The following is a 60948-nucleotide window of genomic DNA, read 5'->3' on the forward strand; positions in this document are numbered from 1 at the left end:
GCCTTTCTCACTAGTACTATGGGCGAAGCATAAGCACTAGAGCTTTCTTGAATGACCCCTTTTTTAAGCAGCTTGCCAATATGTTCCCTGACTTCACTGTACTGTGTGGGTGGGATTCGTCTGTATGGCTGTGTTACAGGTATGTCATCTGTCAGATGGATCTCATGTTGTACTTTGTCAGTGTGGCCTAGATCTTCATCTTCTGTTGCAAACACAAAAGAGTACTTCTCCAGTAACAAAGTCAGCTGTGCTTGCTGTTCTGGGCTACCACAAAAATTGAGCTTGCCGAGAATTTCCTGCACATCTGTTGGTGTTTCGGGGTGTTCACTGACACTCACTTGTTCAGTGTCTGCTGAGATTCTCTGGAACTGTACCTCACAAAGCACATCACTTTTCACACAGTCTACCTGAGTCAAAACCCCTAGCCTAGTCCGTGGCCCTAGCCAGATATCTTCATCAGACATGTTCATGACTCGGACTGGAAAAATGTGATTGCCCGATGAAACCAAAGTAGGCACAACAACCAAACCTCCAGGAACGGGGACACCCACAGACTCCAGCAACAAAAAAGAACCATCCTCACTCACGGTCCTGAGTCCCCTAGCCATAACTGTAGCAGCAGATGAAGCAGGTATATGGACTACATCCTTACCAGCTACCCTAGCGAAAGAGAGTCTGTCTGTTGCATGTACTGCATGAAGATGATTAAAAGCCTCTCTCCAGTTTGAGTCAAACCTCTCCTGCAGTGTGGTGTCAAACTCAGTGTGTACTAGCTCTCTGCATTTTTTGACAATGTTCATCCCTATTAGACCTGGAACAGAGGAAGAGTGTTCAGAATCTTTAACTATCAGAAAACCTCGCTCTGGGATAGTCAGACCCATGGCTTCTACATCAAGCTCCACATAGCCCATATAGGGTATGTCTAATCCATTAGCTGCAGTGATCTTTAACCACTCAAATGCCGGGTGAATGTCTTCGCCTTTCACTGACAGGTGTTCCCTGAAAAAACTCTCAGAAATTGTACTGACCTGGCTACCAGTGTCAAGTAAGCAGGACACTGTAACACCTCGTAGTTTCACCTCAACAGTTTTACATTCTCCGACTGCACGCTCTAAGATCCTGCTTCTGTCTGGAGTCTCTTTTGGTGAGCCAGCTTCCTCCCCTCGAGTTGTGTGGCTCATGACAACTGAGGGTGCGAGTTTTCCTGCACTACATAAGAACTAGGTGTTGTGTCCCCTTGACCCCCTCTGGCCTGTGAGCATTTTCTTGCAATGTGACCTATGCCTCTACACTTGAAACAGATAGGCTGACCATCTGGTGTGAACTTTGGCTGGGGTCTAGGTTGTGGCTTGGGCTCTAGGAATGTCTGTTGAGTGCTGCGCTTACTCAGTTCACCTACAGCAAAGGCTAGATCAGCAAGTGTTTTGCCTAACTCTGCTAGCTGTTTTTCCTGATGGGCTACTGCTCTCCGAACATCATTTAATGCAGTACCTTGGTCATTGTTTGTTTTAATAATAGAGCACTGGGTTTCTGGAACCTCTGATGTAACTTGGTTGCTCTTTATGACCCTGGGACGATGAGACCTGCTGTCCTCCATCTCCCACAGGAGGGCCTCGTTCCTCACATCTAGAAGACTGATCTCTGGTTTGTCCCTAACCATTTTCCTGAGTTCACGCCTGAGTGCTGCTTCTCTTAAACCCTCAATAAACCGGTCTCTGAGCACAGTTTTCTCATTAGGTATTACATCTGTGGACTGTTTCACTACAGAGCTCAAAATCTGGGATAGTGCATGGGAGTAGTCACGGAGGTCTTCTCCATCAGTTTGGTTACGGTTGTAAAAGGTCTGCAAAAGCTGTGTGGAACTGCGCTTTTCCCCAAATGCATTGCTCAGGTAAGAGTATAAATCACTGGGCCCCACTGACTGACCCCTCATGCATAGTCGCACCTCTTCCAATGCAGGGCCACGCAATAGAGATAGTATATAGTCACATTGTTCTTCTGTTGTTTGCTCTCTGTATCTTAAAACCCTTTCAACCTCTTCAATAAACTCTTCGACAGATCTCCTGTCTGTACCACACTCCCCACTAAATGCTTGGATCTGGCGTTCTCTCGGAACGTAGATGTATGAACGTGTGGGTGCACTGTTATCACTTGCTCTCTGAGCCCTTGCTTCACCATTTAACCTGGTGAGCTCATCTCGCAGTCTGGCAAGCTCTTGCATGGTGGTCTGCATTTCTTTTGTAGCACCTTCACCTATACCCGTTACGCCACCTGAGGTGTGGCCATTATCATTACGTGAACTCCCTTCATCACCAGAATCACTAGACATAATGATATATTAATCTTTACTCAGTCCAGTATAAATGAGGATATTTAGTTCAAAACCTGGTTCAAGGATACTACAAGGACAGTCTTTAACTTGGAGCCTTGCTGAATCTTGGTCTTTGTAGCTGAAGTTAGCGCTGGAGTCCTCTGCGCTGGTACGGCTGAGTCGTGTGACACAGGAAGCACCAGAACTTCGTAGAGCCCCTCACGTCGTCTCTCGCTGGTCACCACCTCCACAGCAGGATGGCTTCAGACTCAACACCAACGGACGTCACCAGCAATCTTCACCACTGCCGTATTTTTTTTTTAAGTAAAAATAAGCCACTCTGTTGCCAATTTAAAAAAAATGTTTTAGCTACACCCCACTCCTGGTACCAAAATTATGTAGCCCGTGGAATTAGATACCACACAGGACACAATTACTTCCGGGGTTCTTGTAGCTTTAATTTTATTGTTTGAACCTTCGAATGCAGATCGTTTTACTGAGTGCATAAATTCCTGTGTCTTTCGAGCAAACAGCTCATAAATGTTCACAGATGTGGCAAGTTTAACAGAAAAGATTTTAAAAGGAAAATAAATACAACATACAACATATGGTGCAAAATACGGCAGTGGACTATGTATGTTAAACAGGGTTTAACAAAGACATGTGGAACTTCCTGAAGATCGCGCAACTTCTCACTCTGTCAGTTACCTTGTCATGCCTGCAATGGCGAACAGTGGTCGACGGCTCGCGCCCAAAATCACCGAACATCAACTCCAGTAGCGTCCTTACTTACTGCGGAGTCAGAGCACCGTCACACCGCAATCTTCAGGTGCTCCACCCAAGAAAAAAAAAAGAAAGAATACCCAAGATGCACTTGGATAACTTGCACGGAGTTACAATAAAAGTCCGCAACACTGCCACTTACTGGTCAAAACATGCAATGACAACCAAAACTATAAAAATACACTCACAATCTGCTTCACAATTTAACTACATCAAATGACATTTTACATGGCTTGACAGTGTAACAATTACATATATTAACAGTTAAACTATACTAAATTTAAGTGGAAAATCATTTAACATATTTAACAGATTTACCACCCGGCTACGCATACATTGGTAGGCCTTGAAATTGATGCCAATAGATATCAGTGCATCACTAGCAGACTATAGGTGTAGTCCAAGAAGGCATTTAGGCATTCCTTAAAGATAATATGATAAGTTTTGTTTCCCCTTTTTAACATGGTGTGAAGTCAGAAATCCAAGTTAGGGGACAGAAATCCAAGTTAGGGGACAGAAATCCAAGTTAGGGGACAGAAATCCAAGTTCCGTTTTTCTTAGACAGTAGAAGAGAAGGAAATCGTGGACATTGTAAACAAATGTGAGAACAAAAAAAATCTATTGACTGGAATGGTATTGATATGACATTAGTTAAAAGAAAGTAATTGAATGTATTGCAAAACCACTAACCCAGATCTATAACATGTCCTTTCAATATCGTAACGTTCCAAGCAAAAAGAAAATTGCAAAAGTCATACCCTTATATAAAACTGGAGATACACACCAATTTACAAACTACAGACCGATTTCATTATTGTCAAAATTCTCCAAAATACTGGAAAAACTATTTGCTGCTAGACTAGACAAACTCATTGAGAAGCACAATCTGCTGACAGACTTCCAGTACGGGTTTCGACCAAACAGATGGACATCTCCGGCGCTCATTGAATTAATTGAAGAAATAACTAATTGCATAGACCAAAAAATGTCTGCTGTGGGAATATTTATAGATTAAAAAAAAAGCTTTTGACGCTATTGATCACACTAGATTAATAGATAAATTAGAAAGGTATGGTATCAGAGGGATGGTGCAGAACTAGCAACAGCTTGTAAAGATAGGTGAACATAAATTGTTATGCATGGATATTACTTGTGGTGTACCCCAGGGGTTGGTTTTGGGTCCAAAACTGTTCATTTTGTACTTGAATGATATATAGAATAGAATAGAATAGAATAGAATAGAATAGAATAGAATAGAATATACTTTGTCATTTGCATGTACATACAATGAAATTCACTCTCTGCATTTAACCCATCCTAGCTGTGTAGCTAGGAGCAGTGGGCAGCCGCCGTGCAGCGCCTGGGGAATGGTTTACCCTTGGTTTACCCTTTCCGGGTACTGACAGCTGGGTAGACTGTGCCCGGGGATTTGAATTCAGATTTACCTTCTCCTAGCCTTTGTCTAAAGAGGCATCAACCTACAAGGCAACAGGTGGTTTTGAAATCAGAGTTTCCTTCTCCTATCCCAATGTGTTGGCTGGACTGGGCACCATGGGAAGTACCATACAGGCATGCAGGAGGACCAGATCTATCAGTAGCGAAGTCATCCTTAGCCAAAGGGCCCTTGCTGAGGTAAGGTGCTACCCCTCTACAGCCTGCAGTTGCAGTTTAGCGTCTTACCCAGGACGTGCATATATGCAAGATATCAAAAATATTGATTTTTTTTTTATTATTTGCTGATGTCATGAATATATTTTGTTCTGCTGAGAATTTACAGCAGCTTTTGGAGGTGACCACAATAGAAATGGAAATTATAAAATAAACACCAAATAAAAGTAGTGATAGACAATGTCCAACTAGAAAGAGTATATGAAAATAAATTCCTAGGTGTGATACTAGACCACAAAATCTGCTGGAAACCTCACATAACACATGGGCGAGTGAAGCTGGCAAAGAGCATCGCAGTCATGGGAAAAGCAAGACACAATCTAGATCATAAATCATTGTACACTCTGTATTGTTGTATGCTGTATTGTAACTTAGAACTCATCTTGTCTGCCTTAGCCTACAATTCGTTGCCTTTAAGTTGAGGGCTTCACAACTGCCGCACGGCGGCTCAGTTTCTGTCTCGATGAATTAACCAAGCACTGTTCTGCCGATGAGATAATAACATATAGATTGACTATTGCAAACTGTTCTCTTCTCTAACATGTCTTTTCTCTCTCTGAATGATGTCTTCTCCTTTCTCTCCTCCTGTGTGTCTGAATGGTGTGATGTGAGTCTCCCTTGTGTGCGTGTGCAGTCTGTCCATCCTCTCAGGTCTCCATGGTGATGGTGGTCGCCACCTGGACACTGCTTGGCATCCCCCTCATCACATTTTCTTTTTATACATCATATAAAGCCATATCATTTTGTTATACCGTTTCAATGTTTTATCCTTCTCTCACTCAGACGTGTGACTAATGTGTTTTGTTTTTTTATTTTGTCTACATGATGATAGTGGTCGCGTGGCTCGGGTCCTGGGCTGTTCCGGTGGCGTCTGGACACTGCTTGGCATCCTCCTCATCATATTCTTCATCTATTTTATAACTCCATTATAATTTTGTTAACCTCTTTCAATGTTGTATTCTGTAAATTGTGTAAACACAACATCCATTGCACGTTGGCCGTCTTGGGAGAGAGATCCCTCCTCTATTGCTCTCCCTGAGGGTCTTCCTATTTTCCTCCCTGTTAAAGGTTTTTTTTTAGGGAGTTGTTCCTTATCCAATGCAAGGGTCTAAGGACAGTATGTTGTGTTGCTGTAAAGTCAACTGAAGCAAATTAGTAATTTGTGATATTGGGTGATACAAATAACACTGACTTGACTATTGTTCATTTATTTTACCATATCTGATCTACTGTGTGGAGGTATGGGGTAACACCTACAAAACCAACCTACAACCATTATGTATACCACAAAATAGAGCCATATGGATAGTTAATAATGTAGGATATCGTGAACACAGCAACAATCTATTTTTAAAGTCAAGTGCCTTGAAGTTCATGGATTTATTATAATGGTACACAACACAAATAATGTTCAAAGCAAGAAACATTCTACTACCAAGTAATGTACCAAAAATATTCTCAGATAGAGAAGGGGGATATAATTTGAGAGGGAAATTAAACTTCAAGAAATGATGTGTTTGTACAACTTTGAAGAGCATGGGCATTTCTATCTGTGGGGTGAAATTGCGTAACAGTCTGAGCATGGAGCTCAAACAAAGCACAAACATTGCACGGTTCAAGAAGAAGTACAAAGGACTGATTATCGAGATATAGGGATGTCAAAGAGTTGTGTTAACTGTCTTAAGTTTCATTTATCTCTAAACAGTTCTTATTACGTTTTGCTTTTTTTTCTTTTTTTTCTTTGTATGACATTGAGTGAATATTTGGGTTGTACGTAGCATTGAGGTCTGTTTATTCTTGGTACATAACATTAGGATGTTTTTCTTTTTTCTCTTTCTCTCATTGTTTTCTTTTTTTCGCTCTTATTGTTCACAGTAGTTGAGTTCGTATTGTGCAGCACAACTTGCACTGAATTTGAACTACACAGTACAGTGGGAATTGAGTTTGTAATGTATAATGGCAGAATTAAGAGTAGGTGAGAGGGGGTAGGAAAAAAATAAGTGTATACTTCCTCCTACCCCTTTTCCAACATGTAACCAATAATCTGATGCATACGAAGATCTGTTTGTTCACTGAGTTTGATGTGTGGATTTGTTGATCACTTCAGATTATTGGCGATGGCTTATCTGTATGTTATATCCTGCTTATTTACATGTTCAAAATAAATTACCATCATCATCATCATCATCATCAAGTCCACGGTCAACGTCAGCTTTGACTGCAAAAAAAGTAGTGCAGGCGCGACATCCAGTGGACGATATAATCATGTGCAAGCAAAGTGAATTTTAATAAAAATCTACACAGCAGAATGATCCAAACATGAAGACGCGCACACCTGGGCATGCCTACCATGTGATTAAAGTAGGATTTGTTTGGTTTTGGGTTTTTTTTGTCCAAAAACTATTTGATTTTCCCAAGCTACGAGCTTTCAAATGTGGTACATATGGCTGTTTTCCTATATGCAATTGAAATTACTGTAAACCTTGGTGGCCAGTTAATAGAAATCCACACAGTAGAATGACCCACTCTTGAGCATACACACACGTGCACGCCTGCTGTCTGATTCATGTGCGTGCATAGCATCACTGTTGACATCATTGGTTCTTAATAAGCCATTTCTTGACATAACACTTAAATGAATAATAGGACGGGGACTCTAACTGATCGTGGTACTGAGTTCCATTGATGTGATGCTCTAAGGGAGGAGACGGCCTGACTAAATGCAGTTCTCCGGAGTGGGATTAGGCAGTCCCCTCTAGCTGCACCTCTAGTAGGTCTGTTTGTGGTAGATTTGAAGGTGATGAAGCTGGACAGAGGAGGAGGAAATAAACCATGCATGATCTTATAAACTAGGCAGACTTTTTTGTATTTGATGAGGTTTTCCCAACTAAGTAGATTATACTTTTTTAGAATATGGCAATGATGAAAAGTGAATGGCTTTTTGTCTAAGGTTATGAGTGCTTGTTTGTATAATGATTCCAGTGGTTTTAATGTTGTAGAGTGTGTGTTAGAGCAGCTTATCAGCCAACAGGTAATGTAGGAAACAACCACTGGGTGGAAGTATATCTTTGCTGCCTCGGTTGATAGGAAGGATTTAATTGGGATTTTGTCAACAAAAAATTTACATTTTAACAAAAAATTTTTTGAAGAAATCAATGCCACTACTACTACTTTCGGCTGCTCCCGTTAGGGGTCGCCACAGAGGATCATCCGTTTCCATTTCTTCCTGTGCATCTTCCTCTGTCACGCCAGCCACCTGCATGTCCTCCCTCGCCACATCCATAAACCTCTTCTTTAACCTTCCTCTTTCCCTCTTCCCTGGAAGCTCCATCTTCAGCATCCTTCTCCCAATATACCCAGCATCTCTCCTCCACACATGTCCAAGCCATCTCAATCTTGCCTCTCTTGCTTTGTCTCCAAACCATCCAACCTGAGTTGTCCCTCTGATATAATCATTCCTAATCCTGTCCCACTTCATCACTCCAAATGAATATCTTAGCATCTTCAACTCTGCCGCCTCCAGCTCCGTCTCCTGTCTTTTCGTCAGTGCCACTGTCTCCAAACCATATAACATAGCTGGTCTCACAACCATCTTGTAAACCTTCCCTTTAACTCTTGCTGATACCCTTCTGTCGCAAATCACTCTTGACACTCTTCTCCACCCACACCACCCTAGCCGCACTCTCTTCGTCACCTCTCTCCTGCACTCCCCATTACTTTGGACAGTTGACCCCAAGTATTTAAACTCATACACCTTCATCACCTCCACTCCTTGCATCCTGACCATTCCTCCACCTCTCCAGGCTCTCCTCAACCTGCAGCCTACTCTCACTACAGATCACAATGTCATCCGCAAACATCAGAGTCCACGGAGACTCCTGCCTGATCTCGTCCATCAACCTGTCCATCACCATTGCAAACAAGAAAGGGCTCAGAGCCGATCCTTGATGTAATCCCACCTCCACCTTGAACCCATCTGTCATTCCTACCGCACACTTCACCACTGTCACACTTCCCTCATAGATATCCTGCACCACTCCTACATACTTTTCTGCAACTGCCGACTTATATATAATAATATATAATCTATATAATATATAATAATATATACAAATAACTATATACATAAAAAATCAATGCCACTAATAGAATTAAATAAATATGTGGGAAAAGCATACCAGATACTGTTGGGATTCTTTAAAAATTCTATAAGCCACTTAATCTTAAAAGTATTATTCAATAAATTAAAATCCAAGACTTCAAGACCACCTTGTTAAGATAGTGGGGTTTTTTTTCTTCCAAATATAATCATATAGCATTATATCCAATTCCTTGGAAACATTTGTTGGGACACTGAGCGATACCTATACTGATCGGGCGATTCCTTCTGTTCTGGATAACAGAATCCTACCAAATATGGAAATATCTCTCATTACGAATTCAATTTCAATTTTGTTTTTTCAGTAATAGGATTAAAATTTAACTTAGATCGTTGTTCTACCCATTTATTATCCAAACCACTCAGGGTCACGGGGATGCTGGAGCCTATCTCAGCAGTCATTGGGCGGCAGGCGAGAAGGCACCCTGGACAGGCCGCCAATCCATCACAGGGCCTGCACACACACACACACACACACACACACACACACACACACGCACACACATATGCACACACACACACACACACACACACACACACACACACACACACACACACACACACACACACACACACACACACTGACTGTTAAAGCTTTCTGGTGTACTCTACATTAACTTGGCAGAGCTGGAACAGGCATTATACAGTGTCTGAATTGCATTTTGAAAATATTTTCCAAAACCAACAAAGGGAATGGCTGTACAGATAAACTCATGTGCAGTCGAGTCAAAAGCCTTGTAGAAGTCAATAAACAAAAGATTATAATAATATATAATATCCAGTATATCAAATGGATATTATCACCAATACGTCTCTTTTGCATAAAACCAGATTGCTCTTCATCTATTATCTGATTTAATCCTTTGTTTTACTCTATTAGCAAAAATTAAAGCAAATAATCTGCCATTGTTAAGCAGACTAATAGGTCTCCAGTTGTCAGTGTGTAGTCTGTCTTTGTGTGGTTTGGGAATTAATGTAATTACCCAGAGAAGCTTGAATCAGTTCATCTGGATACAACGTTTATTGACAGATACGTTTCATCACTCAACTAAGTGACGGGTGTGTATGTGTGTGTGTGTGTGTGTGTGTGTGTGTGTGTGTGTGTGTGTGTGTGTGTGTGTGTGTGTGTGTGTGTGTGTGTGTGTGTGTGTGTGTGTGTGTGTGTGTGTGTGTGTGTGTGTGTATGTGTGTGTGTGTGTATGTGTGTGTGTGTGAGTAATTAATTGTAAAGCGCTTTGAGTGGCTGTTGCAGCTAGAAAAGCGCTTATGTAAAATGCAGCTTGACTGGCTGATTGATGTTCAGTCTAAACTGACTGCAGGTATCCCCCCCCCCTTACAAACAATACAGTACAATACAGTGTGAGTGCCTAACGACACCCCTGGTTTTCTCATCATACATATTGTTTAACTGGCTTTGTAGCAAAAATTCATATTCAGTTCTACCTCTTGGCTAGTTAAATTACCACAATTTTTCATTCGCAGATCTTTTTTTTTTGACGAGTTTAATTTCTTTATCTATCTAATTTTGTTCATAATTTGCCTTTCTTAATAGCAATCTTTCGAATTTCATTAATTACCCCAAAAAATAGCCATAAGTACCTATAGCACAGGCTTGATTCCAACGCTTATCGATAATATTGTTAATTTCCAATTCAAGTTCTTCATTTCTGAGCAAAGTTACTAAGTTTCCAATAGCCTGTACACCATGTTTCTCTGTATAAGTATTCTTTAGATCAAGTTTAATGAGGATCCCTTTATGATCTGTTAAAATAGCTAGTTCTATCAAAACATCTACAACCATATTAACAAGGTCATTGGAAATGAGCCAGAAATCAACACGCGATTGTAAGGAGAACATATTTTTTATGTTTTTTTCCTCCAAATATCCACGAGATCCATTCTAAAACATGTATGTTTGAGTTCGCAGTCAGTGGTCGTATTCTTTGGAGGCCATCCATCTATATTTTCATCAAAAACAGTATTAAAATCACCTCCCTGTATTACTTTGGCCAAGGGGTAAATTGAATAGCGATGACAGACTTTTGACTCGATATCTTGGAACAATGCTAAATTACTAAACTTATTGTTGGTAGCATGAATGTTAATCAAAATAATTTGGGTGTGATTTATATCAACAGCTAAAACAATCCATCTGCCAGACATGTCTTTTCACTGTGCAACATCTGACTTCTAAATGTATCCTGTAAAATGGCGACCCCTGCTGATCTATTACTGCCATTGAAAAACCACATCTCATTATCCCACTTGATTTTTTTTTCTCAAAACGATTGAACCATTGTTGATCCAGCGTGATCCTCCCACGCGCTACATCCTCCTGGTGAAACTCCTCACTGTCAGGTGAAAGGAAGCGGCTGGCGACTCCACATGTATCGGAGGAGGCATGTGGTGGTCTGCAACCCTCCCCGGATCGGCAGAGGGGGTGGAGCAGCGCCCGGGACAGCTCGGAAGAGTAGGGTAATTGGCCAGATACAATTGGGGTGAAAAGGGGGGGGGTTAAAAGTGATCAAGCATTCATATATGACTTGCCCTAACAATCCCCCCTTCTGATTACTTTTAATCAACAACAAATCGTCTGGACAAGCATCAAAGAAAACATGACAGTGGTTATCCATCCTGGGGAGCATCTTACCTCACACAGAATAACTGACACCTGTCTGTCAGTTGTAAGCCAACTGAGAGGCCTCAGACTTACATCAACACACTCCATATAAACTCAGCAGTCAGACAGAAGTCACGACGATCCCATGTCCTCTCGAGCCAAACATCTCACCCCACTCTTGACTAGAAATGAGTACAGATATTTATCTACACTAATTTGAACAGACGAAAAATCTATGAGTGCTCAAAATCCATGTAAAAACACAACATGGTCCCCAGTAATATTAAACAACGAATAAAATGATGAAACAATAAATGGGAGATATATTCATAACACACGTGTAGATTGGTTACAGATTAACTAAGTAAACGGTAACATAAGGCAGGGAAAAGAAATCAATAACTATAAATAAAAGAAAGGATTTGGGGGAACTACTCTATCAAGTGAGGTCACTGCAGACGCTTGCTAAAATTCTCATCATCCTTATCATCATCATCATCGTCATCATCATCACAATCGCATGGTGGAACCCAGGGATCAGAAGAATATTTTACTTGTACGGCACAGTACGGCACACGGTATGGTCTTAATACAACATTTACGGCTCAACCCAATCATAAGAGTAATGATGAAAACAATAACGAAAAACAGGATAATACCCAAAATCAGAGTAGGCATGGATGACGCACCCACAGACACCGAGGGGCCAAAAACTTGTGAAAAGTGATCCTGCCCATGAACAGTATGTAAATCTTTTACCCCTTGTTCAGTATCATGTTTCAATTCTGATATTTCAGCATCATTGCTAGTAATATATGCACAACATTCAGTGGAGATCACTTTACATACACCACGCTGTGAGGCTAACAGAAGGTCCAATGCCGTCCTATTTTCAGTTGCTACGCGTCCAACATCATCTCAGCATCTCGCCATGGTTGTAATGGCAGCTGCAGAGATGTTCATGTGATGTTCTAACACAGTAGGGAGTGACTCCACCTCCTCCGAGGCTGCATATTTACTATACGAGAGTATCAACATGCCAAATGTATGCTGAGCAGTTAATAAGGCACGTTTAGCTTTGTGATGGAGTGATGATAATTCTGATGCAGACGCCTGTCTGATTAAGGGCACTAAAAATGCAAAGTAACAGCGATTGTGGGCCTCTCTCGGGACACAGCGTGATCACCACAAATCAGAGAGACCTTTTCAGGCAGTGAGGGTTGCTTACTGAACATCATCTTTACTGTCCTATTACAGCGAGTAGTGTCTGCGGTAATTTCATAACTGGGGTCCTGTACACACAAGGAAACATCAGGCAGAGCATGCACATGCAGAGTAGGCCAAGTAAATGAACCGTTGCGAGCCAAAGACTTAGTGGAGAGTATAGGCCTAGAGCAATTATGCACAGTAAAACCTAAAAAATGCCAGCTGTCCATTCCATAGGTAAGTAAGTAAGGGGACTGCATTTATATTGCACTTTTCTAGTCTACCGACCACTCAAAGCGCTGAGATAAAACATAAACTTAACAAATATGAACTCAATTAACATCAGTACAACTGCAAAATTACGTCAACTTGAAAAATTAGCTATTTGTTGTTGCACTCCAGCTACAATATGATAATTATATCCTGATTCAGTCATAGGCTTACTCTCCATATCATCACTGCAGTTAGCAGGCATGGCCAGAAGCTCTCCATGATATCGAAGCATTGGATTTATTGTTGTTTCAAACTTAGATACCTTCCACAATACTGCATGGTTCAGCTCACATGGCCTGTAAACTTTACTGAATTCAGACAAGGCAAATAAGATTACATCTACCTCACTATCAGATAGATCATAATGAAGAAGCCCTGAGACATGACATAGACTGAGCAGGTGTCAAATAGGATAATATTGAACACCTCAGAGTTCACTGCAGACAACGGTACCAGACTACCACAGGTGATTGAGATGAGACGTAGGTAATTGCTGACAAATCCAACAATTAGTAAGGTTATGAGAGGTGGCCCATTTTTTCATCATAGTTATAGCCAGGTCTCTCCTAACTACTGGGTACGGTGGCCCAGTACTGCCGCCTCACAGCAGGAAGGTCCTGGGTTCAAATACTGGGGTTGTCCAACCTTGGGGGTCATCTCAGGTCATCCTCTGTGTGGAGTTTGCATGTTCTCCCCGTGTCTGCGGTGGGTTTCCTCCGGGTGCTCCGGTTTCCCCCACCATCAAAGAAGACATGCATGTTGGGTTAATACTCCTGTCTGTGCCCCTGACTGAGGCATGGCAAGATGAACTGGCGTTGGTCTGCAGGTGCTGCACGGCGGCTGCCCACTGCTCCTAGCTACACAACTAGGATGAGTTAAATGTAGAGCATAATTTCACTGTGAGGATTAATAAAAGCGGTTAAAAAAAGTATCAAAGCATCTTACACACATTAGAGGGGTTTCAACAGTGCCAGTGGTGACTGTGGGTTTGGCAATACCCTTACATATCTGTGATTGATTCCCTGGTGGCCAATCTGCATCTATACTGCATGTGGGTTTGCCATCTTTTTGGCACCAGACCGCGGACTGTTTCCAGACCTCAGCTGTGAGTCGGTCTGTGACTAGCACTTCACAGTGTTCTGTTCCACATGTAGTGACACGAGAGTGACTGCCTTTTATCCATGACCAATAAACTTTGTCTGGCCGACCAGGGTAGACTGTAGGGTCAGTGGTTAGTAAACAGCTATATCTATCACACGTACCTCTCCTGCACAAAAAAAGACAATCTCCTGTCATCTGCACGTCTGGCAATTTGGCTATGGTGGGGGCGAAAGGTGGTGGATGAGAATGTAATGGGGGTTGTTGTTATAGCATTGTTAGCTAGCATTGTTTCCCCTGACTCTAAACCCCCATCTTACCTGTCTGATGTCCTTAAACCGTACATGCCATCTCGAGCTCTTCGCTCTCAAAATACAGGGCTCCTGTGTACCCTAAGTTAAAAAGAAGTCAGCTGGTGGTGGGGCCTTTTCCTATCGGGCCCCGTTCTTGTAGAGTAACCTGCCTGCTGCCATCAATCGGAGTGTGTTGAGTCCTTTAAATCCAAACTTAAAACTCCTCTTTTTGCCTTAACCTACATTTAGTTGCCTTTAAATTGAGGGCTTCACAACCTGTACTGCATGGCGGGTCGGTTTCTGTCTCAATCAACTTACCACGCGCTGTTCTGCCGACGAGATTACAGAGTATAGCTCAGCGGTGGCTAACCATGTGCCATGGAGAGCCATGTGTATGCAGGTTCTCATTCCAACCCGACTCCACACCAGGTGATTTCCCTGATAAAGTCTTCCTCTTTGGTTGAGGGGTTGCTAATGAGTGAAATCACCTGGTGTGGAGTCCGGCTGGAATGAGAACCTGCATATGTATGCAGGTTCTCATTCCAGCCGGACTGCATGGCACATGGTTACCCACCCCTGGTATAGATTAGACTATTGCAAACTGTTGTCCTCTCTCACATGTCTTTTCTCACTCTCTGAATGGTGTCTTCTCCTCTCTCTTCTTGTGTGTGTGTGTGAATGGTGTGATGTGAGTCTCCTTTGTGAGCACATCAAGTCTGTCCTCCTCCTAGGTCTCCATGGTGATGGTGGTCACCACCTGGACACTGCTTAGCACCCCCCCCCCATCACATTTTTTATACATCTTGTAAACCCATATAGTTTTGTTGTCCTGTTTCAATGTGATATCCTTCTCTCACTCAGATGTGTGACTTTTTTTTTGCCTACATGATGATGGTGGTCGCATGTCTTGGGTCCTAGGCTGTTCCGGTGGCATCTGTACACTGCTTGGCATCCTTCTCATCATATATTTTATAATTCCATTATAATTCTGCTATCCTCTTTCAATGTTGTATTCTGTAAATTGTGTAAACACAACATCCATTGCTCGACTGTCCGTCTTGGGGGAGAGATCCCTCCTCTGTTGCTCTCCCTGAGGATTCTTCCTATTTTTTCTCCTTGTTGAAGGGTTTTATTTAGGGAGTTGCTCCTTGTCCGATGTGAGGGTCTAAGGGCAGGATGTTGTGTTGCTATAAAGACCACTGAGGCAAATTTGTAATTTGTGATAATTGGCTATACAAATAAAATTGACTTGACTTAAAGGGAGAGAGCAGGCTGATATGATGGAGAGAAGAAAGCTAGGTATACTGTGTGTGCAAGAGACCAGGTGGAAGTGCAGTAACGCCAGAAGTATCAGAGGGGGGTTCAAACTCTTCTACCATGGTGTGATTGGGAGGATAAATGGGGTAGGGGTAATTCTGAAGGAAGAGTATGTCAAGAATGTGTTGGAGCAGCGTCCAAGTAGCGTAGTGGTCTATTCCATTGCCTACCAATAAGGGGATCGCCGGTTCGAATCCCCATGTTACCTTCGGCTTGGTTGGGCATCCCTACAGACACAATTGGCCATGTCTGTGGGTGGGAAGCCAGATATGGCTATGTGTCCCGGTCGCTGCACTGGTGCCACCTCTGGTCAGTCAGAGCGCCTGTTTGGGGGGGGGGACTGGGGGGAATAGCGTGATCCTCCCACGTGCTACGTCCCCCTGGCAAAACTCCTCACTGTTAGGTGAAAAGAAGTGGCTGGCAACTCCATATGTATCAGAGGAGGCATGTGGTAGTCTGCAGCCTTCCCCAGCACAACAGAGGGGGTAGAGCAGTGACCGGGACGGCTCAGAGAGTGGGGTAATTGGCTAGATACAACTGGGGACAAAAAGGGGGGGAAATTTTTAAAAAAGCGTGTTGGAGGTGAAGAGAGTGTCGGACAGAGTGATGAGTGTGAAGCTGGAAATCGGAGGTGTGTTGATGAATGTTATCAGCGCATATGCCCCGCACATTGGGTGTGCGATGGAAGAGAAAGAAGAATTCTGGAGTGAGTTGGATGAAGTGGTGGAGAGTGCACCCAAGGAGGAGAGAGTGGTGATTGGAGTGGACTTCAATGGGCATGTTGGTGAAGGGAACAGTGGTGATGAGGAGGGGATGGGCAGGTATGGTGTCAAGGAGAGGAACGTGGAAGGACAGATGGTGGCGGAATTTAGGAAAAGGATGGAAATGGCTGTGGTGAATACATATTCTAAGAAGAGGGAGGAACACAGGGTGATGTATAAGAGCAGAGGAAAGTACACACAGGTGGACTATATCTTATGTAGGAGGCGCAATCTGAAAGGGATTGGAGACTGCAAGGTGATGACAGGGTTGATGTAGCTAGGCAGCATCGGATGATGTTTAGGATGACTTTGGAAACGAAGAAGAGGAAGAGAGTGATGGCAGAGCCAAGGACCAAATGGTGGAAGTTGAAGAAGGAAGACTTTTGTGTGAAGTTCAGGGAGGAGTTAAGACAAGCACTGGGTGGTGGTGAAGATTTGCTGGATGGCTGGGCAACCACTGCAGAAACAGTGAGGGAGACAGCTAGGAAAGTACTTGGTGTGTTATCAGGACAGAGGAAGGAAGACAAGGAGACTTGGTGGTGGAATGAGGAAGTACAGCAAAGTATACAGAGGAAGAGGTTGGCAAAGAAGAAGTGGGATAGTCAGAGAGATGAAGTAGACAGGAGTACAAAAAGATGTGAAGAGAGAGGTGGCGAAGGCAAAGGAAAGGGCATATGGTGAGTTGTATGAGAGGTTAGACACTAGGGATGGAAAGAAGGACTTGTCATGATTGGCTAGACAGAGGGAGCGAGCTGGGAAGGATATGCAGCAGGTTAGGGAGATCAAGGATAGAGATGAAAATGTGCTGACAAGTGAGGAGAGTGTGTTGAGAAGGTGGAAGGAGTACTTTGAGGAGCTGATGAATGAAGAACATGAGAGACAGACAGACAGACAGACAGAGAGACAGACAGACAGACAGACAGCAAGAGACAGAGAAGTCTATGATGTTGTTTTGGTGACCCATAGTGGTGAGTGTGTGAAAGAACAGGCTTTATTTGTTGGGATAAAGTAAATCTTTACATGATACTGTATTAGCGACATGCTGGCTCTGAAATGCTGCCTGTGGACTGTAAGGATTCATATTCATTTTTGCTGTTTGGTTTGGGACCCAACTAAAACTAAACCCCATAGGTACACCATGAAGGTGGACACGTGGGAGCAAACTGAGAGTGCAACATTTTGATCAGGGACACATCAAGCTTGTGTTTAAATAGGATAGCACTATGAGGTAAAAACAACAACAAAAACAAACGGTGATTGCAGTAAATCATTGAATATGCTGTTAACCCATAAAGGATTTCTATTGTGTTGAACTGTATTTTTAACAAGCATTCCTGTCTAGACTGGAGCCCTAACAGGAACAGCCAAAAGTAGTAGCAGCAGATTCCTGTCTAGACAGGAGTATTTTAACAGCACTGACACACACCATTCATTTAAGTAGACAGGCAGCACTGTACAGACCTTTGTCCAGCCCTCCAACTCCATTTTGGACTTGACAGTAGTAATTCGTATCATGAAAAAAATGGACAATAGACAGCTGCAAATAAAACCAACCAGTCTGCTTCATTTCTGACCATATTTTGACAAGTCTTTGCAAGATGACCCCCCCCCCATTCTCCCCCGAAGACTGAAAAACTGCATACTAACCATTTCCAGATGGTCATTTTTCATTTAATACCTGGTTTCTTAAACAATGGCTCCATACCAAGATGGGGCCTGTTTTTAGTGTATCCCGATATGATGGGAAAGTAGTAGCATACTGGGCCATAGGGTGGGAGACATGACCTCCTCAGGTTTGGTCTCAGCATAGCAAGATCACAGGTATGTCTTGCTGAGTCCAGCTGCCACAGAAAGTGACTATTCAATTCAATCATCAAACTGTTGTGTTGCTCGTTCTATGCAGTTCAGGTATTTACATAAACATTTGTTGATTCGTGTATTAGCCTGTTGACTTTATAAAATGCCATCAATGCAAGCAATAAAAAGTCCAAATAAACTGCATAGAACAAAACATTTTTATTGAGTAATAATAAACAGAGGAGACAGTGGAATTGATGTTACTCAAGAACAGAGAAGCTGTGGATTTGGTCAGTCTATGAATAAATCCAGATTCTCCACAAAACATTCAACGAGGAAGGAACCAGGCTGCAGACAAGTTCAGAGCGCAAAGTAAAAGCCCTGAGATCCGGTGGGTTGATTCATGTCCCTCAAACACACACCAATGACAAATTGTCCAGATTGTGATCATCTTCACAGCGCTGTGTGCGAGTCCACACACACACTCACACACACATACACACACACACACACACACACACACACACACACACACACACACACACACACACACACACACACACACACACACACACACACACACACACACACACACACTTGGATCTGCAGGTCTTGTGTAGGTCTTTAGACAGCTCCATTCAAGTACAGAGCCAGGAACTTGCTGAAAGTTTCAGGGTTGTATCCTGACAGGCCTGCTGGTACCTGCAGAGCGAGGGAAAACGGTCACAATCACTTTCCAATGCTGCTTTTTCCTATTCCCACGCTACAACTTGTCTTCCACTAGGAACAACTACCAGCCACAACAAACATGGAGAAAGACAGCAGAATGGACCACCAGAATCATCTAGGTCTGCCCACTGCAAAGTGTTTTTAGAGGGTACAGACCCAGTGTTCTTCACTAATGCTTTTTTTCCTCCCCCTTTTGCACAACCACTCATCTCCTACCTGGAGGCAACGTGGGGGAGATGAGCGGTAGTGTGGGAGGGGAAGAAAGGAGGAAGTGAAGCACAAGTGGAGACCAACGTAAATGGCCAAATCAGAAGCTTGACTGATCCAAGGCCCACAGCACACTGCACATTTCCATCTTCGGTTCAATATACAGACTACTGTTTTATATGTTTTTCTTTAGCGATGTCAACTTTTATTTCAATTTACTCAAGTTAAACCTTATATACCAAAATGAAAAGGGAAAGACGGGAACATTTAAAAATAATTGCTTTAAGTACTGACAACTAGATGATTTAATGAAAGCCTAATAGGGAACCGTATATAAGGTTCTGACAAATTATAAACATATCCTTTCTGCAGAATCAAGCACTGTTGCTGGTAAACATTTCATTAACTGCTAGTGCTTCTACCGAAATATTTTCAATTTTTAGTATGGTGTCAGATTACAGGTGTAATCACAAACATCAATAATACAACTACAGGAGTCCACCCCCCCCCCCACACACACACACACACACACTGCAGGGAATCATCAACTGGCTGACGATCTCAATGGGTTTTATTGCAGGTTTGATAAGCAAACTTTCATACCCCTCACCCTCTCCAGCCACAACACACAACCAACTGCACCCCCTGCCAGCCCCTCTCCCCTCCCCACTGAACTCCCACCCGCACTCAGGATGTGTGCTGAGGACGTGCGCCAGCTCTTCCAGAGACAGAAGATCAGGGAAGCACCAGGCCCGGATGGCATGTCACCCTCCTGTCTAAAGGTCTGTGCTGACCCATTTTCACACTGATCTTCAACAGATCACTGGAGCTGTGTGAAGTCACCTCCTGCTTCAAGAAATCCACTGTCATCCCGGTCTCCCAAGAAACCCTATATCACAGGATTACATGACGTCTGTGGTCATGAAATGCAACATGGGAACTACATCGTCCAACACCTCGACTCCCTAGGGACACATGCAAGGGTCATGTTTGTGGACTTCAGTTCAGCATTCAACACCATCGTCCCAGATATCCTCCACTCCAAACTCACCCGGCTCACTTTACCAGCCCCCATCTGCCATTGGATCGCAAACTTCCTGACAGACAGGAGGCAGCTGGTGAGGCTGGGGAAAATCACATCCAGCACCCAGACAGTCAGCACTGGCACCCCGCAGAGATGTGTACTCTCCTCTCTACTCTTCTCCCTCTACACAAATGACTGCAACTTAGATGACCCGTCCGTTAAACTCCTGAAGTTTGTGGACAATACAACCACCATAGGTTGTATCAGGCATAACGGTCGTTTTGTTATACAATTTTGATGTTTATAAGTTTAGGGGAGACCTGCAGTCAGCTGAGACTGAAGAAGTCACTTAGATGAGTGATGAAACGTTTCTCTCTAAATAAATATGGTGCCCAGATGAACTGATTCAACTTTCTGTGAGAATTGGGCTTTGCTACTCATCCATCTCCCTTCATCACATATTTTAGAAGAATGATTTAGTTTTGGAGATTCGATTAATAAAGTATTTGACCTCCTTAATGGGATAATTTGAGGATGCTCTACATAAGGAAACTTCAGAAAAGTTTTAAGGCAGCTTGTCTCCTCTTCACCACTCAAAGCAAATGTAGTATCTTTACCTGGGACTCTGTGGATGCTGAGACATTTGGGATTCAACTCTTTATCTTAGTTCCACAGGAGTGTCCCTGGTTGCTGAAACACTCTACACCAGCCATCCACAACTGAAGAACTTTGGACTAGAAAATAACGTTTGGCACCACAAGGCCTTTCTACAAACGGAATCCTGTTTAATTACCGAGTGCCTTATGTTCCAGCAATTGTCACATAAAATTGGAAACTCTTACATTTGATTTTTGGCACAAAAAAAAAAGCCTGGTATTCACAAATTTGATATTTGAAAAATATCCCCCACACAGAAACCAATTTCAAAAAGGCAGCGAGTCCACAAGGTGAACTGTCCTTTGTGGCTTGTTGTGTGCTAGCCTGCCTTGGACACTGGTCATATGGGCACAGTTGGTTACAATTGTGGTGCATCGAGTGTCAATTATGCAGACCGCTTGGATCAGTCTCCAGAGCTGGAATCTTGTAGAAATCACTTTGCAACAACAGCAAGGCCAGACCCACTGTCACAAAAGATCAATGTGATCAATTTGCAAGATCGGTCTGACTTGCTAGAGACTAGGGATCCATACACACTGGGGCAAATAGACAGCATGAACCAACACTGTCCTGAAATGCTTAGTAAAGAAAGGACTGCCTTGGCCTGGAGGCCCAACTTATTGGAGGTTTACTCAGCTGACTGACAGGGCAGACAAAGACACTTATACCACTTTCACACTGGCCAAAAAACCCCCGCTAACATCCGCCTTTGGTGGTGAATTTTACATTGACCAAAGGCGGATGTTAGCGGGTTTTTTGGCCAGTGTGAAAACGCCATTAGGCAGAGTGAGAAATGGAAAAGCTAGATACAGAAAGACAGAAGGCCTGTTTAAGATGTTCAGATTCGGCACCGTTTAAATGCTGTTGCAAAGGCAACTGAGGTGCTTTTTTGTTTTTTTTTTTCAAAGCATAGGAACAAGCAATATGCATTTATTTACAAGCAGTAGCTCAAAAAACCGTCATGGAAGATAAGGAATAGCTCCTTATCTTCCATCACAGACAGCAAAACTGCTATACTTTGATATGTTACAAAATGAATTTGGATAAAGGACATAACGGCCACAAAGCAAACCCTATATTTCATGGGAAGTTTTGTCCCTGGAGGCAGACGAAATACATAGCAAAACCAAGGCTTCTAGGGAGTGATTTGAACAGTGACTGTGTCATTCTCCCATTCAACCAAAATGAATTTAATGATATGTCAAAGCAACAAAAGTTACATGGTGCGAGTTAAAATAAAAACAGCACTTAATCGATCATCTTACCACTACTTGCTTCTTTTTGATGAGCGGTTGGACCTTTGCAAAGTCATAGAGCAGAACATCTTCATCCACCCACACCTGCCGGTGACAGAGATGAACAGAAAAAGATAGCAGCAGAAAACAGTTAAAACAGTTGAGCTTTTGCCTACCTAAACACTTGAACCCAAGCAATCTACTATTATATTAACTGAAGCACGTTATTCCTTTTGGAAAACAATTTCTAAAGAAATTGGTGACGGCACATTTTTTATGGTGTCACCGACTCATTTCAGGCTGTAAGAAAAAAATGTGTCCAGACATTCAATGGTTGAATCAGTTCATCTGGACACATCGTTTATTGACAGATATGTTTAATCATTCATCTAAGTGACATCTTCAGTCTCAACTGACTGCAGGTGTCCCCACCCTTATAAACAATACAACTGCATATAACGACCGAAACCAACGACCAGTGTCATATACAAATATGGGTGTGACATTAACTAGAGTTTCAATGGCCATGTGTACTATTCACAGAGGACTTGGGGATGTTTGTAATTACAGCATTGTAAGATGGCAACAGATGTACTCTTACCCCCCCCCTCGGTTCAGGGATGGCTGTTTCCTCCTCACATAGATGGCCTCTTTGACTCCCTGTTCAAACCAGCGTTCCTCCCTATCAAGTATCTCTACATCCTCATTCTTGAAAGAGTGGCCACTGGCCTGTAGCTGTGTGTAGACTGCAGAGTCCTGTCCTGACGTGTTAGCTCTTCTGTGTTGTGCCATCCTCTTGGCCAGCATCTGTTTAGTTTCCCCAGCACACAAGTCAGGGCAACCCTCCTGGCACTTAACAGCGTACACTATATTGCTCTGTTTGTGCCGGGGGACACGATCCTTGGGATGGACCAACTTCTGGTGCAGCGTGTTTGGGGTTTGAAAGCAACTGAGACACGGTGTTTAAATACGCGTCTCAGCTTTTCCAACACTCCCACCACATACAGAATCACCACTGGTTTATGCTTAGACAGCTGTTGTCCTTTTCTTCTCTTCGATTGACTGGTGCACTGTTTCGGCATCTTCCTGGCTTTGACAAACACCCAGTTAGGATAACCACACTTGACCAGGGCCTGTTTAATGTGGGGTTTCTCCCCTTCGGTTGGGACGTTGTCAGCTCTGTGAGACAGCGTCCTGATGACTCCTAGTTTGTGCTCCAGTGGACGATGAGAGTCAAACCTTAAGTACTGATCAGTATGTCTTGGTTTACGGTAAACATCAACAATCAAATGTCCCCCATCACCAATTGCAATTTCACAGTCTAAGAAGGCTAACCCGTCATTCTTCACATCCTCCCTGGTGAACTTGATGTGGTTGTCCACAGTTAATGTGGTCGATGAAATGTGGTACATCCTGAGATTTAATTTTAACCCAGGTGTCGTCCACAAATCTGAACCAATGGCTAGGTGGTGTCCCTGGATAGGACATCTGAGCCCTCTTTTTCACTTCCTCCATAAACAAGTTGGCCACTACACGTGAGACTGGGGAACCCATAGCACACCCATGCTTCTGCCTATAGTACTGCACCCTGTATGTGAAGTACATAAACTGAAGACACGGTTTCAGGAACAGATACATTTGGTCAGTGTTAAGGGTGGTCCTATAGCTAAGGATGGGGTTGTTTTGTAATTTCATACGGACTACCTCCACTGCTTCATCAACAGGAACTTACATGAAGAGAGACTTAACATGATAAGAGACCATTGTTTCATCCCTCTCCATAAAGATGTCCCTCACCTTACCCACAAAATTTCATAGTGTTCTGAATGTGATGTTCATTACTGCCAACAGGTTACCAACAGGTTAAGAATAGATGCATGAAACTTAGAAATGTTATAGGTCACCGAGTTAATCATACAAACAACAGGCCGTAATGGCACATCCTGTTTATGTAGTCTGTATGGGTTACCTAAGATACATAAATTGGATGTGCCATTACAGGCTACTGTTTGTATGATAACTCAGTGACCTATAACATCTCTAAGTTTCATGCATCTATTGTTAACCCATTGGTAACCTGTACACATGGCCACTGAAACTCTAGTTATCGGTCACACCCATATTTGCACATGAAACTGGTCATTGGTGTTGGTCGTTATGCAATTGTATTGTTTATAAGCGTGAGTACACCTGCAGTCAGTTTAGACTGAAGATGTGACTTACTTGAGTGGTGAAACGCATCTGTCAATAAACGTGTCCAGATGAATTGATACAACCTTCTTTGATTTTCTTGCCTGGATTATTGAGCATGCATCAAAACATGTCCAGACATTACTCTCACTGCCATCTTCTTAACATTAGTGAGTCAACAAAACTTTCTGAATGCAAGTTAAAGGTGTATTTATATGCCATGCAAAGGAATTTAGTTCAAAGCAAAGAAAATTCTCCAAGCTGTAACCTCAGGACCTCCACCCTCCACCCTGTTCCAGACAGCCTTTACTACACCTTCTGTTACAGCACAAAGAGGGCATCACTGTACATATTATGTAACAGAAACACACTAGTACCAAGAGGAAAAGTAACACAACTTTAACTTATAGTCAATGACAACCAGTGCCTGCACCTGCAACTTAGGCAAGTTAGGAGGCAGTGGAGTGGAGCAGATGGTGACTATAGTGGAGACTCAACTAGGGGTAGGTACTATAAAAATGTCTAACTCGGTGGATATAGTTTAATAGTACCCAATGTCCACACTGACCAGTTGTTGTGTTATAGCTCAGAATGGGCAGCAGCGTACATCATGTAAGAGCATCAGCAATAAGCTTATTTGTTTATAGTAGACAACGGATCCTAGCATAACATAGAACGTTAAGCCCCATAAGGTCATAAATGTGAAATATTATGTTTAACAAATGTGTACCAATGAGACCTTTTTTTGCCCAAGGGAGACTTGGGGGTGGAAGTGAAGACTTGAAAATGGACTTTTCCTTATTTTGCAGTTATACTTTTATATGCATTGTTTGAATTTCTGCACTACTTTGAGAAGAGAGGAAAAATCCAAATGTGGTGGGATTATGTTATGGAATAAATGTACATGGTATAAGATGCATTGGCTTTCTAAATTACATGACATATACCAAGGCACTCAACAACTACATTTTCTCAGAAAGCAGCAACTATAGTCCAAAACAATAATACTGCACCTGGTTTTTGATGCCGCTGTCTTCATGGAGATCAGTGGTGTTGAGTTGAAAAACAACAAACTGGAACACCCTACCATTGTTCCCCACTGCCTGCACTGTAATAGGATGATCTAATACACGCAGCTGGGTCTATTGGTAGGAGAGAAAGTTGGTGTGAAAGAGAGGGAAAGACTGATTTATTAAGTGAGGTTTGGGTCAAAGTATTGTTTTATGCAAAGAAATCTCCTATGCCCTCCTCTATGTTTATATGTGATTTTATCATTGCAGTGTGGAACCTGTGAAGTTTAAATGTATATGTTCTTACCCCATACAGTGTGTGTGCACGGGCCAAAGCACTGCCAAAGCTGAACATGATCATCTTGGCCCTGAGCTGATCTGGATAGAGCTTACAGGAAACATCTCCCGCCTCCAGGAAGAAGAGTGTATGGGCATTGGGGTAAGGATAGTCACTTCTGAAACCTGAAAAAAGCCATTGGTTAACCAGGGGTGTGTTTCACAAACAACAGCTGAAGTCTCTGTCTAACCACTGTAGAACCATTAGAGCAGCTCCTTTATGACTAGTTGTGGCTCTTTTAAGTCCTACTTAAAAAAACAAAAACAAATCTACAACGAAAAACATCGTCAGCAGAATTCATCATTATTTCATTCTCATTCATTCACAAGTCACATCAATCTATTACGCTCCCACCCCTCAACCGTCTGAACAACCAATCACAATTTCTCTCAGGTCTCGCACTCTGTTTGCAGGCGCGCAACACAAGTGCAAACTCAACCACACTGGGAAAACTAGCATAGCATGAAGCTGAAATGGCGAAAGAACATAAGCGCAAAAATGAAGAGGAATATCGAACATTTAAAGAGGACTGGGAAGTTTTTCTTTGTGTCCAGCGGTTCGGGAAAATGCATCTGTCTGCTTTGTGATAATGTCATTTCACAATTTAAAAGGTCCAATATGCAGCGCCGTCATGAAACAAAACACCCAAGGTTTAGTACCGACTTTCCAAAAGGTGGAGCGCTAAGGGCTGAAAAGCTGGCGAGGCTCAAACAGAACCGAACTGCTCAGAAAAACTTCTTCCACACTATTACTAGTGAAAGAGCGACAGAGGCATCCTACAAAATCCCACATGAACTGATGAAAAAGATGAAGCCGTATACTGATGGAGAAATGGTGAAGGATTGCATACTGCTCGCCTGTTCAACGTTGTTTCCCGAGAAAAAAGACCTGGAATGAGAAGTAAAAAAATCTTCAACTGTCGGATTCTACTGTGGCTAGGAGGTCATCAGACAATTCAGAGAACAATGAAAATATTCTTAAGAAGAAACTGTCATCCGCTGAGTTTGTCAGCATTGCAATGGATGAAAGCCTGGATATCAACGACATGCCACAATTACTAATTTTCGTCCGAGGAATCAACAGTCAGTTTGACATTAAAGAAGAACTGCTTGACATGGCTCCACTGGTAAATGGAACAACAGGCATGGAGATAAAAAACGCTGTACTGGAAACATTGGAAAAGTTTAACATTGGACAAGAAAAAAAAAATCACAGCATTCACAACATATGGCGCGCTGGAGATGCTTGGTAAGAGAAACTGGGCTGTGGCTTTGCTGAAAGAGGCACTGAAAAACAAAGGAGTTGCTGAGGACATTTTTTCATACCATTGTATTGTGCATCAACAAGCCTTGTTTGCGAAGTTCAAGTGTCTGAATGATGTGATGGCAAATGTAATCAAAGTTGTTGATTACATCAGGGCCCGTGCAAGAAACCACTTGAACTTTAAATTGCTATGTGAAGAGTTTAAGACTCACTATGGGGATTTGGTGTTACACACCACGATTAGATGGCTGTCTAAACGACGTATGCTTGCACATTTTGTGGACCTGCTTGAACCACTGAAAGCCTTTATTGTCGGCCAAGAGGAGACTTCCCGATTTTCCTTTTTGGATGACAAGTGGGTGCTTTCTGCTGCTCTCCTGTGTGACATTACACAACACTTGAATGAACTTAATTTCAAGATGCAGGGAAGAAACAAGACCGTGTATGAGCTCTACACGGCTGTCATGAGGATTTTCTGACAAATTGGATGTACTTGAACAAAGTGCTCGGTTCTGATTACTGCTTCTTCCCCACCGTGCAGAAAGTGATGCTGCATGTGAATGCTGCCCCTTCCTGTAAGTCACAATTATGTGATGTGCTAAGTGAGCTCAAGCAAAACTACAAATCAAAATTCTGAGACTTCCAAGGATCAAGGCAATGTTTTTCTACTTGTGAAAAACCCATTCCTGATTGAGATCGATGAAATGAAGCAAATAAGCGATCAGCTTGGACTTGTGCAGCTTCAAATGGAGTTTGTGGAGTTAGAGGGCTCAGATGAACTTCAGCATCAGTTTCAGATTAAAGATGCTGTGGGGCATCTTCCAAACATATCCAGACTTGCAAGATGCACCATCTCAATGTTTCTGTCCACATACCAGTGTGAAGCAGCATTCTCTGCGCTCTCAAAAATAAAATGTCGCAACCGAAACAGATTGAGTCTGTGGCACATAACAGAGGCCCTTCAGGTCACCGTTTCCAGTGCAGAGCCCGACTACAAATCCCTTGTGCAGCAGGAGCATCAGAACTCACACTGAGTGAAGTAAGTTCAATGTTGCTCTTCTGACAACCACTTCTAGTCTGAAATACTAATGTAGACTACAATAGAACTGAAAGTCTGTTACCGTTTTCCCTTCGGGGGGGGGGGGGCAGGAGAGAGAAAGGGGAACATCACAGAGAAAAGAGGCCAACTACCTGCTGTTATGGACTGTGATGATCAGAAATGTGCTGTGTTATGTTGTTATGGACTGTGATGATCAGCAATGTGCTGTGTGTTATGTTGTTATGGACTGTGATGATCAGCAATGTCTTGTGCGTTATGCTGTTATGGACTGTGATGATCAGCAATGTGCTGTGTGTTATGCTGTTATGGACTGTGATGATCAGCAGTGTGCTGTGTGTTATGTTGTTATGGACTGTGATGATCAGCAATGTGCTGTGTGTTACCTGCTGTTATGGACTTTGTGATCAGCATTTGGAAATAATTTAGTAATGACTGTTTACTGATACTGTTGAAACTCTGCCAGTAATGACATTTATGGTTGCCATGATAATAATAAATTACAGTTACTGCACTATACATCATGCTTTTCATTCCTTAATAACATATTACTATTATCCTTATACATTCATTAACATTGTTAATGATGTCATTAAATAAAGGCTAAATTATCCTAAAAAAACTAACCTTGGCAGGTAAAATATATTCTATAAGTTTGTGTAGATGTATAGACAGAGATATGGGCAGACAGACACAGACAAACTGACAGATATAGACAGAGAGCATATTCTCTGAAAAAAAGTATAAATAGGCCTACATATTGGATATGTTCTAATCCTAGGTGTCCCACGTTTATTGGTTCAATATCTTCAAATATGTAATATCTTCAAATATCAAGCAAATGTAACATTCGGTTGTGAATTGTTCACTTCATTAGTGGAGCTTCTTCACAGAATGTCAGCTGATTCTAGAGATGCGACAGCCATAACACCTTTGCTCTTGCAGCTACTTTTCCTGGCAAAGCAAAGGAGGCTACTACAATTCGTTCCAACGACAGATTTGAGAAACACCTTTTCTGCTATCGACAGTTCTTTCAATGGAACTTACGACCATAACTAGACAACAACGCTTCTGGGAAATGCACCCCAGGCTAGAAATCTGACTGGATCTTGAGCTGCCAGTTGCTTATTCTATAGTTTATAAAATGAACAAGCCAAAAAGGCTCATTGGTTGCAGGATGGACAAAAGGAAAGTGGAGGCAAGAGAGAAATAGCCACTCCACTCCCCAATAGACTTAGAGGTATTATTCCAACAACCTATTATTACACAGTGGTTTTTGACAATATTGTTCAAGAGTATGTCATTAAAAGTGGGGACAGTGGTGTGTACTTTGATATTGGAGAAAAGTGTCAGGGTATCTTGTTACCTGTGTAATTGTCCTCCTTGTACACATGCACTTTCTGCAGGTCAATGGCAGGCGAGACAGGGTAAAATGTTTCCAGAACGTGATCTGCCGTGTCAGCCACTTCCTGTTTCCCAGCGAAGTTGGGGAGAGGAGTCATGCTGTTCAGCAACAGACCATTCTTACCTCTTACCTGGAACAAGTCCTCTCCTGCATAATACACACATAGAAAAAATAAATGTAATGAGTGACTACAGTATTTCAACAACAGCAGACTGTTTGCCATTTCCTTACAGCCCATTCTGAAAGCAAGTTCAACTTTGCTTCATTACCGGGGCCAGAAGTATTTAGACAGATTAACATAATTTTTGATTAAGTATTTGTTTTTTGTGCAATAAAAACTCTGGTGCCATGATGTCCACATGTCTGCGTTTCAATATTATTGGGAGTAATTGGTACTGGCAGTGGTCACAGTCATAATAGTGAATATTTTACCCCTTTTCCATGAAGCAGCCAACGTGAATTTCTCTGCGAGGATCCGCTTGCTGAGAGCTGGGTGACTGGATTGCAGACTACCACACATATGAAGCAGGTTATTGAGTAAGGTGTAGCTGCAGGGAAGAAATATACACATGATGTAAAAGCATAGACACACACATAAGACACACGTGCGTGCGCGTCATTCAACTGTCTGTATGTGGGTCTTTCTGTCCCCTTACCAATATTTCTCTTTCTTAGGTCGCCCCTCTGTCGTGTCCCAGAACCGAGCATGTTTAATGGCGTTCTGCACACGTTCGTCCTGATCTGGGATCTGATAGGTGGGATTTTGGGCCAAGGCGAGGAGCTGAGGGGGCAGACCTGAAGTCAGTTTGGTCTTGGTCAGCCACAGAGCCTGCCGCACACCTGAAACCAGAACAGAGAACGAGAGAGTGAGACAGAGAGCTTGAAAATGCACTTGTACAATGCTTCACTCACACAAACGGAAGAGTAAATGAAAAGGAATGCGAAGAAGTTGTGGGTTCACTTTTGCATGTGAAAAGCAAATAGTCGATAATATTCAACTAGCTTTGATTAGGGAGAACATTTATAAAGTAAACAACTATCAGATGTGTTATAGATGACAGGACATTGTGCTTTGTTAAGTTAATAACTTAAAGAGCGTTGGGGGGCGTTTTGTTACAAACCAAATATCTTTGTAGTCATCACTTCTAACTTAATCGCCATCAGTTTACAGTTAATTAAGAGGGTTTAAACAATACACTATTACGTTTTTGAAGTTAGATACATTTCTGATTAATGTATCCATGGCTATTCACTAGCTCCAAATTACCTACCAAAGTGGGTATAGTTTGCGACAAAATATTATAAATTATCACAGAAAATTGAAAAAAAAACAAGGTATTTTACCTTCGAGAGCGTTCGTCCGTTGATTGAAAATGTAGCACGGTTTTTCTTTATGCAAGGGCATCTCGTGCACTGGGGGAGACTTATAACGGTTCGGATCCTTAAAACCCCTCTCCCAATCGGGGTTAACGGGCTTTGACAGGCCCGGCACATAGTGCATCCTTTCCCCGTACGTCACCCTCTCTAGTCCCGGGATTTCTACTATGGCCCTAGGCTTTGGCCTAGGCCGGACCTTGGCTGTCAAAGCGGCGCTGACATTGAAGTGTCGCCGGGCCTGGCTGCTGTTCCTTCCAGCATGTGTGGAGATTTGTCCACAGTCATTCAGTAGCGTTATCTGGGAAAGCAACGGAGCCGCTGATTTTAGACGCTGCGTCGTTTCCATAATCATTTCGTCCCGTATGAGAGCAAGAGCAAATATGGGGAGTTTAAAGGGAAATGCAGTTGCTGCAATTTACATTTCAGACTTGAAAGTTATCGGCATGAGAGGACGCTACCATCTTGGGTCAGCTGACTTCGTCGCTGATTTGTACCAATACTGTGACCAGAGGATGTCACAGCGCCTCCTACATGCTGGGAGGGATACTATTGTACGAGCGCAAACGCCTTTTGTACTTGTTGGTTTTATTATTATTATTATTATTATTATTATTATTAATTATTCAGTCTTCTGTCCCTAACTGCCCGTATATGCCCCGCTTTTAATGCGCTATGACATGATAATAGAGAACACAAAATTACGCCAGAAAGCGCAAACAAGTCTTAGGGTGGCGCTCTATTAAGTGCCAAATTGCACACATTCAAACGGAATGTGACATGTAAAACTTGATACACATACTGTATATTCCCTCATGCTGAACAATTTTGCATCTAGGATCCAAAAAGTCCACCATACTGGATTTTACACCATTTTGTATTATTTGAAAAACAATTCTGAAAGTTTTTTTAATTTTTGTTTGTGCCACAACATAAACCAAATTTGTATAGCATATTTATGGGACCTAGTTATAATTTTGTTATATAATTCTGCTCAATCAGATTAAAAACATGAAATGCCACAAAATACATGTCTGACAATATCAACATCAAAAGTGGCTCTGATGATATTGTTCCCAATTCAAAAGTTGTTCCATTCATTATGTTGATTACAACGATACCCAACGTGTGCTGACTGGTGAAAAAAATGCAAGAGATAAAGGCCTTCGTTTTAATTTTCACCTGATAAAATCCCATTCACTTTATAAGTATTTTCTAAACATAATAACTGTCATATATGTTTTATTTTTGTTTTTTGTTTTTTATGAGGTTTGGCATGATGACAGACCACACAAAGACACATCACTATAAAACCCCATTGCTGCAAACTAACCTCAAAGTTCAATGTCCCATTTTGGGACATCTAACATTTATTTTCTGCCAGACAGTCATATGATTGTTCACAAGATTTTATGGACAAAACTACATCAGTGAGACTCAGTTCACAGACAACTAAAAACAACAAGTCATTGGCCTATGAAATCAGACAACAATGTTTATTTTCCTGTTGTTTTTTTTTTGTTGTTGATTACATTGTGTACTTAAACCGTAATCCAAGAATAGTTATGCAGCAACAAAGACAACAACTTTTTCTCATCTCATCCCATCATCAGCCGCTTCTCCGCTTCTGTGAAGATGGACATCTAGCTGTGAGCATTGTTAAATGCTGAGCAGATGGACATAACTTGACCTCCATCTTCTTGCCTGTATTTGAAAATTTAGCTTGGGCCTCTTGTGTATGGCCATTGGTTGAGGCTTTAGTCTGACATTTAAATCAAGTTTCAGCTTCTTCTTTTTTTTCTTACACTGGATGTAGTTACAGGTATTCATCTGAAGTTTTGAGAGGGAAACGTCTAACCTTGTCTAGTTGGGTCAAGACTTGGGCTGAAAACTGAGGCTTGGATTCTTGAGAGGTGGAGCCTTGCTATAAAGTAGAGTTGGAGCTCAAGTCAGTTTTAGGGCTTGGGTGCTTGAGGTGTCATGGTTCTTCATCTAGGATCTTGTATGGATTGCAGCCCAGAGCTGGGGAGAAAGGCGTTTGAGGTTAGTTTGTTTTGACTTTATTTTGCATCTGTGGGGTATAGGGCTGGGGTAAGGGTGGAACCAGAAGCCTTGGAGAGACAGACACAGGGGAGAAGATCCCTGCATGATGCTGGAACTGGATCGATGGTGGATTCTGGCCTGGTCTTTTCTGGCACCTGGCATTGTCTCTACTTGGAGCGAGGGAGAAAGGTATCTCACCCCTGACTTCGCTTGAGCCTAGGTTATATTGATGATAAAGTAGCTGGAGGAATATGGGCTATAACTCCATTTGGAGCCAGGGCTTGGGTCTCGTTTTGCACTGGGGAAACTTATTATGAGTTGAAGAATATTTAGTTTAGTGACAATTTTTGAAAAGGCCAGTGAACAGGGGGAGATGGGTTGAGAGGAGTAGGGGTTATTAGCAGAGGAGGAGGCTCCAGTCTCAGTAACAGGCTTGGAGAAGGTCAGTGGGAAGGGTGAAATAGTTGAAGATGAGTCCAAAAAGTACCTGTTGCAGAAATAAAGGCTCCAATGTTGAATCCAATCAACAGCATCCTGAATACTCTGATAATGAACAGAGCCAGTTGCCAGCTCCTCTGTGTAACAAAGCCAAGCAAGTGCCAGAGGGGTGTTTGGCAAACATAATGCTCCATATCATGAGAGTGTTGAGAAGGAAGAACAAAGAACAGGAAAGTAGAGGATGACAGTTGAGAAGTAGCCAGAGCTCTTAATACAGCTGACATAGTCGCAAGGACTAAATTAGCCATTGTCTACAAGTTAGAAGGGTTTTTCGGTTTTTTTTGGGGTTTTTTTTAGGGAGTTGTCCCTTATCTGATGTGAGGGTCTAAGGACGGGCTGTTGTGTTGCTGTAAAGCCCCTTGAGGCAAATTTGTGTAACACCCATCCCATGTAGCTATGTAAAAATCTATTGTTGTAGTACCATGGGTGGAGGCTGGGTACGGTTTCAAACTAAATAGCACTATTACCTGTATGCTCTTAAACTATTTTAATAGTACTCTCTTTTTAACTAAAATAACTGGCGGTGCCTCCACATAAATTTATGATATATAATAAAGATATATCATTTAGATTTTGGTTTTGTCTCTTGTCCTAGTTTTTATCGGTACTTTTAACAGTGATTAAATGTGAATTACCTATGAGCTATGACACACGGTTTCTTTAAATATAATACCAAATTATGGTAGGCTATTTATTTATATAAAACAGAATTTTCTCAAAATCACATCATGACTAAAGACAAACAGCGCTAAATCCCAACTATGAATAAACACAAAATAATATCAAATAACATCAATCATAGGCCCACACACACACACACACACACACACACACACACAATTGTAAACCAAGCTCCTTCACGCCTCAGGGCGCATACGCTTCCGATGGCCTTACGGTCGCTCCATCCCACTTCTGCCACCAATGTAACCGGTTATTTTCTTGCCCGGTGCGGGATTCGATACGGATGTACTGCACCACAAAACGAGATCACCAACCGCTCGGCTAAAGGGTCAGACCCGTTAGCTAGGGACTAACGTGTCTTATTAGTAGTTTACAGTCGTCACCCTCCCCGGAAGCGCGCCCTCGCGCTTTGTTATTCCCGCGCTCCGAAGAGACTTCTGAGGATCTGCACACTTCCGGATCCCACCGCTGCCACCAACGTAACCGGTTATTTTCTTGCCTGGTGCGGGATTCGATACGAAGTGTACTGCACCACAAGGCGACATCACTAACCGCTCGGCTAAAGGGTCAGACCCGCCAACCAGCGGCCAGCGTGTCTTCTTATCCATGCACGTTACGTGCATGTCGCCTGCGGTGCGGGCGATACGGGTTCGCTTCCCGGCCGCGGCAGTTCCTGTGGTTGCGTTGTCCCCCGAATTCGCTACATTGGTGTCAGAAGTGGGCTGGAGCGACCGTAAGGCCATCGTAAGCTTATGCGCCCTGAGGCGTGAAGGAGCTGATATGCTTAAGCGCGGGGACACACATTCAGATTATTGCTCTGTATAAGATAGATCATACTATGAATTACAACAATTTTCCAAGGAATACATTTTCTCATGAATATTTGAGAAAAAGAGAAACAAAGTGTGTGCAACACTGTATGATGATGTTAGAGATCAGCGCAAAGACACACGCTGAACAAATGAAAAATATAACTATTGTTAAAAATAGTTTTTATTAATGTTGCTATTTTGACTATAGCTGATCTTTTGTTTTGCTGCTTGATCTCCTTTTGACTGCAATCTCAAGGTCCTCCTACTGCAAATACTGAGACACACAAGCACGACACGACACCGTGTACATTGCATTTATTTATACGTACAATTTCATCACATCAACTGATCAGAAATCTGATATATTCAGCAAAAAGTTACACTTTTTTCTTGTTCGACAAAGACAGACTGGGATTGAGAGACCATGGAAAGGACAGGGGAAAAACAGCAAAGAAAAAAAAGTTTCTTATCAAAGCAAGAGATGATAAATGTCCATAACTGGTTGATTGCTCGCACCAGTCGTCCCGTCTCCATTAATAAAACAGTGTGCGCTTCCCTCCGCCGCTTGCCACGACCAGTTTCTCTTCATATTTTCAGAGGACATGTACGCCAAGACCACACGCCCGACACAACCGCACTCCACGTCGTTAACGCAAAATGCGTTGGAGTCATTGGCGAGGCTTTTCAGCTGGTTAGCTAAACATACAGAGAAAAGAAATGAGCAAGAAAAATGAAGCAAAGACACTGAGAACTGTGCACTCCTGGCTGAAAATTCGGGGACGTCAAGTAAAAACGGTCGGGTAGGTAGATGTTTTATGCACGACCTTACACATTTGGTTGAGCCGAACTATGTTTATGAATGGTTGGCTGTGTGGGTAGAAAATTAACGTTAGCCAGCGGTAGCTAGTTAGCTAAGTAGCTAAAGTGTTAGCCTTTAACGACTACAGCCGGAGATGCTAATTGCTAGTAGCTAGCGTTAGGCAGCCTCAGTTTAGCTTCTTACTATTACTTGGCTACTGGCTTTGCTGTTGTTTGTTAAGCACAGCATCACACGCCACTTGTCTAAACGACTCTCTCTGCATTACACTGCATTTCTAGCTTCCCCCACACGTCCATACGTTAGGAGAACGTTACCTTAGAGTTGTAAAAAAGCCAGTAAATTTAGCATTGTGGAGAGAGGCTAAGGCCAAACACATTTGGACCACCAGTCGACCATCAAACTACTGTGGCCTAACGTTAGTTCCCTGCGTTACCTAGCTTGACTGATGGCTTGATATACTATTTCAATTTCTAAAACAGGCGGACTAGGTGGCCACGGCAGACGTATATGTGGCAAGCTAACAGTTGACTGCTGCCCGACTTGTGAAATTAGCTGCGATCGTATGAACTAACGCTAATGCTACGTATAAGGCACTCAAGACTTATTTAGAAATTCAGCCCCTTGCCTAATCACCAATCAACCCTTCATCAGATCCTAACAGCAAGACACTTGATCTCCCAGGCTAATTTTCACACTGAAGTGAACATATTCACCTTTCATTACCAATGCCACTAGGACAGAGAGGGGCAGTGGTCCGGTGGTGTGCGTTGGGTGAACCCAGGCCATGTTGGTAGCTTGGTAAGTTTAGTGAAAGAATTCCTTAGGTGCCTCACACTGTTTCCTTAGAATGCATTTTTAAACTATGTTCAAGAGTTTCAATCTCCAAAGGGGTAATTGCTGCTGAAAATGAAAGTACTCAAAGCACTTTAAGTTGATTTGGGGAAAAGTGTCCCATCAAATTTTATTTATTATGCCTTGCATTTATTGTTTGACAATTTGTCTTATTGAGGGTGACGTCATCGTTGCTTAAAGTGATCCCTGTGCATGTGTTGATTTTTGTTTTCCATGGATATCGTTACTTAGTAGTGCAGGGAAATATTTATACATTCTTTTGACAGTCCCAGAAAACTGGTTTGTCTGGAAATTTGACATTATATGGGTGGTCGTTGAGAAAGGGATGTGGCATCATTTTGGAATAGAATAGGTAGAATTTGAGTCCATTTGTTGCAATTTAAAAAACCGTGAATTACTCTGCATTGATGTAACAAAGCAAAGGCCCAGACATTACTTCTGACTTAACTATACATATATGAAAACTAGTATGAGAGACTGCATTTTCATTATGTTACGTAGGGACATAGAAATTATCAGGGGCACAGGGTAAAGGATCATTAATTGAAAACTGCTAAATGACAAGTTTTGATCTTGCAAGCCATTCTTGGTAACACTTTAGATTACAGCCCGCAACGTACAGCGTAATTACTCTGTAGTTACAGTGTAATCTTTTCCACTAATGACTCCCCAGTACAGTATGTACCAATGTAGGTACTGGGGAACAAGATGTGAAGTTATGGAATTAGGGAGTAACAATTTGGGATCTTACAAAGAACTTATATTGTAGTTATTACTTTACTACTAGGTATCTTTTCTATTATATGACCTACTGAGCAATAATCTGGATGTTTGGAAGGAACTTAGATTAAGAGATAATTTATACTATAGATATTATTTAACTACTGGGTGCCTATCTATGAATACAGAGTACAGTATGACCATAAAACTGAACAAAAATCTAGATGTTTCAGGGAAGATGGAGTGATGACTGCTGCATCACTTCATAAATCTGATGTGCTTTTATTTAAAAATGACCTTAATACCAACACACAGACAAAATGATATTGTTCCTTTATAATGTTGGGGTACTTTAAATAATCGATCTAAAGAAGATGATAGAGGAAATGAAGAGGGCAAACAGGCTGTTTCCTATCAAAAATAAGTTTAAATGTTAAAGCAGCTGTAGACAACTTTTAACCCCCCCCCCCCCAGCATTTCCAAGTGTTTTTATTATTGGCGCTACTGTCGCAAAGACAACCAGATCGCTTTCCAGCTGGCTACTGTTCGAAGCAAGAAACAACCATAAAAATTCCAATTTGAACTAGAAACCCCATCTCAGTGCTATGATAAAGACAGGGTAAAACAACCGGTAGTATTAATAAGTAGGCAGGTTGTGTAACTTTCTGATCCAGTAAAAAGAATGCCAACTGAATGTCGGTTTGGAACCCACTCATGTCCTGGGTGTTATATTGAACTCTGTTTCCCCGTTGAGATCTGTTTCCCCCTAGCCAGAGTTCAATACAACACCAGGATGCATGATTAACCTTAACTTAACCTCAACCTAACCTTAACCTAACCCTAAGCTTAACCTAATGCTTACTTTAACCTAATCGTAACTGTTAGCTAACCTGTTTCCATGCGAGCGCTTTCGTCTGGCTTGGGGGAAATGGATCTCGACGGGGAAACAGAGTTCGATACAACACCGGAGCTGGCTCCATCGAGTGAATGCCCGTCTGAGGTTCACGCTTTTTTCTCTTTTTTTTTTTTACCTCTGTTTCTGTCACTCTCCCTCTTCGCCTTAGCCTCCTTCAATCAGCGGAGTTCTTTTTCTCTTGCCGGGTAGTTTCCTCTGTCACTTTGGTTGTTCCACCATCCGTCATTTCCGCTACTGGGGACAGCTACCGATAGTTATTGGGGGGGGCACCCTCCTCTTCCTATTCTGGTCGCATAATGGTTCATGCACTTCTTTTTTATCATAAATTGAGCCTTAATTTTCCCGTGTGGTCATACCTGGTGGCAGAAAGAAAGCAAGGCTTATAGGGAAACAACCTAAATGCCAATGTTGTCATTATCCTTTAGCCATTACAACGTGCAATCAACGTTAATTATAATAATTAATGATAAGTTAAAGCAAAAAAGTTGTCTTCTGCTGCTTTAATTCATTGCGATATATTTTTTATGTTCCTTTTGTGTTGTATTCTGTGCTTTTAGTTGAATACTTAGATTTTGATATTTGAATATTTGTACTTTTTCATTAACCCATTAAGACTGGGTATGATGCTTACATGCTTCTCCCTTTAGAGCCGGATGCAATGTGAGCGCGTTTTAGACAGATGAACTGCATCGTGATTCACTGAAATGTGAAGCAGAGAAGGTTGCTTTTGCTGACTTGACTTGGCTGTGAAGGCATAAGAGCCAAAGGAGGGGGGTTGTGGTCAGATTATCAGCTGCCCATACACTGGGAAATCTGCTTCTGTGTTGTGATTGGTCGGCACAAAAAATTTGATCCATCTCTGTTTCCTGCAAGTTAGCAGCATACCTAAATAACGGGGGTAGAAGGTGTGTGTTGGACTGTGGAACACATTTTATTATTTGATAAATGGATTTGTTGAACACTTGTTTGACAGTTGTTTGGTCAAATTTTAATTGGACTTTGGCCTGCATATTTTTAACATTTCATACAGCTAGGTAATAATCTAACTAATGCTTTTTCTCTTTTTTTTAATCAAAGGTAAAGGCTCCAATTTACAGCAACATTAGGTGACTCTAACCCCATATGCTTATTGCTAGTTTTGCTAGTTTGCTTATTGCTAGTGTGCACGGCGGCTGCCCACTTAATAATACATAATACATATTATTAATATGTATAATAAATAGTATAATTTTTATATACATATATTTCTATAAAATATCAAGGGAGTCAAGTAAATCCTTTATGCATGACAAGGCAGTAAATGGTATGTCCTTTCCCGAGTAACTTTATTGACAGCTGATGCTTGCTTATGGCATGAAACAGGCTTGTACATTGTCTCATAAAGAATTTACTTGACTCACTGGATTATTTTGCTCCTTATTTGTTGAACACTTTCACTACCGTTGAGTGTTTCTTTTAACAAAGTTTTACATATATATATAAAAACTTGATTTTTTATTATTTCCAACATGTCTGGGTACAGCCACCGTTTCAGACGCACTGTGACTACCACTGAGGTGTTGCAGTATTTACAGGCATTGGACAGCGGCGATTTTAAATTGTTTGAAAAATAGTATTAAAGTTGTTAAAATGTTAATTTGTGTGTGAGTGTGTCTGCCTGTATGTCTGCCCTGTGATGGACTGGCGACCTGTCCCGGGTGTTTCCCCACCTTCCGCCCAATGAGCGCTGGGATAGGCTCCAGCACCCCGCGACCCTAATAGGATAAGCGGCTTGGTTAATGAATGAATGAATTAATAATAGATGTAGTGATATTAATCATTGTAGTTCACTAACAGACTTTCAGTGATTGACAGCAATAAATCTACATAAACCAGAACTGTCAACATTAAGCATTTTGCATTGCAGCACAGCATTAAAAGGAATTTTACTAAGGTTCAACATATGACTTAATCTGGCTGGACCATCCCTTATAAAGCCACTACATGGGAAACACTTCAGCCATGTCATGTGCACTCCTCTGAGGAGTTGTATTTTTATTTACTGAGAAGTATATGAAAAATATGATCATAGAGACACATTGTTACCATCTAATTCTGGTTCAGTTATGGGTCAAGTCCAGTGGATTCACAAGTAAAATGCCTAAATCCAGGGTTTGTTTGCAATTTAGAAAACCATAATACAGTTAAAGTAAAAATAGGTCATTGTGATTATGTTCTGGGTGGACATTTTGCCCTACACCACAGAGGCTTTAGGGCCATGTTTTTGCTTTTTATAACATTAGCGCTGGCCTCATTGTTTTCAGTCATATTCAGTGTTATCCACTGTCTCAGGCACCTCCACTATTCACTCTTTCAGTGTTACCTTCCTCTCTATCCTTCTGTATTCTTAACGAAATTAGACTTTATTTTGATTAGGCCTGTACCTTAGCAGTGTAAAAATTGGACACTGCTGAGAGCAACCTGTACTTCTGTATATCAATGAAGTGAAAAAACAGTGATTTAGCCTGTCAAAGTTGTGGACAAGTATCAACTCTGATCAGTATTTGATCTTAGTGACTTGTTGAAAGACGTATGAGCTCCATCAAATCAGTGATAAGAACATTTTAGAAATGAAAAAGTTGCATTATATTTTGTAATGACAAGTGGGCCGCCCAATCTAAGCTTAGAGAGAGGGAGAGTGGCTGTAAGACTATATGGTAGGTCTCACACTACAGTCAACAGAGGCAGACATGATTATGAAATACATACAAACGGTACTAGTTAAAAGTTTGGACACGCCTGATTGAATGCATGTTTTTCAAAATCTTGAATTTATTGCCTATTTCTTTCCTTTTTTTTGTTGTTGGATTTTTCCCCCTTTTTCTCCCCAATTGTACCTGTACAATTACCCCACTCTTCCGAGCTGTCCCAGTCGCTGCTCCACCCCCTCTGCCAATCCAGAGAGGGCTACAGACTACCACATGCTTCCTCCAATACATGTGGAGTCGCTAACCGCTTCTTTTCACCTGACAGTGAGGATTTTCGCCAGGGGGACGTAGTGTGTGGGAGGATCACGCTGTTCCCCCCAGTTCCCCCTCCCCCCCAAACAGGCACCCCGACTGACCAGAGGAGGCGCTAGTGCAGCAACCAGGACACATACCCACATCCGGCTTCTTACCCACTGACACGGCCAATTGTGTCTGTAGGGACGCCTGACCAAGCCAGAGGTAACACGGGGATTCGAACTGGCGATCCCGGTGTTGGTAGGCAATGGAATAGACCGCTACGCTACCCAGATGCCCCTCATTGCCTATTTCTAAATTTAATTCCAAAATAACTTTAAATTTAAAAAATATTCATTTCGAAAATGATCCCCAACCAAACAAGCTGTTTCATTCAGTACGTAAGTAAAATTTAGTAAAAAAGATAAAGAAAAACTCTTCTATGAGTAGGTGTGTCCAAAGTTTTGACTGGTACTGTACATACATGCATAACTACATATGTATTATGTAAATACATATGCATACATGCATTTTACATTATTTTTCAGTAAATACACGTTTGACATCACAAACGGAAAAATGTAATGCAACATCGGCCACCTATACCTATTACACACACATTGCACACACATTACACACACATTATCACTTGCTGCCTTGTTAAAGAATGTTTGTTGAAACATTTTTGTGAAGGCTGAGAGACAAGAATGGAGGAAAGTGGGTGTAAGAAGGGGAAGACAATAACTCTGAAGACATGGGAAGGGGCAAGATGGTTGGAGAGTGTGGGACAAGGAGTGGAGGAGGGAGGAAAATTGAATGTAAAGCAGAGGGAAACAGGAGAAGAGAGAGAGTGGGAGAGAGACAGAGGGAGAGAGAGTAGAGTTGGATACAGTGTTGTGATTTGAAAGACAAATCAGAAATCCTAGTGTACTTTTCCTGTGGTTCCGGGCTAACATATGTCCTGTTTATATCCAGGGCGTTTTATGATTTTTATTCATTTCATCCATCCATCCATTATCCAAACTGCTTATCCTGCTGTCAGGGTTGCAGGGATGCTTGGAGCCTATCCCAGCAGTCATTGGGCGGCAGGCGGGGAGACACCCTGGACAGGCCGCCAGGCCATCACAGTCATTCATTTCATCTTAAGAATTTGTATTTCCGTAAAAAAATTGATACTGGACCTGCCCTCCTTACATGCTTTGCTATTAACAATGACACCCATGTTTACCGATCGTTTTCGGGAAGCTTGCCCCCCCCCCCAATATTTAGATTTTAAATGTAAAAATTTCTGTGGATCCTTTGTAGCCAAATGGCTGGAGGGCATACCACATGGTCGCAACTGTCAGCGGTTCAAATCCAGCCCATGACCTTTGTTGCATATCCTCTCTCTCTCTCTCTCTCTCTCTCTCTCTCTCTCTCTCTCTCTCTCTCTCTCTCTCTCTCTCTCTCTCTCTCTCTCTCTCTCTCTCTCTCTCCCCGTCTCTCTCTCTGCCTCCCCTCTCTTTCCCCCCTCTCTTTCTCTCTCTCTCTCTCTGCCCCCCCTCTCCCCCCCCCCTCACTCTCTTCCATTACCCGTCTGCCTCCACTATCTAATAAAGGTATAAAACATACCAAAAAAAAAAAATTCTGTTGATAAGGTGCCTTTATTAAGTATTGCGGTTTTATTTTCTGAACACGAAAGGCGATGTGTGGACGCTTGTCTTTTCTACCTAATTTCAGTTCTCCACTTGAGGACAAAACTTGGGTTGGAAAATAAAATGTCATTGCTTATTATTTGCTTAGTTTGAATAGAAAGATTACTGGCCAAGGACAGTGTGTACTGTTGGTCAGTGGCTCTGTAAAAAAAATACCTTGTTGAGCAGATCGTCTTGACACATTTTGTTGACAATTAATTGTGCAGCAACAAGCCTATCACCAACAGGATCAGTCTGTCCCAGAACTGTAATTGATGGCTGCATGCCCGGGGGCTGCTAGTGTCCTCATATGTCTAGTAATATGGATTAATAGGCCTGGGTTCCAGAGCGGCAGCATAAATTTCTAATTTTGCAGCATTGGTCTGAGCAGCTTAGAAAGTCCTAGCAAGATATGTAGTCCTTGTACTGTTTCACTGCACTGAACAAGTAATTTTGAATGGCACTTCAGTTATTATAGAATTCATGAAATTTTAATCAGCTTAATTTATTATGTCTCTGTCTTGCAGGTGCTTGATAGAATCTTCAGTACACGTCACACTTTAAACCAACGACCAAAGTTTGACCCAGTGTTACATTGGACCAAACCATTGGGTGCCAAGGGACCAGCAAACGGAGGAGCACCTGTTGTAAAAACAACCAACTGGCTACCTGTCTTTTCAACTTTCCTGCTTATCAGACACACTGATTGACTTATTAACGGAAAGACAGACCTATGGTCATAAGTGAGAGGGGATAAGTATTTACTTATACCCAGAGAATAGATGGTAAAAAGGGAAGCTCAGAAACCCTTAATTGTTTTGTTAACGTCGACATATTTTCAGCTGTCGAAACGTGTTTGGGGGCGGGGGACGTCTGGTCTACTGGGCTGTAACCTTCCAATACTAATATTATCCATTTAATTATCATCAGATAGTTTGTGGCTAAATGTGCATGGGTGTTGCGCTAACGAACTGGAATGGTTGATTGGTTGCTTGAGTGTGAAGCTAGCATAGCCTGCTAGCTACATGTAGCATTATAGTGAGCGGTCGGCAAGTAACACATGGTGACAGATCGAGTCATACTCCTCCCCTCCATCTCCATCCCTGGCCCCTACAGGGGGGCTATATACTTGTTTAGCTGGTAATACTGCCCCTTCCCCCTTCCATCCATCCATTCATCTATCCATTCATGCATGCATTTATTCTTTTGTCCACAAATCTACCATTCAAGCAATAGTTAGGCATGTTGCTGGTATTCTGTGTTTTTCCTCGTATCTGATACTCAGACTGTTAAGCCCATTAGAAATTTATCTCTCCACCTCTCCATCTGTTGCCTCATTACATTTTTTCAAGTATAGGTCCAACCCTGTCCCCTAGCCACAATTTCCCGCTTTAGCCTCTTTAGCCCCCAGGCCAGCTTCTAACTGTAGCCCCAACTTCAACCCTAGTCCTCATCACTACAATAACAACAGCTTGGATCATCCTAGCCTAGTCATAGCCTTTTCCCTCAGACTCAGTCCTTTCTCTGAAATTTGACCCAGGTTTGTCACAGTCCCATCTCAATTCATCTCAACCCCCTACCCCCCCACCCCTTAAGTAGAGCTCAAACCCCAGCCTAATTCTCTGGCCCAGGTCTAACCAAGCCCAACCTAGTGATCAGCACTCAGGCCGGCAGGCAGCTGTTTTGCTGGTTGTGTGGGTTGCATGGAATCGGCTTAACCGTGGAGAGGCCAGGCTACCACAAACTGATGGACTTTGACAAGCGGGGAGCAGGGGGAGGAGGAGGTGGGGGCGGTGGAGGAAAGGGGGAGACCGAGGAGGGTAAGAGGATGTCGGGGAAGACGGGGAGTCGGTCAGGCCATAGTGGCCGTAGTGCTGGCTCCAACTCTGGAGTTCTAATGGTCGGACCAAATTTCCGTGTTGGAAAGAAGATTGGCTGTGGGAACTTTGGAGAGCTGCGACTCGGCAAGAACCTGTATACCAACGAATACGTGGCAATCAAACTGGTAAATTCACTCCGTCCTTATGTAGTGTACAGTTTTGTATTGTTACCCCTTGTACTTGCCTACTACAAGGCTACTTAAATCTTTATTTATAGGTACAAAACAACTTTCTTATGAACATACTGCAGAATGTGAAAGATCATTATTGTGGACACAGTATTGACCATACGTTAATTATATTTGGGTAAATCAACCACTGCTGCCTTACAAAATGTTATTTTGAGTGCTGTGGTGTACATAGTTAGCATTCATACGTGAAGCTTCTGTTTACTGCAGTTTTTCAAAAAGCAAATATTTAGTGTTACCAGGCACTGATGGAGTGCCAGTGGTCAACTAGTTGTTTGTTTATTTTGGCTGTGCTAGTTAAAGTGTCAGCATATCCTGAGTAGAGACCATGAATTTGAATTGTGCTTGATATGTGAAGGGGTATTTAGCTGTGGGGTGTATTTGCTCCACAAAACAACTGATAGTTGGTAATATAATGATTAGCTTATTCTGCTGTAATGTGTAAACAAACGTTTATTTCATTATCCTGTTTGAATTTTGTGTACATTTTGTTTTTCAATGCGTTGCATATTTTTGTCACTTTAAAAAAATTAAACTCCTGTCAGGGTTATATTTAACAAAAGCCATATAATGAATTGATCTGTTGTTAAGTCAGTGCACTATGACGGTGCTGAAGATGCTTTGGGGGGAATGTCCAAACCAAACTGGAAGGGTTTTCTCCAATAATAAGGTTTCACATTAGTATGCTGGCTGGGATGAAAGGGCTCACATGAGAAAGAGATGTGGAGAAGGTGGTTGTTGGCTTGAAGTATAAAAGTCATGTTGCCTTTATTAGCTTTTTATCAGGCCCAGATAACGAAGGGACAAAATAAAGTTACACAAAACGTTGACGGTCTGTCTGTGTGAGTCTAAGCTCATTTGTATTTTTCCATCACTACCTCTTGATATTTACAGGAATGAGAATTCTAAGCATCGATTAACATGATCGGGTGATCTTCTTTGTTTCTAGGAGCCAATCAAGTCTCGGGCCCCCCAGCTTCACCTGGAATACCGGTTCTACAAACAACTGGGGAGTTCAGGTGAGAGTGTCCTTTGAGACCTGAGTTTTTTAAATCGGGATTGTGCCAACAATGAGCTGACGGGGGGCCAGAACTTTGCAGGTGCTGGTTAAGTCCCTGTGTCATTTATTCTTTGTTTACATTAGGTATGAAATGAAGATGTACTTTTGTGTTATTTTTGTCTGCTTAGCTGTGTGTGTGTTTGTCAGAGTGTGTCTTAGTGCATATACATAGCTTGCATGTGTGTGTTGGTGCATGTCTTTGCCTGCCTCTCTGACTAACTCTTACTGTCTCTGTCTTTTGTTTTCTCCTCCATCTCTCTCCTTTTATGTAGAGGGTGTACCTCAAGTGTTTTACTTCGGGCCTTGTGGTAAATATAACGCCATGGTCCTGGAGCTGCTCGGACCCAGCTTAGAAGATCTGTTTGACCTGTGCGACAGAACCTTCTCCCTCAAGACAGTGCTCATGATAGCCATACAGCTGGTAAGACACGCATAAGTCTGAATATTTTAGCAAACTTTTTCAATGGCATTCATTTATGTTGTTGTATTCTGCTATTCTGTTGTATTTTTTAATCACTATCTATTTTTCTACAACTTTTTGTAGTGATGTGGACTTTTTTTCAGCTTTGCACATAACACTGATGGAGTTCTTTGAATTCTTTTGTTCATTGTTTATTCCTCACGTTGTAAGTCTGTCTCAACTGCCGTCTTATTGTTTCCTTAAATACATAACAAAATGTTTTCAGTTTACCTTTTTCATATGATCTGGATGGTTTTTTTTTTTCTTTTTTCAAAAGTTGTATAATAGAGGGGCGTCCGGGTGGCGTAGCGGTCTATTCCGTTGCCTACCAACACGGGGATCTCCAGTTCGAATCCCCGTGTTACCTCCGGCTTGGTCAGGCGTCCCTACAGACGCAATTGGTCGTGTCCGCAGGTGGGAAGCCGGATGTGGGTGTGTGTCCTGGTCGCTGCACTAGTGCCTCCTCTGGTTGGTCAGGGCGCCTGTTTGGGGGGAGGGGGAACTGGGGGGAATAGCATGATCCTCCCACGCACTACATCTCCCTGGTGAAACTCCTCACTGTCAGGTGAAAAGAAGCGGTTGGTGACTCCACATGTATTGGAGGAGGCATGTGGTAGTCTGCAGCCTTTCCCGGATCGGCAGAGGGGGTGGAGCAGCGACTGGGACGGCTCGGAAAAGTGGGGTAATTGGCCAAGTACAATTGGGGAGGCGAAAAGGGGTGGGGGGAATCCAAAATTGTGCAGATGTCTTTCTGTTAATCGTTTACCTTTTTACTTTCATTAGATTACCCGTATGGAGTTTGTCCACACCCGGAGTTTGATATATCGAGATGTAAAGCCTGAAAATTTCCTGGTTGGGCGACCTGGCTCTAAACGGCAACACACCATCCATATCATAGATTTTGGCTTGGCGAAAGAATACATAGACCCGGAGACCAAGAAACACATCCCTTACAGAGAACACAAAAGTCTGACTGGAACGGCTAGATATATGAGCATTAATACACATCTGGGGAAAGGTGAGATGCATTCATCTAAGGACACAAGCACTCACCATTATGTACGGGGTGTGTGTGTGTGTGTGTGTGTGTGTGTGTGTGTGTGTGTGTGTGTGTGAGAGAGACACTGTCAATACAACAGAATATTAATCTCTTAAATATTATTGGAGTACATCTGTGTGGAAGTCCCTGGTCCTTTCAACATTTACCTAAATAATTCCTGTATTGTGGCACTTCACCCTTCCAACACACACACACCCTCCCCTCTGGCTAGCCATTTTCAAGTAAAGAATAACACATAAATGTATGTACAATGCTAAAACATGCGAACACAGTGTCTAGTTACTGTCATTTGACCTGAGATGTTTTCTTTGTCGCTTCAGAGCAGAGCAGGCGGGATGACCTGGAAGCTTTAGGTCACATGTTCATGTATTTCCTGCGAGGCAGCCTACCCTGGCAAGGGCTCAAGGTAAGGAGACATCCGTCCATTCGTTAAGGCTCCAAGTACCTTCGTCTCAATCAATTTCCTATTCTGAAAAGAAAACCGGAAAGTGAAAAATTAGGCTTTTTTTTAATTATCAATGTTTGTAACAATGTTTTAAAAGTGGAAATAGAGCCGTTTTCCATTTTAATTTTGTCCTCAAAATAGAATTTTGTGTCATTTCCTTATTACGGATTATCATATAGTGCGTCAAACACAAAAAAATCCAGTTTTCATCACTACAAAATGCAAAATTGGAGCGATTTTAAATTATCTTTGTAATCAAAAAGATGAACTAAAAGTACATTTTAAAGCCCCACAGCAAAATCCAAACATCGCGGCTCCTGTGGAAAAATATGGCTGCTGGAGCCCTACTCCTGTTTGATAACTGAAAGTGGTTTGACACATGAACAAATTGCATGCAAGTTGTCACTTCAAGGAGTTGACCGAGGTTGTTCTGTGGCAAGTGTTAAAAGACTTTGCTGTAATGTCAAACTCTCGAAGAGGGCAAGATGAACCATCATGCCTAACAGCCCCTTAGATGTTCTAACACTGGCGATCCCCATGTTGGTAGGCAATTAAATAGACCGCCATGCCACCTGGACGCCCGTGATAACAATTCTTAATTTTCTACTGAACACAACTGAAGATATAGCAGGTAGGGCTTCAGGGTTGTAGACTGATGAGGAGACCCGCATATTTGCTTGATATTGCCCGCAGTCTTAACGAGATGCATTCATATTTATTGAATTGATCATATGAATAACCATTCGCAAGAGCGAGCGCTCTTCTGGTAGGCATGCTCGACTGTGTCGGCACCGACGGGTGCATTACGTGTCTCCAGCTCAATACTTGCCCCACATACACAGTGAACCACTATCAAGTGTAGAATTATAAAGTGTAATTATTTTCTTTCTATAAAATCTCTTCTTAACATCACTGATTAGATAATACAACCCAGATAGTAAGAGTCTAGTTAAGACAGGTTATGCACCAAGGAATCTGACTGTATCCGTGTAGTTGTAAGCTGTTTATCTAAATATGCAACAGTAAATGTGTATATCAAAACATGGTTAGTCAAGTAGTTCATTCAAGACAAGCTGCAAGTTAGGAAGGAGATGATGCACAGGCAGACTCGAGCTCACACAGCATTGACTGTGTGTGTGCCTTGTGGCACAGATGGATGGAAAGGCCGCGAAGCAAAAGTTGACCATCTACAAGGTTCTTACAACACACTGAAAGGCACTGAAGGTTATGCCTAATACCCTCACAATGAAATTTGCCCTTCGATGCCTTCACTGCTATGTATGAGCATTTATTTTGCACTGTCACGATGACTTAAGGCGGCCTCAGACCACAATAGAAACGCCGGTGACTGACAGCACCCAGTGGCTTTGGCGTTTCAGTGCATGTACACTCTGGACGCGCCTGACAGGCAAGATCCAAGCATTCTTCTTCTCTGCTGTGTTTGCCTGTAGTCTAGCTATTGTCAACATGGCTGTAAATTAATTAGCCTATTTATAATTTTGTCCAGTGATCTAAAAAACGAGGATACATTATAGCTGATTTACTTATTCTGTGGTCAGGGATAGATATTTTTAATGGTTGAGCCTTTTCAAAAAAGGACAAAGTAAGAGATGCCCGACCAAGCCGAAGATAACACGGGGATTCGAACAGGGATCCCCGTGTTGGTAGGCAGTGGAATAGACCACTACACTACCCAGACACCCCTATATTTATTCTTTTTAATTGCACTGTTAAAATGTGGCAATACATACCATCTCAGCTTGGGCGCGTGACATTCCTCTCACACAGTTTTCATTTCAGAATAGGAAACTGATTGAGACGAAGGTACACGAATTATTAAGCCAGCTGTTCTGTCTGTCTGGCTTTGTTTCATTCCCTCTTCCTTCCTTCTTTCCTTCCACCTCCATCACTTTCCTTTTTACTTAGACAGCTGTAGTGTTCATGTTTCAAATCTTTGGCATTGAACTGACATTTCATGAACAAGGAAATGTTAAGGAATGTTTTGTTTTTTTTCCAAACAGGTAATGAGTGATGACTATGTAATGAATGTGTTGCACTCTTCTTGTGTGTCTCTTACCTCTTTCACTCTCTGTGTCAGGCTGATACTCTGAAGGAGCGCTATCAGAAAATAGGAGACACCAAAAGAGACACACCGATAGAGGTCCTATGTGAGAATTTCCCAGGTCTGTTGACATGCATACACTTTTGTTATTCCCATTTCTTCATTCATCCTGTCCTTGTCCACGCCTAGAATACAATTTATCTCATCTCATGTTAAGTACAACATGTTCAAACAAGACAAAAATGAACCCAACTGAAACGCTGTGATTTACCGAAGCAACAAATAATCCATCCATTCTGGAAATCTATTTGGCAACTTATTCTAAAAGGTTAATGTGTCAGCAAAGTTATTATAGCAGTTTGGTGATATTATTTTTAAATGTTTTGATATTTCCCTGACAGTATTATTTTGGAAAACCTGGCGGAGTCATTTCACTTTTACTACCAATCAATTTTGAACCATTATTGAACTTTGTAGGTTGATTTAAGAAAAAAGAAACACCTTTACAAGCACAGCTCATGAGAGGGAAGCAAAAGGGGACTCGAGCACAGTCACGCTTGGCCAGACTTACTCTGAAGCTGTTAGGGGTCAAGTAACTTGCTTAAGGGCACCGAGACTATAGCTCCTGAAGGCATGGAGAAGGGTTAGTTATCCACCACACAGTCTGAATTCACCAGGCAGGTCTTGGAATTTGAGCATAGTATCACTAAAATATTGGCTGCTAAATGCTTTTGTTTGTTCTCGTGACAGCCACAAAATTCTCGTTCAATACATGTGTGCACCCTTTGGGTTTCTGCTTGTGTATGTTTGTATTTGTGTTAATTTGCATGTGTGTGTGTGTGTGTGTGTGTGTGTGTGTGTGTGTGTGTGTGTGTGTGTGTGTGTGTGTGTTCATCTGTGTCCGTGCCTGTGTGCCTATTTGTGGACCTGTGTGTAACAGAAGAGATGGCCACCTACCTGCGGTATGTGCGTCGGCTAGATTTCTTTGAGAAGCCTGACTATGACTATCTGAGGAAGCTCTTCACCGACCTCTTTGACAGGAACGGATTCATCTTTGACTACGAATATGACTGGACTGGAAAGCCACTGGTGAGTGTCAGATGGGTGCGTTAGATATGGGTTTAGGCGTTAGGGTTAATGCCTAAGGGTTAAATCACACAGTCAGACTTGTTAACTTTTGTGTTGACCATCAATGTGTCAGTTAATGAGTCTGTCTTTATTTATAGTTGGTAGTTACTGTTTTTGGCCAGTAAACCGTTGCTTAGACAGCCAAAAACTTTCTTTCAAGGCCCTTATGAACAATATGTATTAAATCTAAATAATGTAATGTCTACCTACTATTTCACTGAGTTTCTGTGTGTTTGGTAAAGTAACGGAAAGTTAATTCACTGCACTTCACTTCCTGTGTCTTTAGCCAACCCCTATTGGCCCAGTGGCCAGCGAGACTCCACTTCAGACCAGCAGCAGAGAAAAAGCACCACAGCAGACCAAAAATCAGGTAAACAAATGCATGCACACAACATATAAAGACACACAACAGATGTGCATGCACATTATACACATAACACACACATGCAAATAGATGGACGGTACCAGTCAAAAGTTTGGACACACCTACTCGTAGGGTTTTTCTTTATTTTTACAAAATTTCACTGAAGTACTAAATGTAACAACTTGTTGAGGTGGAGGGGGCATTTGAAAATTATATTTTTTGAATTGAAAATCGTTTTGGAAAGACATTCAGAAATAGGCAATGACTTCAAGAGTTTGAAAAACTTACAATCAGGTGTGTCCAAACTTTTGAATGGTACTGCATATTTAACTCACCATAAGCACATGCGCAGACTTGTACATGCATAAAGGGAACACACAACACACGAATGCAATATACATAGAACCCTCACAAATCTGGATAAAGGTTTTCAAAACTCATTCTGCTTTATTCCAAACCCATAAGTACTTTTGTTTTGCAGGGGGCGAATTGAATTAGGGCGTTTTGGTAGATATCTGGCCTCAGATGTTCTAAGTTAAAGGAAATCTATACGGAGATTTTGTAGCGCCACCTCTTCTCTCTTTGCATGGGTGTTGCACAAATGCTGTCTGCCCTGTGCACTTTTAAATTGTAGATGCAGGTCTCCCCTACGCAGTCTATACTGTACTTGCAAACTTTGGTGCACACCCCCTCTATTGCTCCTCTGCCAAGTACTGACTGTATACTCTCACTTTATTTTCTGTTTCCTCCAACTCACTCCTTACTTCTCCTCACCATTCCACTGGTCACAATTTGTCACTGAATTCCCCACCGCCACACTTTCCTCTGCTTGGCATCCTCCTCCTCCTCCTCCTCCTTCTCCTTTCCTGTTCTCGGTTTTTCCCTGCCTTTCTCTTCTCCCTTCCATGGCAACTCTCTCTTTCCATCTTGCCACTGTTCTTGTCCACCCGTCTCCTTTGCCCTCTTCTTTCCACTGCCACCTCCTCCCTTCTCCCCTCTCTTCCAATTGGCACCCTGTCTCCTCTAGTCTCCAGAGGGGAAAGGCAGTGAGTCCCAGCCGACTCCAGTGACCAATCGAGAGCTGCTGGGCTCCCATCTCACTGCCGATAGGCTGGGAGGGTCTGTCCAGGTACTGGGAGGGAGGGTTAGTTCTGCCGCCTTTCTGTCTGTCTCCGTCTACCTGTCTACTTGCATGTCTTTCCTTGTCTCTACAGTAGGGTCGAACTTTATTTGTTCCATTTAGGAAGGAGATTTTACTCATAATACAAATAATGCAAAAATTATTGACATCCGGAGTTTGTCACAATAAATCTTTATTTAGTGAAGTTTGCTCAGCATGCGTGTATATTTTCAGCAAGGCCTGGGTTCACATCTACAGTTACACATGTTGACAACTGGCAACTTCCCAGTATAGCCATTACTTTGGGGGAAGTGCCTTGCTCAAAGGAAGATTCATAGTAGTTACTGAGTTGGGGGATTTATTTGGGGGGGGCGTGACTTCCTATCATTAGCTTTTCCTGCTGAGATGTTCCCACATTGTCTTGGGATTTAGATTGATAACCCTCTAGTCACAAACACACTATCTCTAGGACCATGAAGTGGTAAGAAAATCCTACAACAGCTGTGCAAAGCAAATACTTAGTTATTTGAAAAATGAATCAGTTCTATTTACATTTTTATTGTTTCAGTTTAAAAATTAATTGAACCCACACCTGCTTCATACATGTGCTTCTCTGGTTGCCCATCTGTCCCGTTACAGAAATCCGCAACTTTTCTCCTTCTATAAATCATTATTTTATCCATCTGGGTAATGGAGTCAGGTTACATAATACTGGCTAGTATCCTTACCAATGGTTTGAGAAACACTCAAGACTCCATATAAAGCTATTCACATTTTTTGGTGGAGTTGCACCAATTGGTGCAGCAGCAAACACGGACATGTTTGAAGTAACTCCAGCAGGAAATTTTATTGAAATGTGATGCTGATGTGGCAATGCTTCTGTTGGACAATCAACTGATGTTGTAGAATAGGGTTACAGTATATTTTAATGACGTTTGTAATACCTTAGACTGCATTAGAATTAGAATGCCATTTTTACAAGGTTGCAGACTATTTACTGGTGAGCTGATGGCACACAAGCGACAATGGCGGCTACACCTTATTTACAGTCCCAAGTATATCGGTTCCAACAGATCTATTTCTCTCTGCCTCCTACACTGAACCATATTGGTACATTGTTCTACTGTAATATTGATTGTCTGTCCAGCAGGATCGACACATCATCACATTTCAAATGGATAAAATAGTGAGAGAAGTTGCCGATTGCAGCTTTAAATTCCAAGTAGTCTCCAGTCTGCCTGCCTGTCCTCCTTACAAGAAAGTGAGACAAAAAGATGGTGATAAAGAGAAATATTTGAGAGGAAAAGCTTACAAACATAGTTGGAGTAGGGCACTGTGAGCAAATATAGATTTTGTAGAGGTGGAGTAGGTATACATCTGGGGCAGAAGGGTGGATATTAGGGTCAGAAACTGTCAATCTAACTTTCAAGTAGTGGCTGTTAAATGAACTTAATAGCACTTGGTAGAATAGGTGAATGTAGCCGTCACAGTGACGGCCTATATCTGATATCCGAACTGGCACTACAAAGAGGTATGAAAAATACTGGGGCCTTTACATTCTTGTTGCTTTTTCAAAAGATGTTTTAACAAGTTCTGGCCCCCTCAGTGTCACTGCTGCTTCAGATGCAGGGTTTTGGTGCTTATGTCTGACCCTGTTTGTATATCTGTCTTCTCACGGCACATGTTCCATCACCTTCCACATCTTGCCCCCAGGTGATGAGCTCCACCAATGGAGAACTGAACACAGACGACCCCACTGCAGGACATTCAAATGCACCAATCACAGCCAACCCCGAGATAGAAGTGGCTGATGAAACGAAGTAAGGACAAACAGAAAGACCAACAACTGCTAATTATCCTAGTAAAAGTAGATTTACCATTATTGGGTGAAACAATTTACTTATTGACATCCCTCTGTACAAAACAACCAAGCAGATTAATATTGGTCATTAACTGTAGAAGAACTTTAGGGGGTGTTCATGTTGAAATGTAAAATTGTCCCTCTGAAGCTAAAGCTTGATTATAAAAAAAAAAGTTCTACAATATAAAAATAAAACACTGGGGCGAGAAGCGTAGCGGTCTATTCCATTGCCTGCCAACACGGGGATCTCCAGTTCGAATCCCTGTGTTACCTTCGGCTTGTTCGGGCATCCCTACAGACACAGCTGGCTGTGTCTGTGGTTGGGAAACCAGATGTGGGTATGTGTCCTGGTCACTGCACTAGTGCCTCCTCTGGTCAGTCGGGGCGCCTGTTCGGGGGGAGGGGGAACTGGGGGGAATAGCGTGATCCTCCCACGCGCTACGTCCCCCTGGTGAAACTCCTCACTGTCAGGTGAAAAGAACATGTATCGGAGGAGGTATGTGGTAGTCTGCAGCCCTCCCTGGATCAGCAAGGGGGGGTGGAGCAGCGACCGGGATGGCTCGGAAGAGTGGGTTATTGACTGGATACAATTGGGGAGAAAAAGAGGGGGGAGAGAATTGTATGTTGTGTGCGTGTGTGTTTGACATGCATGGGTTTGTGTGTTCCAGGTGCTGCTGTTTCTTCAAGAGAAGGAAGAGGAAAGTTCTCCAGAGACACAAGTAAAAACAGAGACAAGGGCTACATGGCTATCTTTTCCTCCCTGTCCATCAGCTCTTGTTCTCTCTCCAATTCATCCTGCGCTTTAACACCATCTCCTTTTCTTCCTCCCCCCCTACTGTTAGAAGTTTTATGAGTCTACCAATGGCTGGCTGGTCTGTCGAGGACTGACTGGCAGACGGCAGCACAGACATACAGCAGAATGTGTTTTCTGTCTTAATGGGCTGGAGTGTGGCCTGCTACCTGCAAGCCCACAGCCCTCTTGTCTAGACTGCACCACTAGAAGCGTGCAGCAATACGTGTTTGCTGATCCGTCAAGCTCTGGGACCTTAGTGGACCTTTTGGTGTCTGTCGACCGGCAGTGCTAGCAGTGACCACTGCGGGTCTTCGATAGACTGTGTATTTATGATTTTCACATTGTTGAACGCAAACAAAACTGGACCAACTCAAACTGGAGTGGGGAAAAGCTGACCACAGAAATGGTGAGCCTCTTGGTTGTCTGGCTAAAATGGCTTTTCAGCCAGGGGGACTGAGTGTCAGTTAGTCTGAGGCTGGAAGACTGGTTTACTGGAGAACTGACTTGTTTCGTGGTTTTTTGCCGACTGACTGGTTCATTAGGCAAACAGAAAATTGAGAATGTATGGACAAAGAAGAGGACTAGTAAACAGTGGAGAAGAAGAGGACAAATAATTGTGACTTTTAGACCACATAATATATGCAGAGACACACACAGTCACACGTGCAGAAACATGTTGAACACTTTTTGGAGCTTGCCACCAAGAGACTTCATTATAAGTTTGCAGCTCCCACACAAAGTGATGTTTTTATTCCCCCAAGATCCAAGGAGATAACTGTGGAGCGCCTCTGTCTATTTCCTGCAAAGTTTGGGCTGAGTGTATATCCTGGAGTCACATTCACCCTGCAATGAAGATTTCACAATGACTGAAATCAAAATTTAGGAAAAAAAATCTGTCTAAATTCTATGCTTTTACATTTTATTTGTAACTAAAAAAGGAACCTTTCTTTCTGCTCTCTTTTTTGAGTTGTTCAAAAGCACTTTGTGTTTTTAGTAGCTTCTAGTGTGTTCCTTAGAATTTGATTTTTTTTTTTAATATCTTGTGTTTTTAATTTTCCGTTTTGTTTGTCCTCTCGCTTTGAGTCAGGAAGCAAAGTCAGCCAGATAACTCCATTAAAGAGAACCAACAAAAGAAAAAAATCTACTGTTTCATTGTTTTGTTTTTACCGGGTAATATAAGGGAACTTTTGAACCTTGATTAGCACTGTAGTATTGAAGACAGCAGTGGACACACAGTTGTCTTACCTGTAGAGACTACCACATGCTGCTAGCTGTAAAAATTAGTTCAACTGAATTTTAATTCAAGGTACAATGGTCTTTTTTGTTGTTGTATGATTTGGTAAATAGAGGGTGGCACGATGGTGCAGTGGTTAGCACAGTCACCTCAGCAAGAAGGTCCTGGGTTCAAAGCCGGGGGTTGTCCAACCTTGGGGATCATAAAGTATTCTGATTCTGAATGATCCCAGGTCATCCTCTTTGTGGAGTTTGCATGTTCTCCCCGTGTCTGCGTGGGTTTCCTCCTGGTGCTCCAGTTTCCTCCCACAGTCCAAAGGCATGTAGGTCAGGTGAATCGGGCATACTAAATTGTCCCTAGGTGTGAATGTGTGTGTGTGTGTGGTGGGGGGGGCTGTGATGATGTGATGAACTGGCAGCCAGTCCAGAGTGTCTCCCCGCCTGCCGCCCAGTGACTGCTGGGATAGGCGCCAGCATCCCGCGACCCTGAGCAGGATAAGCGGCTTGGATAATGGATGGATGGCAAATAGACAGGATGTTAGGCTTTTTTAAACTTTGAACACCAGGTGAGGATGGCACCGACCAGCTGGTGACTGTCCTCTGAATGCTGCCCCGGTTCCTTCAGGCAACCCTTCACTTCCCTCTCTGCCACATAAATGGCAAAATATGTATTGAAAGAGCAATATGTGCCACACTAGAAACAGAATGAGGTACCAGTTTCACCAGTTTGTATCATTTGATACAACTCCCTTCAAAGAAACCACTGAGATAACTGGTCTTTTCTTTTAAAGTGCCTCTTAATTTGAAACCTAGCAGGTTTGACTCTTACTTAGTGTGTTATATTCTTATTACAACCTAATGTCAGTAAACAGATCAGTACATTGTCCGATATACTAAAGTTAACATCAATATAACGTATCATTAAGGTGTGTCACAATGTAACCATCAGTGTAATAGATATTAACTGATGAACAAATATTGTTAATATCTCAGAGCACAAGGCGCTGCAATTTTTTCTCAACAGGAAAGATATGTAAATATTTCTCTCATTTAGGTATGCTGCTGCATCCTTTGCGGTCGGGTAAAGTTTTATATAGTTGACACCCCCCCCCGCCCCCAAGTTGAGTAAATGGAGAATCAAAGAATTTTCTCCAAAGCCACAATTTTGGTAAATTTTTCAAGTACTGGGAGGAAAAAAAAAAGAATAATACAAATACATTGCTGTTGATGGCAAGGTTGAAATCACAGCCTTAAGGATAACCTGACAGCGAGTCTATACCGTACATTATATGCCTCGGTTTCAGATCCTCGTGCCTTGAGCTCATCAGCAGGGCGAGGATGTGTCTCGGGTCAGTATCATACATTTATTCTGTGCAGAAAGTTGCATTCAAGGTCTGCCTTTCCAGAGGAAATGCTCAGGATTTCCCTTCGTCACCTATCTGAAGCCCCCAGGGAGGGGACCTCTGTGTGCTGAAAGACATCGTCTATCTGCTAGATGGAGATGCGGTATCAGTGCTGGACAACTCAGAGCTATGAAATAGAGGACTGCTTGGTTTTACCAGTGTGGTGTCCCATCACATCCTGTCCAATCCCACAGATCTTTTGACTTCCTGCCAAATGAAGGCAGATTATTTGCAGGGCATTGCACCATTTTGCAGAAGAATACAATGAAATATTTGCAGTGTGCATAAACCTGATAACATACTTTGAAGTAAAAGTTAGAAATTAAAGAGACATTTAAAGAAATGCATGTGGTGTCAAACGAGACTGTGACTGGCCGACTAGTTTTTGCAAGTTATGCAATCGTGGCTGCAAAGGCTGACATGGATGAAGGTATTTGACATATTTTCAGCGTCTTTTGGATTAAGGGGGAAATAAAATTGAGATTTCCCCTCTTTTGTGGTTCCCCTAGAGATGTCTTGTCTCAAAAGGCTGGCCCCCATGAGGCCTTTGCCATAGCTTTCGGTCATCAAGCATTTCTTCTCACCTCACAGTTGCAGACAGTTGACACCATTGCTTCGTGGGTTATTTGAAGTTTTGAGCAACGTGAACGCCTTTGAAATGAACTCACTGCCTTTTCCGGTGTTGTAGAATTTTCCGAGTCTCCCCCACAAAATCTGACTCCCCTTGGTGTGAGGCTAGGCTAGGTTAGGCTAACGACACGGTGGCTCAATGATTAGCGCTGTCGCCTCACAGCAAGAAGGTCCTGGGTTCGAACCCCAGGGGTCGTCCCAGGTCGTCCTCTGTGTTCTCCCCGTGTCAGTGGTGGGTTTTCTCCGGGCGCTCCTATTTTCCCCACCATCAAAAAGACATGCATGTTAGGGTTAATACTCCTGTCTGTGCCCCTGACCGAGGCAATGGAAAGACGACCTGGAGTTGGTCCCTGGGTGCTGCACGGCGGCTGCCCACTGCTGCTAGCTACACAGCTAGGATGGGTTAAGTGTAGAGCATAATTTGCCCATGGGGATTAATAAAGTATATCAAAATTAAAAAAAGGTAACACTTTATAAGAGCTACACAAATGAAGCATTAGTTAAGTATTAGTAACTACTGAATTCATCATTTGTAAAGCATTTGTAAAGCAAGACATGCACCAATGGTTAGTGTGTTAATAGATGTTTTACTTATTAATACTGCAATTCATGACTAATTCATGCACAACAAATATACACCTAAATATTTTGTTCATTATGTATTTACACTTTCTAAAGGATCTTAATTAGACTGTTGTGAGTCTCAAGGTCCTGCTGGCCTTTCAATCTAATTTGTAACTGCTTTGTAAGGCGTAGACAGTCCTCACTTTAGACGAGGTCATACAAAATACTTAAGTGACAACTAGCAACTACCTGAATTAGTCATGATTTGATTTGATATACTTTATTGATCCCCGTAGGGAAACGAATTGCAATATTAATAAGTATTTATAAAACATCTATTAACACGCTCACTAACCATTGGCGCATGCCTTGCTTTACAAATGCTTTACAAATGCTTTACATATGATTACGTTTACATTACGTTACAGTCATTTAGCGACTTACAATAAGTGCATTTAACGTAGGAAATCAGAACTACTAGTCATCAGAGGTCATCAGTGCATCTTCTCTCTAAACAAGCAGCTAAGAGCAAAACCGGTGCTAAAGTAAAAGCATGATGAATTCAGTAGTTACTGATACTTAACTAATGCTTCGTTTGTGTAGTTACAGTGTTACCAAAACAAATAATAATAATAATAATAACCCTAACACCCCCCAGCCCCAATTCTAACCGTAACCCGGTCACACCAAGGGGAGTCAGATTCTGCGGGGGGAACCGGAAATTCTGCAACATCGGCCAATCGCTCCCGTGTTCAAAACTGCATGAAGACGTTGACTTGTCTTCTCTTTACCACTAGCTGGCAGCAGTGACACTGGTGGCGTAAAAAAAATAATTTGCCTCCTGCTGCTCCGTTCTGTTACAGTATGCCGCATGTTCACATCTTCTAAGTAGGCCCAGCAAATGTCCTTAAAACTAATATAATAATAATAATGATAATAATGATAATAACAAACAACTTTATTTATATCGCACCTTTCTAAACAACGTTACGAGGTGCCCTAAACCAAATGTTGTACACTCGTCAACTGCTTATCCAGAAAGAATCTTTTCACTTATACTGAACTATTTCGAGCAGCCTTGTGGTCCGGTACGCCAGACTGCAGGAGACCCTCAGCTCGGATAAATGTCGAACGTAGTATAACTCATCGGGGAAACGTGCACGTGAACAGATGCGCATGACGCACCGTGGCGGAGGGAACAGCTTTTATAGGCCGAGTCATGTTGTGTTTATGGTGACCATAACAGGCAGTAATAGCAGGTCCTGTCACTTCTGCTGCGGACATCTGCAGAGGCCCAACCTCAGCCCAGTCATCACACCTTCATATACACGATACACATCGCCCTGGACAGAGCTGACCAACCTATTTACAGCCATGAATCATGAGGGTCAGTGTTGCTGGCTTTGTCAGCTTCATTTTCCCCCTCCCTCTCTCTCTCTCATTATTACAGGGAAATGAAAGATATCCAGCAATTCAGTGTTATCTGGGCTTATAGAGATGTGTTGTGCTCAGTAAAAGACAACCAACTTGTTTTTCTCTGGAGAATTGATGTGATTTACTTTTTATTTTCAAATACTTATTTATTTGCTTGTGGTTTGAATGTGATTGTATTTTTTTTTAAATAAAAGTTACTTTTTAGAAATAAAAAAACATTTCTCTCTCTCTCTCGCTCTCACTCTCTCTCTCTCTCACTCTCCCCCCCCCTCTCTCTCTCTCACACTCTCCCTCTCTCTCTCTCTCACTCTCCCTCTCTCGCTCTCTCCCCCCCTCTCTCTCTCACACACTCTCCCTCTCTCTCTCCCTCTCTCTCCCTCTCTCTCTCATACTCTCCCTCTCTCTCGCTCTCTCTCTCACACTCTCCCTCTCTCGTTCTCTCTCTCTCTCTCTCTCTCTCTCTCTCTCTCTCTCTCTCTCTCTCTCTCTCTCT

General features: G+C 42.3%; 2 protein-coding genes across 3 annotated transcripts; one reads left to right on the top strand and one right to left on the bottom strand.

Moving 5' to 3' along the window:
- Nucleotides 1-18512: 18512 nt before the first annotated feature.
- On the bottom strand, nt 18513-31244 carry mrpl37 (mitochondrial ribosomal protein L37). Its single transcript, XM_056293604.1, has 8 exons — nt 30745-31244; nt 30057-30240; nt 29833-29948; nt 29362-29547; nt 25646-25800; nt 25342-25470; nt 22169-22243; nt 18513-18988 (listed from the first exon to the last, which is right to left on the bottom strand). The coding sequence occupies exons 1-8, from the start codon at nt 31127-31129 to the stop codon at nt 18911-18913; spliced, it is 1308 nt and encodes a 435-aa protein (XP_056149579.1). The 5' UTR covers nt 31130-31244; the 3' UTR covers nt 18513-18910.
- A 4261-nt stretch (nt 31245-35505) lies between these two features.
- On the top strand, nt 35506-56314 carry LOC130124581 (casein kinase I-like). 2 transcript variants are annotated; one of them, XM_056293995.1, is made up of 11 exons: nt 35506-35608; nt 43298-44775; nt 45788-45857; nt 46171-46319; nt 47142-47376; nt 47739-47824; nt 49962-50046; nt 50866-51014; nt 51340-51423; nt 54251-54357; nt 55067-56314. In XM_056293995.1, the coding sequence occupies exons 2-11, from the start codon at nt 44518-44520 to the stop codon at nt 55119-55121; spliced, it is 1278 nt and encodes a 425-aa protein (XP_056149970.1). In that variant the 5' UTR covers nt 35506-35608; nt 43298-44517; the 3' UTR covers nt 55122-56314. The 2 variants fall into 2 exon arrangements, with proteins under 2 accessions (XP_056149970.1, XP_056149971.1); XM_056293996.1 differs by having other exon boundaries at nt 50869-51014.
- The last annotated feature ends 4634 nt before the right edge of the window (nt 56315-60948 follow it).

The sequence above is a fragment of the Lampris incognitus genome, chromosome 14 (assembly GCF_029633865.1).
Source record: "Lampris incognitus isolate fLamInc1 chromosome 14, fLamInc1.hap2, whole genome shotgun sequence".
Taxonomy (NCBI): domain Eukaryota; kingdom Metazoa; phylum Chordata; class Actinopteri; order Lampriformes; family Lampridae; genus Lampris; species Lampris incognitus.

Bases quoted from the DNA above. Each gene is read 5' to 3' on its own strand.
- mrpl37 (XM_056293604.1), bottom strand. From the start codon at position 31,129: ATGATTATGGAAACGACGCAGCGTCTAAAATCAGCGGCTCCGTTGCTT. The intron at 25,471-25,645 runs GTAAGAACATAT...TCCTACCAATAG, and splicing joins GTGCACACACACTGTATGGG to ACCCAGCTGCGTGTATTAGA. The intron at 22,244-25,341 runs GTGCAGTATTAT...TGTCACCGGCAG, and splicing joins ACAGCGGCATCAAAAACCAG to GTGTGGGTGGATGAAGATGT.
- LOC130124581 (XM_056293995.1), top strand. From the start codon at position 44,518: ATGGACTTTGACAAGCGGGGAGCAGGGGGAGGAGGAGGTGGGGGCGGT. The intron at 45,858-46,170 runs GTGAGAGTGTCC...CCTTTTATGTAG, and splicing joins CAAACAACTGGGGAGTTCAG to AGGGTGTACCTCAAGTGTTT. The intron at 47,377-47,738 runs GTGAGATGCATT...TTGTCGCTTCAG, and splicing joins TAATACACATCTGGGGAAAG to AGCAGAGCAGGCGGGATGAC.